The 72,089-nt window shown below is 40.1% G+C and overlaps 1 protein-coding gene and 1 long non-coding RNA gene across 2 annotated transcripts; both read right to left on the bottom strand.

Annotated features, from left to right (window-relative positions):
* Window positions 1-44,497: 44,497 nt before the first annotated feature.
* Window positions 44,498-50,472, bottom strand: LOC129049270 (uncharacterized). The gene is made up of 5 exons (XR_008512236.2): window positions 50,368-50,472; window positions 49,614-49,792; window positions 46,207-46,360; window positions 45,257-45,411; window positions 44,498-44,615 (listed from the first exon to the last, which is right to left on the bottom strand). It is a non-coding gene; the product is annotated as an uncharacterized LOC129049270 (long non-coding RNA).
* Window positions 50,473-52,104: 1,632 nt separating this feature from the next.
* On the bottom strand, window positions 52,105-71,872 carry LOC100936881 (uncharacterized). The gene is made up of 6 exons (XM_054528520.1): window positions 71,865-71,872; window positions 71,300-71,374; window positions 67,438-67,537; window positions 58,236-58,433; window positions 53,473-53,580; window positions 52,105-52,657 (listed from the first exon to the last, which is right to left on the bottom strand). Exons 1-6 carry the CDS (start codon window positions 71,870-71,872, stop codon window positions 52,571-52,573), a joined length of 576 nt encoding a protein of 191 aa, XP_054384495.1. The 3' UTR covers window positions 52,105-52,570.
* Between the last annotated feature and the right edge of the window lie 217 nt (window positions 71,873-72,089).

Here is a 72,089-nt window from a genome sequence, read left to right as displayed (position 1 = left end):
CCTGCTTCTATATTTGGTTTTCTCCATGTTAACTTTGTGGTTTTGAGGAATGAATTAATGGTGCTTTATCTTTGTAATTCCAGAAACACATGCATGATACCTGCACGTCATAAGCATTCAATAAATATTTGAGGAGTAAATAACACTAGTGTTTCATGCCACTTTAATATGTAGATGTTTGTCATAAGGTACAAAGTTTCAGTAAGAATGAATAGTGAGGGAATCAGCATTTTTGGTTTTAAACATTCCGGGTATGGTCCTTTGGTAAAAATTCCCACCCTTATTTTATAGTGAGATGGAATATACCACACCTGGGGAGAGATGTTTGGGCACTCTTGGTCTAGTGTCAGTGCAAAGGCTTGAATAGTTAATTACTTCTTTTGCGCTCACTATTTTTCTAAAAAAAATGCATGCTTAACTTAAACAACCCCTGTTATCCCTCATTTTGCCATCCACCATTGCTAAGGGTGTCTTGAGCATCTTGAATGATTTCAATGTACATATAGAAGAAAGGAAAATTACTGCTTTCAGAGCTAAACCGTGTGTGTGTGTGTGTGTGTCTGTGTGTGTGTGTAAGAAATATATCCAGTTTTATAGACAAATTGTCAGTCTGAATATTGGCATTTTTATATTTCCAGATGTCTGATCAATACATTGCTCACCAAATAACTCTGCACTAGTTAAGTCATCTGCAATAATGGTTTCTTTACAAGAAAATAATGAATATTGCAAACCATTTGTTCTGACAAGTTCTTCCGTGTATCATATTTGATTGCCAATTTTATGCAAATATGTATTTATATGGTCAGTCTACAGCACTTCACATTACTGAGAAACATACAATAACTCTTTATGATATAATAATTTTCATTTTTCAAGAACTGAATGATACATGAAAGAGAATGCACAATTACATTGAATGTTGTTTGCCATTAATACATTCTGAAATTCTTCAGTAGAGAATGATAGATATTCAAATTTAAGCAAGGCAGCTCATAAACACTACAAATCTATTTTCAGAAAGATTAAAAAGATTTGCACTTCCATCAGCAAAGAAAGATATAAAACAAGATAAGGGCATATTGAAGGATTCTTCTAATATTCTCCCATGAAAAAACATGAGAATATCAGAAGAATCATATATAGCCAATTTCATTAACTTATTCATTTCAGACATTAAAAAAGTTTTTAAAAGAATGGGGTTTATAGGTGGTATAACTAAGTAGCTATAAACATTTTTTCTTTTCATACAGACTTCCAGAATGTGCCTGCAGGCAATCAAAATTTAGCAGGTAGTTTATGATGGTCAGTTATACTCAGATTCTGTCTAAATTGATATTCTTGAAAAAAACAAAATCTACAAATATTACAATGGAAAAAAATTATCACAAGCTGCAAGACTTCATAGGATGAAATTTTAGGCATTGATTATGGAATTGGGTGCAATTTTATGTTTTGTGAGAAACAAATACTTTTTGTCTTTGAGCATTTATAATAGTAACAGAGTTTCCATTTATTAAATAGATGTGATATATTAAGAACACTACTCAGATATTTCACACCTAATGTATAATCTTTGCAACAACTGTATGAGATCACTTTATTCCTATTATAATAATGTGGCAATTGAGCTTCAGAGAGACTGCCACTTGCCCCTGGTTATGCAGGAGGTCCTTAAAAGACCTGAATTTTGGCCAGGAGCAGTGGCTCACGCCTGTAATCCCAGCACTTTGGGAGGCCTAGGCGGGCGGATCACGAGGTCAGGAGATCGAGACCATCCTGGCTAACACAGTGAAACCCCATCTCTACTAAAAAATACAAAAAAAGAAAAAAAAAATTTAGCTGGGTGTAGTGGCAGGTGCCTGTAGTCCCAGCTACTCGGGAGGCTGAGGCAGGAGAATGGCATGAACCCGGGAGGCAGAGCTTGCAGTGAGCTGAAATTGCACCACTGCACTCCAGCCTAGGTGACAGAGCAAGACTCCGTCTCAAAAAAAGAAAAAAAAAAAGACCTGAATTTTTACTTGGGTCTCATTTAATCTGAAACAATTTTCCTCTTAATATATCCATCTGGCTAGCTGTCTTCAGGTCCCTGCTGAACTATCACTTTATTAAAGAAGACATTTAATAAAAAACATGTTAAGGAATTTGCAACTGTTTCCAGCCCCTTGGCACATACCTTATCTGACCCAGTGGGTATGTATGGATCTTTATGTTTGCTGTCTGTGTCATGCACTTAATTATCAGCTCCACAGGGTGTGAGGCTTTGTTTTGTTCACTTCTCACTCCCCAGCATGCAGAAGAGAACATGGACTATGCTTTCCAATCCTGCATGAGGAATGAAAGGATGAGTGAGTGAACGCATTCAAAATATTGTGCTCTTAACTCCTTTGCGAAATTGTCTGCAGGTCTCCGCAAGTTCTCTAACTATTAGGTGAAAAATTGTACAATGGGTCACGATGACCCTTGTCAAAAAACCTCCCCCGACCTCAGTTTCTTTATGTGTAAAATAGAGATAAAGATCTACCTTATAAAAGTTGTTATAGGGCTTGAAGATAATACAATAGATGTCAGCAATTTGTTAAATATAAAGCATCATGGAAATTCTAGTAAGTTTACTATTCTTGTTCACTTTTAAAATAAGATGATCATTCCTGTTTCTGGTCCAAAACCAAACAAAAATGGTAAATCACTTCACAGACAAGTACATACTGGCCATTTCTTAACATGAGTAATGAGGCTGTCCTGCAGTATTTGTTTTATTTATCCACATTGATTGCACGCAAGGTACAGCTGAACTTTCAGTAATTGTCTTCTTTGCTAGATACCTTCTGTTTGCTTCCCTCTTCTGCTCTCCATCCTTCTCCATCTTGCCCTGTTTAAAGTATAACAAGGAAGCTGACCTCTCTGGACGCTGAGCTTCCTTGTTTGCTGCCTTCTAGTTGTGTTCAGCCAATGGGAGAATTTTGGAGCTCAGAAGCAAGAGAAGTCAAAGTATTTTATTCTCTCCACTTCCTCCCTGCCAGGTCACAGCTTGGCGGTGTCTGCCTTCCTCTGCCAAGGCCACAGTCCCCAGTGACGTTCTTATTGTGTTCTGGGAATAGCTTCTTCCTCTTCTCCTTTCAGTTTTGAGCAGTAACTCCTTCCCACGTTTGGTAGTTCTTGCGTGTTTCATCATATCTTGTTGCTTCCTCTGATTCTGCTAATACCTGTTTAAGGAGTTCTTGCACATTATAATTTCTGCTTCCCCATTTGAGTGTGACCCACAGTCCCTTTCAAGATCCTTACAGATACATCGTATGTACAACAATTAAGCTGGCACTTGCATATTGCTTACTTCATACCACAGAGTTGTAGAAGTTTAGGTACTTTGGAAAAGATATGGATTTTGTAGATGAGGACACTAAGGTCCATGGATGATAATTTGTCTAAAGTCACACAGCACGTAAGTAGCATATCTGGGATGTGACCTGAGACAATCTGGCTTCAATAGTAGCAGTTTGCTACTTTTAAAATCTTAAATGAGGGCCGCTCAGGCTAGTGACTTTTCCAGTTACAAAGCCAGTGGTGTTTATTACATGATTTACTGTTCATTAATCACAATTCACTGTGAGAAGTGCTTATTTGAAGTCATTAACTGAGCTCTCCAGTCACCCAGTGATCCTTAATTCAACAGAAAAGTTTTTTTTTGTGCCCCAGCTAATTTGTGCTTGTTAATGTATAATTAGTGTACAGTACCTTACTCTATTATAGAAACAATGCAAAACCAGGAAGAAGCAGGGATAATTTACACAAAATCAAAGACGATTACACATCTTTTTTTTTTCAAATTAAAGGTGTAATAAATTTTCACAGCCATTTTCACACCTAAGTTTTCTTACATTTCAACATAAAGGCAGCAGAAATAAAGGTTGGTAAGTGTGGTATACTGAAAGCCAACTCATATCAGCTTATCAGAGTCAGTTAACAAGAATTTTATGAGCTTACTGTTAAGTACAACCACGATTTAAAAATCTAAAACCAAATAATGCTCCAATTCCTGCAACTGTTCCCCAAAAAAGTGCTCTTGCAATGAACAGCGCTGAAGTTGAAAAGAGTTTCAGTGTAATGAATATGTTATATGAATGTTAAAAATAGTGTAAAAGTACATCATTTATCCTATTTAATGACAATAAATGTGATGGGAAGAACAAACTTGAGATGTAATCGCATTAGAAAAGAAATCCTTTTTTGGGGGTGGGAAGAGGGAGAGAATCAGTAAAAATAACTAATAGGAACTAGGTTTAATACCTGAGTGATGACGAATCCATGGTTCCTTATGTTGGTCGTCACAGGTGCAATTTATTCAGGGAAAGCCCATTCTGTTTGGCTATAAGTTTTGTTGTGGTGCCGTACGTCTGGGCTACATTTGCTGGTTTCAGCCATATCAGGGTAAAAACCCAAATACTAAACGTGAAGGATATGGTGTTGTTGCATCAGTTGTCCGTCAGCTTAGTGAGGCACTTACAGAGGCACATCCTGGACAATACCATTTTGTATTTGATAACTTTTTCACCAGTATTGCACTTCTTGATAAGCTCAGTTCAATGGGAAATTGGGCAACAGGTACAGTGAGAAAGGATCACATTGAGAAAGCTCCACTGAAATTAGATGTAGCTCTAAGGAAAAAAGAAAGAGGCACATTCCATTATTGAATTGATGGCAAAGGCAGTCTTGTCTGCAGATGGAATGATAACAGTGTTGTCGCTGTTGCCTCTTCTGGTGCTGGAATCCATCCCCTGTGTCTTGTCAATCATTATTCCCAGAAACTGAAAAAGAAGACCCAAGTTCAGCAGCCAAACATGATCAAAGTGTATAACCAGTGCATGCGGAGCGTAGCCAGTGCTGATGAAAACATTGATAACTATCGGGCATGTATCCATGGAAAGGAATGGCATTCAAGCCCTCTTCTGTTCTGTTTTAAATTGGTCATACAAAATGCTTGGCAATTGTATAAAACATATGATGAGAATCCAGTGGATTTTCTGGAGTTTCGTTGATGCCATTATCTGGAGACCCATGGTCACCCTCCAGAACCTGGCCGAAAACAAATTCATACATCTCTCATTGCGTTTGCTTATGAGAGATTGCAACTTGGAAAACTTGTCCGTTGCATCCAAATTTGCATTGTCAGCAACACGCAAGTTAGAAAATATAGTTTCAAAGTGGTCACATCTCATGGCAGCACTAACCAGTATATTACGTGCATCTGTTCTTTTTTCCCAAAACATATGCCTTCTATGAACTGAGATGTAATCACTCAGAAAAATAATTTCTAGGAAACATTTGAATTCGGAGCTCATTCAGCCACGCTGTACACCCTTACTTTGAGCGTGTAAGCTGGAGTACCTGACAATGAGTTCAACGACCTCGTCATCAAGAAAACGTTCAAGAATTTCTGTGGGAGTTTCATTTCGGTGAAGAAATCGTTTGGTGGTTCTGTAACTCTAGCTGCTATAAGTTGCGCAGTTAGGTCAGCTTTTCTTCCAATTGCAAACAACTTTTGTCACTTTTCTCCTCCTTGATGGTGGAGGTTGCTGCACAGTAGAGGTAGATGGTACTTTGTCAGGAGAGTCATCTTTAGGTGTGCATGACGGATCATCTGAGTCAGACTCAGCATCAGAGCCATCTTGAATAAGATATGCAACTGTGTGCAACAAAGAACCTGGCAGATTATTTATTATTCCACCGTCTTCATCTCCTGAGTCCTCAACAGAAACAGGTACTGCTGCAGTTTCAGGTTGTTGTATCACTACAGCACTTGAGTCTATGCTGTCATCTGTCTCTAAAAGGTCAGTTATTTCATGTAAACTTAGAGTTCAAGGCATCTTGGGACTAACACAGAAAAAAAAGGTATTATTAGTCCTAGTGGTAGTGGTTTTGCCTAGTGTTCTAATAATGGAACATGAAAAATGCCAAACCCATAACTAATGCAACTATAATCATTTCTGTATTTTCTTTTTAAAGCACAATAGTATAACTAGTAGAGAAGTAATAAAATAAATTACTAGTATAGGATGTAATGCAGTGAAGTTATATGTACCTGTCTTTGGATACTTCCTCAAAAATGTTTCCCAAACTAACTTCACTTTTTGACAAGCTCCCAGCACACCAGTATCTGCAGAAGTGACTAAGGCTGTGCACCATGTGATAACATGTACCCTCAGGAGGCAGACATGTGAAAAATAAAAACTTGGTGATGACCTTGAGGAGTAGGATATAAATAACTCCCACATGCTTAGCGCTCCAATAATGGAACAACAGGTATAAATTAAGTAAGGTACAATTAAAAAGTCAGCAATTTTCCCAATATTTTTCTGTGGTAACTCATTGAAAAAGTGGTCCTTTCACATGGCTCTGCAGTTTTGGTTTTGTCATAAATAAAGTAACTGCTGGCTGATTTATCCCTCTCTGTACCTCCCTGTCCTTCCACCTTATTAATTTTATACAAAAGTAACTTTGTTATTTGTGGCCTTTCACAAAAGTTTTAGGATCAGCTTGTCATTTGATCCTTTGCCAAGAATTTAGAATCATCATTTTGTCAATTTCCAACATACATAGTCACACACAACCTTTCACATTTTTATTAGAATAGAACTGAATCTATATATCACATGGGAAGAACTGACATTTTTATGATGTCGAGCCATCCAATTTATAAGCATGATATACTTTCTGTTTATTTAGGTCTTCTATTGTTTCTCTAATAAAGTCGTGGTAAAGCTTTCTGTGTAGACCTTCCCAAAGTTTCACTTCAAAGATGTATTCCTAAGTATTTGATGCATTTTCATCTTTGTTTTCTTTAATTTTTCAAGTGTTTGTTGTTAAAATATAGAAATTTAATTCCCTTTTCGTATATGAATATTAACCAAAAGTCTTGCATATGGTTTTTTTTGTTATTTTTATTATTTTCCTTTTTTTTTTTTGAGACAGAGTCTCGCTCTGTTGCCCAGGCTGGAGTGTAGTAGCACCATCTTGGCTCACTGCAAACCTCCACCTCCTAAGCTGGAGCACTTCTCCTGCCTCAGCCTCCTGACTAGCTGAGACTACAGGTGGGCACCTCCAAGCCTGGCTAATGTTTATATTTGTAGTAGAGATAGGGATTCACCATGTTGGGCAGGCAGGTCTTGAACTCCTGGCCTCAAATGATCTGCCTGCCTCAGCCTCCCAAAGTGCTGGGATTCCAGGCCTGAGCCACTGTGCCCCTCCTTGCCTATGTTTTTAATATTTTATCTGTATATACATCTGTTAATGACAATATAATGTTTAATTTTCATTTCTGATAATTTTTATTTGGTTGGTGAATGTTTCCAATATTTAAATGAAGCAGTAATAAATATCATACTTGTAATAGCTCCAACCTTAAAAGAATAATTTTCTACATTTCATTATTCAAAGTGTGATGCTTGGTTAGGCTTTTTTAAAACATTTTCTCTAATAAATACATTTTTCTAATTATCAGAATATCTTATGAGTATGTTTTAAGTATCAAATCATTTCCTTGAATTTTTTTCTAATATTTTCGGTTCAAGGGCAAGGGCTTTTCGTGTGGTCCTCAGGGAAAAAAGTAGTGACTATTCTCTAGAATTAACCAGCATTATATTCCTGAAAGTACTGTCTCTTATGATTTTTTCTTTTTTTTCTTGAGATGGAGTCTCACTCTGTAGCCCAGGCTGGAGTGCAGTCGCATGATTTCGGCTCACTGTAACCTCCGCCTCCTGGGCTCAAATGATTCTCCTGACTCAGCCTCCCAAGTAGCTGGGATTGCAGGTGCCCACCACCACACCCAGCTAGTTTTTGTATTTTTAGTAGAGATGGGGCTTCACTATGTTGCCCAGGCTGGTCTCGAACTCCTGACCTCAAGTGATCCACCTGCCTCAGTCTTTCAAAGTTCTGAGATTACAGGTGTGAGCCACCACGCCAGCTTATGACCTTTTATTTTGCATTTCTTGGTTAAAAATTGCCTTAATTAATGTTTTTTTCTTTATAAAAAGTTTACATTTTGTGTAGAGCACCAACTAAAATTTAGTTAACAGGACTTCTGAGATGGCAACATGAGGAGTTCCATGGAGGAAGAAAGAGCACTACGGGTGACAACTGTTTACAAAGCAGCTGTGGAGAGTCTCTGGCAATTGTCTCAACAACATACAGCAAAGGAAGAAACATTTGTTGTAGGAAGCCTACCAAATAGCAAGAGTCTGAGGCAATCAAGACATAATCCACCTCATTTCCCTGAGTTCAGCAGATGGAAGCTCAACTCCAGAGATATGGAGGAAAAAAGACAGAGCTCTCCCTTTCCTCAGCTCCCAACCGACGAATATTATCTCACTGGGAGGTACAGGCCACCAACATTTCATGTCTCCTCTAATTTCAAGTTGAGGCTAAATTGCTAGTAAGTACAATTGAGAGGTCAGAGGATCACTTCCTCAGCCTGGCCTTCCCTCTTAAGATAAAAGCTTTATCCCAGGCATTTCAGGCTGACTTGAAGGGCATGCCCCAGACGACCTGAAGGATTCTGGCTGGGAGAGACAAGTCTAGAAAACCATAGGCTGTACCCAGTACCTGTAGTGGTAGCTCAGAGATTGTGCCGAGGAAGAATGGAAGTGTATAAGAACAGAGAGCCCTGAATCTTTCCCCAAAAGAACTGAGTGTATTTGAAAAAGAGTGTGGGGAAGTTCAGATCTAAGGGCTTGAAAACAATGGAAATGTTGGTGGTATACAAATAATAAGCTGGTAATTCCTCATAATTAACAAGAACATGCTAAAACATAAACCAATTAGTTTACTTATGAGAACCAGATAATGTGACCGCTACGAATAACCCGTATGTTTGAGGTCAAAGAAAACCTCAAACAATGGCCTCAAAAACTACAGTTTGCCCAGATGTAATTGCATCAGACTGTGGGGCAATATATAATCCAGGACATTCTAGAAAACAACGGCATAATCAGCCAGCAATTAGTGGAGCCTAATAATTGGATGTGAACCAAATGAGGCAGACAGGTTAACAGAGAGGTCAAGGAAAGAAACATTCAAAGAGAACCTTGTTTAAACAACAGTAATCCAGTGCTTACCCTGTCCATGTCCAAGGCTGTGTCCTCTGAGGAATGAGCACAAAAGCCTTCACTGTGAGAAGCAGACTTTACAAAATAGGTTAGGCAATACTTAAATAGGCAAACAATTAGCAAAACAAATCCCAGAGAGGGGAGAGGAAAATCTGTATCAAGATTGACTACATATATTCTTTAAAGTGTCCAATTTTTCACAACTAAGACAAGTGATGTGACACCTGAAACAAGCAAGTGTGACTCATACGTAGGGGGAAAGGGGGGAAAGGTAGGCAACAACAACTTCCTGTGAAAGGATCCAGATGTCAAATTTAACAGACAGATTTAAATATGTTCAAACCATTAGGTATTTGTCCTAATGCATGTAGGACTTAAAACCTAGATGACGGGTTGATAGGTGCAGCAAACCACCATGGCACATCTGTACCTATGTAACAAACCTGCACGTTCAACACATGTATCCCAGAACTTAAAAAAATAATAAAAAAGTAAAATGAAAATAAAACCAAAATCAAACACACACAAACAAATAAACAATGATAACAATGCCACATGATTTCAAAAAAAGATAAAAGTTATAAAAAAGAACCAAATGAAAATTCTGGATTTGAAAAGAACAATCATTAAAATGAAAAATTAACTACAGAGGCTCAACAGTAGATATGAACTGGAAGAAGAAAGAATCTGTGAACTTGATAATAGATCAACCAAGGTTATATAATCTGAATGACAAAAGAAAAAAGAATGAACAAAAATAACTAGAACCTCAAAGACATGCGAGATGCTATTGGACACCAGCATATGCACAATGGGTGTACTAGAAACAGAGGAGTGATAAAGAAAAACAAACAAATATATACTTGAAAAAATAATGGTGGAAAATCTCCCCAATTTGCTGGAAAACATTAATCTACACATCAAAGGAGCTCAACAAACAAAAAATAAATACAAAGATATCTACAGCTAGCAACATCATGGCAAAAACACTAAAAGCTTAAGACAATAAGAAAATCTTGAAGGTAAAATGAGAACCATTTGTTGCATACAGGTAACCCCAATAAGATTAGTGAATGATGTCTCACAAAAAGCAATGGAAGCTAGAAGGTAATGGCGTATTTTAAGTGTGAAAACAAACGAACAAACACTGTCAACAGAAAAACTTATATCCAACGGAACCATTTTTTAAAAATCAAACAAAGTAAAGGTATTACAAAACAACTGAAAAACTCAGATAATTTATTGCTGGCCACAGAAAGTAATCCACCTTCCCATGAAAAAACTAACAGCACTGGTTAAGATGATTATGTAATTATAAAAGAAAGTATAAAAGAAAGTATGAACGGATATTTATTCTCCTTTTGCTTCTTAACTAATTTAAAGTGTAATTGTATACAAAATAAATTGTATAAAACACTGCATGTATATATCTATTCATCCACCATGTAATCTAGATATTCATCTATCTAATCTCTTTTATCTATTGATCTAACCATCTATTCATCTATCTTTTCACTTATCTCTCATCTGTCCTCCATCTATTTAATGTATCTACTTATCTATTAATCTATCCACCATCTATACATCTAACGTTAGTTACGCCAATAATATATACGATATATGGAAAAGGAATACATTTGCAAATGTCAGCACAAACGTGGTGGGTGACCAAACTCACACTTTCCATTTACAAACTTACTGCAAAGCTGAAGTAGTCAAAGCAGTGTGATCTTGACACAAAGATAGACATATAGACCAACAGGATAGAACTGAGATGTGAGAAATAAACACATGCATATATAGCCGATCGAGTTTTGAGCAGCAAATAGACAACCACAGTGATTTTTAAGCTAAATTAATTGTCAACATTTAAGGCCGAGGTACGCAGATCACCTGAGGTCAGGAGTTCCAGATCAGCCTGGCCAACATGGTAAAACCCCATCTCTACTAAAAATACAAAAATTGGTCGGGCGTGGGGGCACACGCTTGTAATCCCAGCTACTCGGGATGCTGAGACAAAAGAATCGCTTGAACCCAGGAGGCGGAGGTTGCAGTGATCCAAGGTCATCGCACTTCACTCCAGCCTGGGTGACACAGCAAGACTCTGTTATTAAAAAATAAATTAATTAATTAAAAAAATAAAGCTTGTCTGGTTTCCATAAAAATTCGGAAAATTCATAAACACCAGGCCACATTCCTGCATACAAAGACTTGGTTGGGGGTGAGTGATGGTTCTATCCACTGACGGGTCACCCTCACTGAGTTCACCACAGTCCCCAACTGATCTGCTCCATTTGCATCTTCTCTATGGCTCATTTTGGTGTTTTTGATGATGGCCCCTGGAAAAAATAATTGCACCAATGATTATTTAATTACACTTGTTATGAGTCCTTAAATAGGAATTCTGAGAGTAGTTTATTGTAATGGGAATCTCTTACCTAGTTTCAGGACTCCATTCCCTGGGAATTCCTCTAAGCGTTTTTGTCTGAGTTAACTGACAGAAAGAGACAATTAACACTTACTCTTTCTTAGCATGCTTTAAAATTGAAATAATATTCAATAACAATTCATTTTTGCTTCATGATGTGTATGTTATGAGTAATATGTCAAAAGAATTGTGGAAAAAGGAGCTGTGCAAGTTGTCACTACTTTTGGAGTTAAAAAGCTGTTGAAAATTATATCTATGGCTAACAAGGATGTAAATTCTGGTATCTTGACTTTAAGCAAGATACTGAGACATAATATTCAGTTACTAAAATGCTGTAAGGCAAATGTTTCCAGGCCACATATATTCATCTACTTGGCATTCAGAAAATCATGTTGTGTGTTTTGAAGAATGGCATGTGTTTGAAAGAGCCAGAAATTATATCTACCAGCCTGCACAATGGCCGGCCCTGGGAACCTTTTGTAATGCAACAAGGTGGACACATTTAAATGTCTTAAAAACAGAAAATACACACTGTTCTCAGTATTTTAAGGAGAAGTACTTTAAGGCCAGAAAAGTCCACATATGGAAGAATATGTCTTTCTTTTTTTTTTCTTCACTTTTAGTAGATGAAATTAGGCCATCGCCAAAATTACTTCATTTTCGTTATTGTAATCCCACCCAAGCAACTTCAACATACCTGGCTTTGTATTGTGTATTTTGTACATATTATGTTATTTTCTTTTCCATATTATAGGTAACAAAAACAGCAAGCATCTACTGCATGCTTACCACATGCCACGCTAAGCCATTCGTAATCTACATAATATACTTAATTTAACCTAACAGTGGCCTTATGCAGTGGTTATTATTACATTCCAGTTTTATGGATGGAGAAATGAAGGCTATAAGCAGTTAATATGGCCTGAATCAAAGAGCTAATAAATGCATAATAATAAGTGTGGATCAAGGTATAAATCCGTCTCTCTGGTACCGTACTTGTTTTACCTGTAATGAAAACCCAAACTTTTCCCTAATGCACACTTCCATGCCACATACATGTGTGTTTGCATTTCACTCTTGCCTCACATTTGATTCGTCTGCAAACGGTCATCATGTTACTAATATACATACATATTACAAACTTAATATAAAATGATACGCTTAGTAAAAAACAAAAAGGTTTGTGAAAATTCTTAAAATACACTGTCTATTTGCAACTATATAAACATATAGATACACATTAAGTATAGGTAATAATATAAAAGGCAAGATTCCTTTAAAAACATGCCAGTACTATCTTCTCTAAGTCTTTTAGCTTTCTGAACTGGTTATTACTGTACCTCCTCATTTCTTATGATCTTGTTACTAGGATGAAATAAAGAGACAAACTCAGTTTACGAAGGTTGTAGAAGAGCCTTAAGTCCAATTTTTGTCTTCCCCTTGTGAGTGTACTGATAACTTGATTTAATTGCTCAGCCCCTGTGAGGAAGCTTCCAGTAGAATTCCTCGCTCTCTGCAAGCCAGGCATTGCAAACAACATTGAGACTGATACAACTGTACTTGCATCTCTGTGTTTCCCTTCTTTCCTGAATCTTAGCCCTTCATGTTCTAATTACCTTAGTAACCGTGCATTCCACTTTTATTTTTTCAGCCTCCTGGGTCTACCTAAAACCCTGCCTACTTTATGTTTTCTGTGAGGATTTCTGTTTGACTTCTCAACCTCTTATTCCTTGCTGCTTATAACCAGCAAATCCTTGAAGGAAAAAAGTGAAAATGTCAGTTTCACCCTGATAAGTTTCTAGTCCTTCTGGCATCCTGCTCCTCATATACTGGATGTCTCAGTAGCTCCTCCAATGTCATCAGGTTTTTAAAAAAATGTTTCCATCTTTCTTAGTTTTTCCCAATGGTAGATTGGCTCTGCAGCAAACTAACCCATCAAACCCCAAAGTGGAATGTCTCTCATCTACTCTCCTTTTATTCCATCCTCTATGAATTTCACATCCTTCTGCACTTTTTGGCTTAGTTAGAAACATGAATCCCTCTTATAGCCTCTCCAAAGTTATTTCTGGGGCAGAGAGCTCAATACGTCTCAGGCAGCGCAACTAAAAAGGAAGACTTTTTTCTCCCATTCACCTGAATCCAGCCATGAAAAGAGCCTTAAAAGGAACGGAGTGATAGTCTCTGCCCTGGTCTTTCCCTAATCTATACTAAATTAACATCAGTTTAGTGTTTGAGGCAGAGAAATACACGTAACTTTATATAGGTCCTAAATAATATTTTTAGTAATACCGTCAAGAGCCATCTAATTGGCATCCACTTTAGCCTCTAACTTAGAAAATCTTGGAGAATAGTGAAGGAAAAATCTATAGTAATTAGATTTCTCAGAGAACAATAAATACCCCCGGGACTAATGCCACTTTATTTACCAAGGATTTGCTTCTGTAACATGGCGTAAGAGCAGCAAGAAACAAAATCAAATAACCTCATTTGCTTTTTACGTGGCAGGCAAGGGCCATTTCGTTGAATTATCTGCACACGAGTCTACATTTTAACAGAGATGATGATGGATGTGTGTCTCTGAAGAGAGAGTGCTTCCCTGTGAGAGCTGCTTCTGAAAAGACAGAGCCCTTGGTGTGTGCCAATTGCACCAGACACTGGCTTTTCCTGCTCCGTGTCACTGTTTGCAAACCAGAGTTTCACATTTAAGTCTATTCAGAATGTTTCAGATGTATGGCTTGAATTGGGTGCTTATTTATGTGTGTCTCCTAAAACGATACAGCTAGTATATTTTCTTTTTTCTTCTTTCTTTCTTTTTTTTTTTTTTTTTTTTTGAGACGGAGTCTCACTCTGTCACCCAGGCTGGAGTGCAGTGGAGCGGTCTCAGCTTACTGCAAGCTCCGCCTCCCAGGTTCACGCCATTCTCCTGCCTCAGCCTCCCGAGTAGCTGGGACTACAGGCGCCCGCCACCATGCCCGGCTAATTTTTTTGTATTTTTTTTTAGTAGAGACGGGGTTTCACCGTGTCAGCCAGGATGGTCTCCATCTGCTGACCTCGTGATCCGCTCACCTCGGCCTCCCAATGTGCTGAGATTACAGGAGTGAGCCACCGTGCCCGGCCTGATTCTATTTTTTTTAAAACTATAACAAGATTCTTGAACTGAGTCTGAACTGAGATTCAGTCTCGGAAAACATTGCTCTCCACTTTAGGGATTTCTAGAATGTAAAAGTAGAGGTAAAATTTGAGGTCCTGCCAGATGGCACATGGTGGTTGTAAGCACAGGCTCTATAAACATCCCCAAACATAGCCATACCACAAACTCAAGGGACTGCAGGGAGATTTCAGGCTACCCCTCTATACCTCTTCAGGGTTGCTCGGACATCTATGAAAAGAAAACCAGAAAATATTTGCTTTCTTTCTCATTAAGTGCATCGTGTCTCCAAGCATTGAGATTTGGCTTTCTTTGTAGGTGTGGCACATTTGCTTACCAGCTAGAAAAGTCCAAAATATGCCTGAGATGACATTCTGATTTGGCTCGCAGCTTGAATGTTGTTGATGTATAGAAATGCTACTGATTTTTGGACCTTGATTTTGTGTCCTTTACTTAAGCTGTTTATCAGTTCTATGAGCTTTTTGAAAGAGTCTTTAGAATTTCTAGGTTTTATATCATCAGTGAAGAGAGATAATCTGATTTCTTTTTCCCTATCTGGATGGCTTTGTTTATTTCTTAGCATAGAACTTCCAGTACCATGTTGAATTGGAGTGGTAAGAGTGGGATCCTTGTCTTGTTCCAGTTCTCAAGGGGAATGATTTCAGCTTTTGGTTTTCCAGTATGGTGTTGGCTGTGCATTTGTCATCGGTTTCTCATATTATTCTGAGGTATGTTCCTTTGATGCCTATCAACAGTGGATTGGATTTATAAAATGTGATTCAAATACCCTGTAGAATACTACACAGTCATGAAAAAACAAAATCATGTCCATTGCAGCAACATGCAGGCAGCTGGAGGCCATTATCCTAAGCAAATTAACACAGAAACAGACAACCAAATATTGCATGTTCTCTCTTATAAATGGGAGCTAAACGTTAAGTACACGTTGACATAAAGATGGGAACAATAGAACCTGTGGACTATCAGGGGAGAGAGGAAGGGGTTGAAGGTTGAAAAACTACCTATTGGGTACTGTGCTCACTACCTGGGTGACAGGATCATCCATACCCCAAACCTTAGCATATTCCCATGTAACAAGCCTGCACATGTACCCCCAAACCTAAAACAAAAGTTGAAATTTAAAAAGAAAGAAAGAAAATTCTGTGAAACATCACTGAAAATGTATTTTTGACCCCTTCATTAATATTAGAAATATTTAATTCATATAAAACACAAATTGATTATTTAAAGAAAAGTATATTCACTTACATAACTTAAAAATCTTGGGATATCTGGCACCAGGCATGGGTGGATCCAGATACCCAATTAATATTTTCATACTCTCTCTTGCATTATGTTTATTATTTTGCTTTTGTTTTATGTTATTTTATTTTATCTTATTTCATTTTTCTGAATCAGGGTTTTACTCTGTCACCTAACCTGGAGTGCAGTGGCGTGATCCTGGCTCACTGTAGCCTCAATCTCCTGGGCTCAAGCTATGCTTCCACCTTAGTCTCCTGAGTAGCTGAGACCACAGGCATGTGCCACCACACCTGGGTAATGTTTTGTGGTTTTTGGTTTTGGGGTTTTTTTTTTTCTGTATTTTTCTTAGAGACCGGGTTTCATCATGTTGCCCAGGTTGATCTGGATCTCCTGGTCTCAAGCTATCTGCCTGCCTCAACCTCCCAAAGTGTTGGGATTACAGATGTGCGCCACCGCGCCTGGCCTCTCTTGCATCAATGTTTAATTCCAACAATATTGATTGAACAGTCACTGTGCACATGATACACTTCTGAATGTAGAAACACAGCAGTGACCAAAGTAGATGCAGTCGCTGTTGCTGCAGAGCTGACATTCTGGGGGGCTTGGGGTGTGTCTTACACACTGGTCACATGTTCTCACATCTTGACTGTCCCTTGAGGTGTCTTAAACTTTAGCAGGGCTGTTTCCAATGGTTGGAACTCAGCTGCTTAGCTTTGATATCTCTCCAGTAAAATGTACAGTAAAACTAAAGGAAACAAAGAAGAAAAATCTTGTATTTTTCACAACACTCTCCAAATGGTTTTAGACTTCAGTGACACAAAGTAATACTCAGTTATATTCTTATGCCCGAACCAACCGGGGGACTGCAGAAATGAAATGTGCTACTGTCGCCGGGCACAGTGGCTCATGCCTGTAATCCCAGCACTGTGGGAGGCCGAGGCAGGTGGATCACCTGAGGTCGGGAGTTTGAGACCAGCCTAACCAACATGGAGAAACCCCGTCTCTACTAAAAATACAATATTAGCCAGGCGTAGTGGTGCATGCCTGTAATCCCAGCTACTCGGGAGGCTTAGGCGGGAGAATCACTTGAATCTGGGAGGCGGAGGTTGCGGTGAGTCGAGATCATGCTGTTGCACTCCAGTCTGGGCAACAAGAGCGAAACTCCGTCTCAACAACAACAAAAAAAGGAAATGTGTTGATTGTCATAGGCCTGGAACCCAGGTGAACTGGGACTTGGGTCAACCCCACTAAACACATAGACTGAGAGTGAGGAAGGGTCCCCAAAGGAGATTTGGGGTCTCAGTATCAGAAGAAGAGGATGTTTCCTAAAAAGGAAAATATAACCAAGCACCTACATCTTCAATAATATTTTCTTGGGATATATGCTCCAAACTGAAACTGTAGATTCAACAGATAAATTTGAAGTGTGTTGATACATTTTGTTAAGTGTCTTTCAAAAGACTGTCAATTTATTGTAATTCCAACCTTGCATAACTTCTTTACATAGAGAATAAATTTCTCGAAACAATACAAACTGTGATTGAAATGTAAAATGCCTTCATATATTCTGAGATAGTTTTCCAATGATTAAAGGCTTTCCAATATGTGTATTAATCTGGAACTTTCCATTAGTTCGAGTTTCATTGATTTCTAAAGTGATACCTTATCATGGTTGTTAAAATGCAGAAAAAAAGCAAGACAAACATATCTTCTTTGGAGAAAATGTAACTTTTTCATGCTTCCTTCTCAGATGGATAATTTTTCAATTACCTTACTTTGGAATTTTGAAAGTAGAATAATTTCTTCCTAAAAATGACCACAGTTCTCCTTTTCACTGGCAGAAGATCAGCATACTTTTTTTTTTTAAGTGCTTTCCCAAGAACATTAAGTCAAGTAGAAGGAGCCAAATAGAAAGGGGAAAATTCTAAACTTATAGATTTAATATAAAGTTTCCCCAAATAGAAATGACATAAATGTTCTGTTACCAGATGATTAAACTCTCCAGATCTGCCTGCATTTGCTCACTGCCAGAGCTACTGTGCTTTGAAATATCCCTGTTTATTGAGAGTGTGGTTGGTTGTGGTGTACTGAAGGCAGCTCTTTCACTTTTGTGCCCATTTTGAATGAATAAGAAGACAGTAGTATCTTCCAGGCCTTCACTTTGCAGTCAGAAAGTCAGAAATGTCTGCTGCACTTGAGAAGCCTCTTGCTTCACCTTCTTTCAATATAATAAGAAAAATACCTGACGTCAACATAGCCCTGCTTGCCCAGTGTAGTCTGCACTGGGCTCATCTGCTGTTTGCCCCATGTTTCTTCTTGACTTTGATTCTGTTCAATTACCCATTGGCAGGTGGACATCACCTGGTTACTACGGCAACCAGTCCAGACCATCACAGCAAGAACAAGTGATGGAGACACTGCATGGCCTCTTAGAGAATTGATTGCTTCCTTTCTTTCTTAGAGAAAGAATCATATAGAAGTCTGGTCTGGTGGCCACAGAGAAACTAGTCCAGCAGTTGAGGGTCCAGCCCACACTCTCTCCAGACCTAGGAGTAACTACGAAGTGTTACACAATTCTTTTTATGAATTGAGGCAGTAGATACATGATTGATAAGTAATGTCTGTATTGTACAATATTGATGTAAGTATTGTAAAAGGATTAATAAACACTGAAATGTACAAAGTAGGAAAAAAGAGGCTCTCCGTCTCCACTGTTAGTCTACTCCCCTGAGTTAGTTTGCTCGTAGTCTATCCTTCTAGGCTAAATGCAAATCCAAGACGCTAAACACTTGGATAGTCCATCTCAGCATTTCCTTAAGGAATTCAAGCACATGGCCTCTGCTGATAAATACGCTCTCGTCCACTGTTGGTTTAGATTTCTTCTACATATTTTCTGTTGTGTTGTTTTTGTGTTTTGAGACAGTCTTGCTCTGTCACCCAGGCTGGAGTACAGTGGCACCATCTTGGCTCACTGCAGCCTCCATCTCCCGGGTTCCAGCTATTCTCCTGCCTCAGTCTCCTGGGTAGCTGGGATGACAGACATGTGCCACCAAGCTTGACTAATTTTTGTATTTTTAGTAGAGATGGCATTTCACCATGTAGGCCAGGCTGATTTTGAACTCCTGACCTCAGGTGATCCACCTGCCTCGGTCTCCCAAAGTGCTGGGATTACAGGTGTGAGCCACCAGGCCCGGCCTCTTCTACATATTTTTCTCTTCATGACAGAGGTCTTTGACAATACCCTAGAGAAAATGACAGCCCCCAGTGTAGTGTCATCTCTGTTTTCACCCTGCTTCATTTCCCTCCAGACCATCCATCAATACATCTGTATCGGCATTATTTATTTCATTGTCTTTCTTTCCTCATTTGACTATAAGCCCCATGAGTACAGCAACTTCATGCCTTTTGACCAATGGTATAACCCATGCTCAGAAAATCGCAGCCACAAAGTGGGCCTTCAATGCAAATTTGTTGAAGGAATGGGTGATGTAATGAAGAAATAGATGCAAATACATAATATAGGTATGTCCACATTCTTATTTTATGCCTGTGCCTGTCATTGTTAATCACTCACAGCCCTTTTTTCCCACTCAATCTGCATCTCATTTGCCTTTACATTATTGACAGTAAACAGAACTTTATTCAGTGTGAAAACTGTTTTCTATCTCTCCTCCATGAGATAAAGTCTATTATCTTGAAAACTACAGAATTTTGGAATCAGATGATCTTATTCTAGTAAAATTAATAATTCCTTCTCCTAAAAGTTACTTCACATCTATTCTTTAGAAGTGATGAAACTTACTCAGGGACAAGGACTGGATTGTTTTAAAGAGGACAAATGCTCTCCTGCATTTGAATCCTGGCCAACATGCTAGCTGCTAGATTTGGGGAAAGATATTTTCCACTCTGTGTTTCAGGTGTCTCATCGGCAAAATTAAAAAATATACATACCTACCTTATAGAGTTATTACTATGTTAAAACAAAATATGTAAAATACTTCAAACATGGCCCAGAAAACATAATTTTGATTTCTAAATAAATTTATAATAAAATTTATTTCACTATAAATGTTTACTACATAAAATATAACACTGTTGTTTTTTAATTATCATTTTCATGATGATTACTAAAAAGCTGTGCCCTTTCTGAATCAACACCAATAATAAATGGCTTTTCTCTGATTTCAGTGTGAACTAGGTATTTCAAGGTATGGGCTAGAGGAATAGATTTTTTTTTTTTTTTTTTTAATCACAGCCCATAGTTGTATGGGGTGTGTAAAAAAATACACAGTAAAAATATAACTCCCAGTGTCTATGCACACACACACATACACAGATAATGGAAACACAATTTTACAAATCTATGCATTTTTGTTAAGTGCGATGAACTTAAATACTTTCTTCTCTTTTCTGTGCTGTTCCATTTTGTATTGTCCTGTCACAGTCTGCTCTACCCCATCTAAAAATGTGGCTTCGACTCATTTATTTGATGCTAGTAATCACTGTAACGTAAATGAGAGTCATGAAGGAGTTATGTCCAACAAATAGGTGCAAAAAATCAGACTTTCATTTAAAAAATACACATAGAATATGATGATAATATTTTTTAATGAGCCGCCAAGCTATGAAAAGACATAGAGAAACCTTAAAGCAGATTGCTAAGGGAAAGAAGCCAATCTGAAAAGGCCACATACTATAACATTTCCACTATATGGTGTAATGGAAAACAAGCTATAAAGACAATAAAAGGATCTGAGATTGCCAAAGGCAGGGGGTGGGGGAATGGATGGTTGGAACACAGGGCATTTTTAGGGCAATGAAAGCATTTTTCTAGGATACTATAATGGTGGATATGGAACAGTATGCATCTGTCGAATTCTATCCTTCTAGAGTAAATGCAAATCCAAGACTCTAAACACTTGGATAGTCCGTGTCAGCTTTTCCTTAAGGAATTCAAGCACATGGCTTCTGCCGATAGATATGCTCACACCGTCTGTTGGTTTAGGTTTCTGCTAGATATTTTATGTTTTTGTTTTTGCTTTTTGAGACAGTCTTGCTCTGTTGCCCAGGCTGGAGGGCAGTGGCACAATCATGCCACTGCACTCCGGGTTAGGTGACAGAGTAAGACCCTGACTCAAATAAAATAAAATAAAATAAAATAAAATAAAATAAAATAAAATAAAATAAAAAATAAACATAATGCAAGAGAGAGTCTGAATATATTAATGGGGCATCTGGAGTTAGCATATCTATGCATATGTATATCTGAGTGGTATAAATGCACAATACAGACAGTGATCCCTAACATAAACCAGACAATTTAGTTGATAATAATGTATCACTATTGGCTCATCAATTGTAATAAATGTGCCATTCTAATGCAAAATGTTAGTAAGAGAAGGAACTGTATGTGGGGTTGGGGTTGGGAGAGGATCCATGAGAATTCTATACTTTAGAATATACTTCAGAATACTGTGACATTTATGAAAATACAAACACTGTGTGCATGAGAGGAAAAGCCCATCTTTCCTATTGGTGACATTTTAATATGCTTCTTTCCCAGCCCTCACTGTGCCAAGAGGCTGACTGTTTTATCTTGACAAGGATGCCATGCTAGCCATACTTTTATGTGACATTTTTATGCACTTCACAGAGAGATTAAAAAATCATTAATGGCTCTAAACTCATTCTCCAATTTTCGGTGTGTCTGTTTCTTTCTGATCCTTTATCTGCCCGTGCCTCGATGCCTTGTTTGGGACAAAATTAACATGAGGTGAATTAGTCTAAGATAACTCACATTCATCCTCTCAGCTCCTCCTAACTTGCTGACTGAGTAACCAACTTAGATTGCCAGGGTTTCATTGCCTCTTCCAACAGCATGGGTCTGTTAGACAGACTGGTAAACAAGAGCGAGCAGCAAAGTGCCATGTGTTTCTAAGAGGAGCAAGAGTCCGGGTAGAACAGGGGTTAAAGAGGGTAGAGAGAGCAGACAGTGCAAAGCAGGCAGGGTGATAGGAAAATGCCCTGAAGGAGAAAGCTGTGCTGAGTCTTTGGTAGAAAACGACAAAAACTGATTTGGGTCATCAAAATGTGGGGACATACTTAACGAAGGATGTGAGGTTTGTCACTGGTATCAGAATTAAATACAAAAAGGAAGCCTTGGAAAAACAGAAACCGAAACAACAGTTCCAGGGATATGACACACAGGAAAAACTTAGTCAATATCCACCCTGCTCCACCCCGTTTTTCTGGAAACTCAAGATTCACGTTCCTGATCGGCCCAGGTTGGTTCAGACTCTCTCCCCTATGCCCTCCCGCTCTACCTTGACTATGGGAAGGTTGAGAGTCACGATGGACAGCCAGTCCCTGCTAATTTTATCATATAGGAGTAGGAATGTTCCCCCAGGGCAATCAGGAGGCCAACAGCAGAAGATAGGGGTAGGGAGAGATGCTGGATCATCCATCAGTAGAATCCCCTACAAAGTAATGAAGATAATCACTTACTCAAAGAAGACAGGGGACAAGAAACCTAGACAGAAGGAAGGGTGTATGCAAAGGCATGCATATAAATTACTAACAGGAGAGCTGGAAAATGGAACTCAAGCAATGTGAATGAATGGGTTGTGAAGTACAGTTGATTCTCACCATTCAAGGTAGTTATATTCTATGAAATCACCTGCAACACTGAGCAATTAGCAAATACTGAATACTGCTTCTAAGGTAAAATATGGAGCTAAATTCCTGTGAATGTTGTGTTATGTTTTTGTCAACAAATCAATACATAACCTTCTTTTGTGTGTTTCTTATTTAATACATATGGTTTCATTAACATCGAGCTCATGGTCAATAGCACAATAATTCATGATATTTCCCTGGAAAATCAGGGGAAAAAATCTAGAAGAGAATCTTTTCTCAGTTAAGAACTGGTAGTCCAGCTAGGCACAGTGGCTCATGCCTGTAATCTCAGCACTTTGGGAGGCCAAGGCAGGTGGATCACGAGGTCAGGAGTTCAAGACCGTCCTGGCCAAGATGATGAAACCTCATCTCTACTAAAAATACAAAAAAAATAGCCAGGCGTGGGAGCAGACGCCTGTAATCCCAGCTACTCGGGAGACTGAGGCAGAGAATTGCTTGAACCCAGGAGGTGGGGGTTGCAGTGAGCCAAGATTGTGCCACTGCACTCTAGCCTGGGAGACAGAGGGAGACTCTGTCTAAAAAAAAATGGTAGTCCATAAACACAAAAATAATGGGTTTTAGGAAAATTCATGTTTTAAAATAAAAATGAGTATACATATATAGAAAGTTGATTATACAAATTGCCTCATTGTCATACTCAAGTCAATCATTGTAGTAGGCAGGGGGAAAAGCGTTCTGGGTTCATAGCATCTGCGCCAGCAGTTAAATTTTCCACCAGTCCAGCGGCCGAGACTTCCTGTTGTAACTTGAAACCAGTTTTATCTAATAGCTACTGACACAAACTGCTGCGACTCTTAAGACTAGTTTTACCCTAGACCATCACCTACCAGTCAGAGACCGCCAGCTTTCCAAAACTTTACAGTATCAATGAACTTTCCTTCAATACAATCATAACACTTTTACTTTTATAAAACCTCCAACCTTCTCTTTGTTCCTCAGAGATACCAGAGACCACCCAGTTTGTGTTGAAGCCCCAAATTTCAATTCTTTCTTCCCAAATAAAATCTTTTAAATAAGATTTATCTCTATGTTTTATATGACTTGGAATATATATATATATATGTGTATATATATAGAGAGAGAGAGGAAGTTTTTGCAATTAAAATAATTGCAATTACTTTTAATTGCAAAAACCACAATTACTTTTGCACCAGCCTAATCTGTGTGTGTGTGTGTGTGTGTGTGTGTGTGTGTGTGTGTGTGCGCGTGTTTACGCACACAATGGACAATGGCGTGAGCATTTTCCCTTTTCTTTTAGAAAAAAAGGAAGTCAATCCTTCTCTAATTCCTGCCAACCCAGTCTTGCTGCAGGCTGGCCAATGTCTTTTCTCAGCAAGATGGCCAGAGAGAAGAGAGCGAAATCATAGGGTCAGGGAAACACTAAGTATTTCTGTTGCTGTATAATTCCTCATATGAGCAAGATGTTAATCGTCTCTAATTAACTGATTAAAGGCTATGAAGTTTTAACTTACAAATAACTTGATATTCACAAATTATCTAACACAAATGTTCTTTCCAGGGAGTACCCAAGCAACATGCATTCCAGGAGCCCTCAACCAGGGCCACTTGGACTTGTAGTCCAGTTTTCTCTAAAGCTTCAATTTCTAGGTAATCGATTAATCTTTTTAACTACCACGAGGAACTTTGCACAAAAGGCAGTTTTTTAGCTGGGCATGGTGGCTCACACCTGTAATCCCACAAATTTTAGAGGCTGAGGCAGGGGGGTGATTTGAGCCCAGGATTTTGAGACCAGCCTGGGAAATATAGTGAGACTGTCTATCTCGAAAAAAGAAAAAAAATTAATTGGGCATGGTGGCACATGCCTGTAGTCCCAGCTACTTGGGAAGCTGAGGTAGGAGGGTCACTTGAGCCTGGGAGGTTGAGGCTACAATAAGCAGTGATCACACCACTGCATTCCAGCCTGGATGACAGAGTGAAACTCTGTCTCAAAAAAACAAAAAGGCAGTTTCTTTGTTTTGTTGTTGTTGTTTGTTTGACTCTTTTATGTATTATTTTTTATTTTTTAGATTGAGTCTCGCTCTGTCACCCAGACTGGAGTGCAGTGGCACAACCTTGGCTCACTTGCAACTTCCGCCTCCCAGGTAGCAGCCTCCCAAGTAGCAGGAACTACAGGGCACAGGCCACCACGCCTGACTAATTTTTGTATTTTTTTATTTTTGTATTTTTTTAGTAGAGACGAGCCTTCACCATGTTGGCCAGGCTGGTCTCAAACTCCTGACCTCAGGTGATCCACCCGCCTCGGCCTCAGCTTACCAAAGTGCTGGAATTACAGGCTTGCGTGAGCCACCACGCCTGGCCAGAAAAGGCAATTTCTTATATAAAGGTATTTCTTAAGCTCTGCTGAAGGTTTGGACAGCTGCGGTCGAACAGCAGGAGAAGCAGTTCTTCTGCAGGACACACCAGGCTTGTCTCACCAGGTAAAATAAATGTAATTAGTGAAGCAGGAAATATAAGAAAAATAAGTAAACAGAAAAACGGGTTTTCCTATACTTGGTTGACTCACTCCAAGGCCAGCAACAGGCAGGGCCCTAGCAGGGCCTTGATAGCACTATCTGAAAAGCCAGAGCCCAAAGGAATGAGCTCCAGAGACTCTCCCAACACATCCACCCCCTAGAACAAGGATAAGAAAAGCAAGTTCTTCTTATGAGTTTCCCCTTTGAAATTCTTTCCCTATATCATTATCCTCTGATCTGCTCTCACAACTACTTTTGTAACTATTTCTGCAAATTTGCAAGGATTTTGTGAGTTCCTGTTTCCAGTTGTGCAGTATGGCGAAGGTCACAAGACATGTCTGAGTTTTGAAACCTGTCACTGTTTGATAAACTGTCTTTGTTCTACCTGCTTTCACGCCACTGCATTTGGCGCCACAGATGTATGTATAAAAGTCAAAGCCCTGTCCAGGGCTCAGCTTTTTGGATGTGAATCTGCTGAGCCGGTGCACCTAAATAAAAATCCTCCTGTCTCACCCATTGGTCTCTCCAGTCTCCGGATTCCCACAACATTAGCACTGTCCATCCATCCTCATAAGAGCAATACTGGGTAGGTATGAGCATCATCCTCTTTTTTAAAGTCAAATTTGTACTATGACATAATTGTAGATTCACATTCAGTGCTAAGTAATAGTATGGAAGGATTTTACCCACTCTTAACTCAGGTTGTCCCAGTGGTAACAGCTTGCAAAACTACAGTACACAATCATCACCAGGAAATTGACACAGAAATGATCTGATCTTATTCAGAGTTCTCATGTTTATAGCTGTATGTCTGTGTGTGCATTTAGTTCTATGTAATATTATTACATGTGTGGTTTGTCTCTCCACTGCCACAGTCCCGACACAGATCAGCTCCATCATCACAAGGATCCCTTGTGCTGCCCCTTTATGAACACACATCCCTCCTGACACCGCTACTCCCAGCCCTGGCAGCCACTAATCCATTCTCCCTCTCTATAATTTTGTCTTTTAAAGAATGATTTATAAATAGAATTGGATAGTATATTATCTTTTTACAGACAAATAAATAAGACATAAGCAAGCTAGTTATATAACTGGAAGTTCCAGTGGAAGCCACAGGATAGCTGAGGATTTTACCACTGCAAATCTTTGCTCCCAATCCCTACAGCACACCGTCTCAGACTTGTTCGGAAATGGGCTTTATTTTAATCATTTTCAAAATTTCACTTGCATCTTTGTGAACAAGAACAGAAACTTTAACTCAATATGATTTCACTGATTTTGAAATAATCTGATTAAGTTAAAAGAGAAAAGCCTTTTAATGTAAAAGGAGAGAAAAAATGCAGCCCTCTTTTCTCTCCAGACCCCATGTTACAAACCCACATTCATCCAGGCAGATGCAGTCTGGAAGCATGTGCTGTTGGACATGCATCAAGTTAAACACATTCCTTTCATCATTTTCTGCCATGTAGAATTCTGGTGATGTAACATAGCATCCATCTTTCTGCATTTTATTAAAACATTGGATGTTTTGGAAACACTGGCTCTATCTTTCCACTTGAACAGCAGGTGATCACAAGCATTTGGTGGGTGTGAGTCCCAGCTGGCTGTGGTCTTCACCTGGTCTGACATTGGGAAAGACGTGCTGGGATTTGGCAGCCCCTGATTCAGCAGCTGCTGCTTCTGCTTCTTACTGTGCCAGAAGTGTTGAAGCTGCTTCCAGCCAGCCAGCTGTCCAGTTAGGGGATGGTCCACTCCCTGGGCCATGCAACAAGAGGCCTGCACACTGCCCTCCATGGGGTGGTGAAAACTCTCTGAACAGCATGCATGAAATCTTTCATATAGACCTACCCTCGCTGTTAGACCAGCACTTGGGAAACCTCATTATGATGCAGTTTCCCCAAACAACATACGTCGTGGATGGAACAACCTGTGTGCAGGTACTGTAATAAGCAATGTTTTAACATTATTTCATTTCTTTCTTACAACACTACACTTTGAAATAGGTGCTATTATGTATTTAAACATATAAGGGAAAAGATAGCTCATAGCACAGGAAAAAACAAAACTTCAAGTTAATAGATGTAATTTTTTTTATACAGTCATGCACTGTATAGCTACATTTTGGTAAATGAGAAATCACATATATAATGGTGGTCCCACAGGATGACCATACTGTTTCTACTGTACTTTCTCTATGTTCAGATAGCTTAGATACATAAATACCCTTGTGTTACAATTGCCTGCAGCACTCAGGATACTAACATGCTATCCAGGTTTGTAGGCTAGAAGCAATGGGCTGTCCTCTAGCCTAGGTGTATAGCAGGCTATGCCAGCTAGCATGGAGTGTGTAAGTACACTCTATGGTGTTTGCACAATGACAAAATTGCCTATTGATGCATTTCTCAGACAGTATCCCCATCATTAAGTGACACATGACTGTGTATTATTTCTTAAATATCGTCCATATCAGAATTTAGTGTTTATTGGTTTCCATCTTAACAGAGAACACTAACTTGGATGTATTTTGCTAATATAATTTCATTTTTCTGCATAGAGCACTGTGGTTTTTGAAGCTCTGCCACTTGAACAGATTTTGTGATCCAACGATGGAATTTGGTTAACATTTTTCTTAAAAATGACCATGCGGAAAAAGAAACACTAGGAAATGGAGCCCATACCTTTGACTAGATGGAGAGAGGAAAACAAATTCTCCCTGGTCATAGGAATCCCACGATTCACTTCATGCAAAAGTGGGCTCTGAGAGTATCACATTGGAAACAAAGGAGCTCCTCTTTCCTGGTTTCTATTCTAGACAGTGTGGCATGAGGTGATGCAATGAATTCACCACAGAACGTCAACCAAGTTTGTAAATGTCAGGCGCAGAGGGAGACACCTGGTAGCCCAGCATGTGGGAAGGTGTGCAGCATGCAGGGAAGAAGAGTTTAACACAACAGACTTGAAAGGCTTCTCTGAATGTAGCCCCTAATGCCTCATGACCCCTCAGGCAGTCTCTTAGATCAAGAAGACATGGCCTCCCATCATTTTCCCAAAGCGATTTTTAATGTAGAATTAAAAGAGTCTATCTAATTTCTTTTTAAAAACCGACTCTTGTTCCCCAAGGACTCCCTCTGTGCTAGGCAGTGCGCTCAGCAGTTAATGAGTTTAGTAATTCTCCCAGTAGGCTCATGAAGAAGGGAGTAGTATTATGACAGGAAAATAAAAAGCTTGCCCTTCTGCATGTGAAAGCATGCTATCTATTTTCTATATGTCATCTTCTGTGACCGTATTGTAGCTCTTGCATTTAGGCAGTGCAAATATTCTAATTCCATGTTTATCTACCATCTCCACATTTTCAGAGGCAGGGAATCAGGCTGAGGGCAGATACATGCCCTGCCACTGATCCTCCAAGACGCTTGCTCCCATTTACGTGTCCTTTCCACCCTCTATCCCAGCACATGGTACCTCAGCCATGGTCTCGATGATGGCAGGAGTTTCCCATCATGCGCCAGTACTGCTCCAGATGAGATGATGCTTTCTTATCCTCTTACCCAGGCCTGGAAACTTGTGCTAGGCTTCATCCTTCACAGACAACCACACTTCCTCTGAGAGAGATTGTTAGTTAGCCCTGACATGCGTTCCTCCTCAGTAATGGAACTTCCAATTTTTACTTGATGACTATGTATTAACTATAGTAACATTAAAAAGCATATTATCCAACCTCCATTACAACTACATTTTTCCTGGTGACCAGGTTTCAGACAGTGGAATATAAGAAGAAGAGTCACATGGCAGCTTCTAGGACAAAGCAGCACATGTCACTGACCCACATGTGTGCCTTGTCTCTTCCTCCTTCTTGTATTCTGTGCTTCAAGATGATTGATAGAGCTGGTACCACCACTTGTGAGGCAGCCTTGGAAATGAAGGCCCCACACAGCTGAGTACAAGCTGAAAAGGACCTGGATTCCTGAGGACTTCAGCCCTAGGCTTCTCACCTTTGGACTTTGACATGAGAGAAAAATAAAATTCTCTCTTGTTTAAGCAAAATTACATTGGATCCTTTACTTGTGATTTGAATCGAAAGATGACCAAGTCAGGGTCATTGCACTCCAGCAAGACCGAATACCTCGAAGAGGGTACATGGTTTGATGATGCTTTTAAATCCTCTTGTCAATCCTTGTTATAATACTAACGTTTATTGGAAAGCGATGACTCACCTCACTGGACTACCCTCTGTGTTTGAAACCAATTGAATTTTTTTAAAAAATAAGGTTAAATACTTATCAAAAATATTAACTTCATAGCTGCTAATGCTAGGTTGGTTGTATCAGAGGTAAAATTGCTTTCTTAATACAGTTGACCCTTGAACAATATGGGTTGGAAATGCTAAAGTCTACTTATGTGCAGATTTTTTTCAGCCAAGCATGGATAGAAAACACAGTATTTGTGGGATCTGAAATCCAGGTACATGGAGGGCTGATTTTTCACATATGCGTGTTCTGCAGGGCCAACTGCAGGCCTTAAGTATGCACAGATTTTGGTTTACGTGGGGGCCCTGGAACCAATCCCTCTGCATATACTGAGGGATGACTGGACTTCGTACTGCAAGTCTAGACCCGTGGACTCATGCATGCAGAGGACAAAGGCTGACTGCTCCCAGCCAGGCACAGAGAGCTCAGGAAACTCAACAGTGAGTTTTCCTTTGACAAACCAGTTCATATATGTATGTGTATATATGTGTATATATATATGTGTGTGTATATATATATGCATATATATATATACACACACATATATATATACACAAATATATATATATATTTTTTTGAGACAGAGTCTCTTTCTGTGGCCCAGTCTGGAGTGCAGTGGTGCTATCTCGGCTCATTGCAACCTCTGCCTCCCGGGTTCAAGCGATTCTCCCTGCCTCAGCCTCTGGAGTAGCTGGGATTACAGGCGCCTGCCACCATGCCCAGCTAATTTTAATTTTTTTTTCTTTTTTGTTTTTTCGGAGACATAGTCTCTCTCTGTCGCCCAGACTGGAGTGCAATGGCGCAATCTCGGCTCATTGCAACCTCTGCCTCCTGGGTTCAGGAGATTCTCCTGCCTCAGCCTCCTGAGTAGCTGGGATTAAAGGCACCCACCACTACACCTGGCTAATTTTTGTATTTTTAGTAGAGATGGGGTTTCACCATGTTAGTCAGGCTGGTCTTGAACTCCTGAGGTGATTCGCCCACCTCAGCCTCCCAAAGGCATTTCACATATTAACCGCACTCAACAGAGAGGTGATCAAAAGGATATCAGCATCCTGCCATCTCCCTAATGGGACACACCCTTTGCCCTTCCACAAGGATGTACAAGTATTTGTGCATGTGTGTGGTGCGGGGCGTCCTAACATTCCTGAGGGCTGGAAGCTTCTATTTCACGGTCCAGCAGGAAAATGTGGACAGACAAAGAAAAGCTCCCCCTCTCCTTTGGGAGATGCTGCTTAAGACAAAATAGAGACCAGAGGTAATTTTGTTGGTAAAAATGAGCCACATGAGGGATATATGAATTGAATTTGGCACAACAGAGCAAAAAACCTGGTGATTCCAAGTGCATATAATTTTAAGTTATTTCTTGGACAGAACTCTCCTCACACCATATTTCTGTAAAGGATATGAAACGTGATTGCCTATTTCTTACATTTTCACATTTTGTTGTTTTGGTTTTGGTTGGGGAAACTTTAATTTATTTATTATAAGGATGGCTGCCATCCAAACAATGAATCCAATGCAGATTTTACCCTCATGGTCTTAGCTTCCTGCCTCTCTTTGTAGGTGGTGTAGAAGCCCCCTTGTGGTATAACTGTGTGTGTAGACCTTGTCATCAGGACTATTCCAAGCCCAGTTCTCTTCCTTGGTCTATTCCCTCAAGCATCTTTCTTTTGATAAGGCTACCTCTGACTCAAAGACAGAGTTCTCTTTTATCAGAGAAACAAATGAGCCTGGCTAACGACGGGGATGAAAATTAGACTTATAATGAGCTGCTCTATCATAAGTGCATGTAAATTACATATTCGGTGCTAGTTAAAGTTTTAACATGACACAATACCTTGTAATTACATAGATTTAATTAGTACATACAGAAAATTTTTCATTAAGAATGTCTCACTAGGGCCAAAAATTCCTTCAAAAATCTCTCTTATGCATGGGGTTTGAACTAGCTATGAAGGGGTTCCCGGCTGCACATTCAAAACAACGCTGTAAACGAAATGTTGGCACACTCCTGAGGAAGAGACATTAAAAGGTATAAAGACTACACACACTTCCTGTATAGTTGTGACACCGATAAATTGGGCACCAAATATAATCATTGTCAGGTCACTGTTCTTATCTGAAGGGAAAATACATTCTTGGAAACAAAATTTGTCCTGAAGATTTTTGCAAGATTGGAAAATACTTTCTAATTTGTTTGTGGTTTGGAAAATACTTTCTAATTTGTTTGTGGTTGTCCATATGACCCACAGATATTTAATGGGTATCTCTCTTAAAAAAGTAGTTTTTAAAAACCAAAATATTACTTTACAGATACAGTAATAATAATTCTTTATTACATCAACTATGCAGTAAGCATTCAAATTCTCCAATTATGGAAGCCTGTTTTTTATTTTATTTTATTTTATTTTTGAGATGGAGTCAGCCTTTGTCACCCAGGCTGGAGCGCAGTGGCACTATCTCGGCTCACTGCAACCTCTACCTTTCAGGTTCAAGTAATTCTCGTGCCTCAGCCTCCCGAGTAGCTGGGACTACAAATGCGCACCACCATACCCAGCTAATTTTTTTTTTATTTTTTTTTATTTTTAATAGAGACAGGGTTTCACCGTGTTGGCTGGTCTCAAACTCCTGACTTCAAGTGATCCGCCCACCTCCGCCTCCCAAAGTTCTGGGATTACAGGCTTGAGCCACCGCGCCTGGCCGGAAGCCTGTTTTAAAGCCATTAACATATCATGTGCGGATTTAATTTTTCTTATAAATTAGCACACCAGCCTTTCATTCTCCTTTGTTCTTGCTGTACTCAGCAAATCCTAGTACTAGGTACATCTTTGCCTGAGTTTCTGCAGCTGCATTTTCTGTCAGAGCTTTTTTTGTTGCAAGACACGTGTTATACAATTCAATTGTCCAGATAAAAACCAGGCTTAGCTTGGTTTAAAAGGCAAACATATTAGCAGCTTGGTGGAAAAATAAAGGCATTTGACTGGAAGAAATGAAATCAGCTTTTGAAAGAATGAAAATATGCATGAACAGTAAAAAAGGTGAGAACCACCATCACTAGGGAAAGAACAGGGGTATTAATATCTTCTTAATTTATAGAATTGCTTGGATAATGCTGGGGTTGATTTTCATCTGATTATCTCAGATACAAATAGGAAAAAGAAAAACAGGCTTATAAATGACTCATACCTATCATGAGTGACTAATTCCAGTTCTGTTCTGTTCTGACTAACAAAGCAAATAGTTTGTGTGTAGGTTGTTTTTGGAAGGAAAATGATTTGAAACAAGGGTCTAAGCTGTTTCAGCAAAGTATATTAAGCCATTGGTAGTTTAGAATAATATTTCTATATTCCTATGAAAATATAGATAAGGCTTGTTAGAGAAGAAATATAAGCAAACCGATATATCCCTATTATCTGAGCATATGCTTTGGTTTTTCTCAATATTATCAATAAATAGCTTTTTGATAATTGGACAGGTAGTAAGTAATCATTATCGTCAAGCTATTGACACTATTGAAGTCTGTCTTTCATTTTGAATCAGTCCAAGCCCATCCCATCTTAGGACCTTTGAACTTGCTGCTGCTTCTGCCTGAGCCCCCTGCATATGGCTGGGCTCTTTTTTTATCCTTTTCCTTTAGAAGAAGGATTCCTTATGTCACCTCCTAGGAAAAGCCTTCTATGTTCACTCTAATAAGATAGCCCAACCACCCCCATTCTAGTCTCTCTCCATCAGATTGGCTTCTTTTTACCCTTCCACCCCAGCATTATCAGTCTGAAAATAGTCTGTTTCCTTGTTTTATTGACTGAATCCCTGCATTAGGCTGTAAGCTGCATGAGACCAGGATCCCAAGCTGTCACTTTCAGCACTGTTTCCCCAGGCACTAGGAAGGGGCCCAGCGCAGAGTAGGCATCATGAGGAAGGAAGGAAGGAAGGAAGGAAGGAAGGGAGGGAGGGAGGGAGGGAGGGAGGGAGGAAGAAAGGAAGGAAAGAAGGGAGGGAGGGAGGGAGAGAGGAAGGGAGGGAGAGGGGAAGGAGGGAGGGAGAGGGGAAGGAGGGAGGGAGGAGGGAGGGTGGAAGTGGGGAAGGAGGGAGGAAGTGGGGAAGGAGGGAGGAAGTGGGGAAGGAGGGAGGGAGGAGGGAGGGAGGGAGGGAGGAAGGAAGGACACACAGATAGAGCTCAAGGGCCATTCATCTCTTACTGAATTCCTCTCTGGAAAATCCAGTATCATAAGGCAGTTGTGGCATAATTATCTTTAAAAAAACAATTTGGGGAGGGAAATAATAGAAGAAAAAAGCTAGGGAAACTTTTATTTGTTGATTTCCAAATAAGACAGTTAAAACATAGCAGAGGTTTTAAAAGTAAGCCAGAGAAAGTTTAATATCTTGTTGACAGAAGGACCCAGTTCTGTGAAATGTGAAGACATGTAGTCTGCTTTTACCTTCAAAGTGCTGTCGGTCACTCGTGCCCTCTGCTTTGACAGTAAGAATGCAAAGACACAAAATACCGCCTTGTACCTAATCAAGATTCCCTCTCACCACAGCAAGAGGAATGCAGACCCCAAATCTTGGTAATGTGTCACTATAATTTAAATATAGATCATGACGAAGACACCATACATTATGTCTAGTTTAAGTAGCTCAAGTGGAAGGAGGAGTGTGAGCATGGGAGTGTGTGCTTGTTGAGGAGTGAGTAAATATAAGGAGAATATGGTACAAAGCATCACCTTTATAAAAAGAATAGCCCACAGCCCTACACTTTCTATGTGGCTGTGCCTTGTCTTCCCAGCCAAGGCTGCATGCTTTTCGAAAGGTAGCACATATCTTTTTATTTTTTCTCGGGAACCAACACACTAACCTAGACTTGGGTGCACAGTGGATGCCATATAGTCTATGCTGAGTTCACCTGCCTGTGTCACCATGGATGCCCCAGGCACTTGAGCTGCAACTAAAGGTCACTCCACCACAGTGCTGGTGTAAATTTCACCTGCCTGTGTCACCATGGATGCCCCAGGCACTTGAGCTGCAACTAAAGGTCACTCCACCACAGTGCTGGTGTAAATAGAGTTCACGTGTATTCTGTGCTTCTGCCAACCTACCCATCACATAGTATTAATTCTTTAACCTCATGTCCAGGCCCAGTTAAACTTTGCTTGCTTTGTCTTTCTTCACAAGGGTGCTGTGGGATTAATTCATTCCTGGGCACTGGGTTGAGGGCATTGGGAGCTGGACAATTTCATACATATCCGCAGGGGCTCTTTGCATTTTTTGGCTGGCGGCAAAGCGGTACCAGAAAATATGCCTTTCCGTATATAATTCCATGCTTTCCTCTAATAATAATAATACTCTATTTAATAATAACCATGGGCCGGGCGCGGTGGCTCATGCCTGTAATCCCAGCACTCTGGGAGGCCAAGGCCGGCAGATCACCAGGTCAGGAGATCAAGACCATCCTGGCTAACACGGCTAAACCCCTTCTCTACTAAAAATATTTAAAAAATTAGCCTGGCGTGGTGGCGGGCGCCTGTAGTCCCAGCTACTCGGGAGTCTGAGGAAGGAGAATGGCCTGAACCCGGGAGGCGGAGCTTGCAGTGAGCCGAGATCGTGCCATTGTATTCCAGCCTGGGCGACAGAGCGAGACTCCGTCTCAAAAAAAACAAAAAACAAAAAACAAAAAACAAAAAAAAAATACCCCGTGAATTCTATATAGGAAAGTTGCTATATACTCATTTTAATAACTGATTAAAAGGTAAGAATGACAGCCTAGAAACTACAGACCCAAGATCCAAGCCTGGAATCATGCCGTACATCTCGAAACGGGCATATGCAATTAAAAATCCCTCAGCAGGCAGTTCAGCCATGGAGGAAGACACATATTTTGGTCTTGAAATTTGCTTTCAGCTTCCCCAGCACTTAAAATCCGATTTTCGCCAGCGGAGATGAATAATGACCTTCCTCAACCTATTTACGGCGGATGGAGAAGAATGATGATCACACATATTGATTTTCCTCCCCCTCCTTCTTGTTGCAGGAGACTTGAGGAAAGATGATCTCGTTTATCTTGAGCCCTGCTGTGCTGGGGATGAGGTGAATAAGCATTTCCAAGGAAAAAGAGGAGGGTCCCCTAAGGTCCCAAATCAATGAATGCGTTTGTGGGAGGGTTTCTAGGTCTGGGTCGCTGGGGAAGCTTAAGAATTTTCAACAAACAAAATGATGTTTAAAAGAAACGTCTCATGCATGTTCTGAAAACTGGATAAAACGCATAGAAAATAGGTTTTCTGTGGCCTGGAGCTTGTTTAATCTACTATTAGACAGGAAAAGATCCTCTATGTGTTTTCTCCACGGCTTGTTTTTAGTCAACTTTAGTGAATGTAATTACACAATGAAAGGCACCCACGTTACGTGCGCAGGTGGGAGAGTTCTGACCGGAGCCTGGGATTGTCTGTTGCCACCTGCTCTGTGCAGGCTTTTGTCTCTCCAGGGTTCCCCTCCTGGGTCACAGAGCCCCCCACTCCTCTGGAGCCCTTTTTTCCTCCCCTTCTCCTCTTCCCCATCTCACTGTGGATTGCAAACTGCCACACTTCTGAGCCCCTCTTCTGAAGGTCGCCATGCAGAGAAGGTGGTTGGGGGGCGGGCTGCCATTTTCCCAATTTCTCAGCCCAGGGCCTCACCTGAGCTGGTACCTGGCAAATATCTGTGGGATGAATGTGTGGCCAAAAGGCTGTGGCTTCCAGGGAGGGACAGCAAGGGCAATTTAGGAGGAAGGGGATCGGTTGAGGTGGCTCATATCTGTAATCCCAGCACTTTTGGAGGTCAAGATAGGAGAACTGCTTGTGACCAGGAGTTCGAGACCAGACTGGGCAACATAGCAAGACCCCATCTCTACCAAAGTATATATATTTATAGTTGGATGTGGTGACATGGGCCTGTGGTCCTAGCTACTCAGAAGACTGAGGCAGGAGGATCACTTGAGTCCAGGAGATTCGGGCTGCAGTGAGCTATGATTGCACCACTGCACTCCAGCCTGGGCAACAGAGGGAGACCCTGTCTCTAAAATAAATCAGTAAATAAATAAGAGGAAAGGGTCCTAGGTAAGATCCTTGCTGGGAGAATTGCAATTCTCACTTCAAGTGTCAGAGCTCCAGGGTGTAGATGCCAAGGTTTGATGTTTCTCACTATTTTGTACAGAGATCTCACTTACAGTGAGTAAGGAACCAGCAGGTGCTGGAGGAGGGAGAGCCTAAGGGGCTAGAGTGGAGTCTGTCCTGTGTGTGGAGATGCTAGGCCACTGGAACAGATTTCTGCTGGACTGAGGGATCATGGCTTGAGCCCCACCACACTTCAGAACCTGGGGAGGGGGCAGGACAGAGCCACAACCCCTTTCTGTTCCTTAACACACACATCTTGTCCTTCTCCCTCCTTCATCCTACCCCACCACATCCCCAGCAACCTGAGCCTTGCCTGGCTGCCAGGTCTTTGGGCAGAGCTTAGAGGCCCCTGTGTGTCTGGGAGGCCAGAAGCCCTTCCCTGGCCAGGAAAGAAGCTGGGGTGGCCTGAAGGTCCGACTACTCTGCCACTGCGGAAAGGGAGGTCACCCTGAGTCCCCAAGTCCAGGGCAATTCTATGCTAATATGTGCATTTATTGCTATACTTTTCCTTTCAAATATGGCTTAATATGGCTTTAGCTGCCCTTTTTTTTTTTTTTTTTTTTTTGAGATGGAGTGTCTCGCTGTCACCCAAGCTGGAGTGCAGTGGCACAATCGTGGCTCGCTGCAACCTCAGCCTCCTGGGTTCAAGTGATTCTCCAGCCTCAGCCTCCCTAGTAGCTGGGATTACAGGTGTGCGCCACTATTCCCAGCTAATTTTTGTATTTTTAGTAGGGACAGTGTTTCACCATTTTGACCAGGCTGGTCTCAAACTCCTGACCTCAAGTGATCTGCCCGCCTAAGCCTCCCAAAGTGCTGGGATTACAAGTGTAAGCCACCATGCCTAGCCTAGCTGTCTTTCATATATAGTATTTTCATAATTACTCAGATGAAAGTATTTCATAATTTACAGCATGATTTCTTTGACATGCTCTATTTAGAAGATGATTTCTTTAAGTCTGTCCATTTAGGGGTGGTGCAGTTGCCATCATCATCATCCTAGTTTTATTCCACAGCGAGAAGAGAAGATACTCTACGATTTCAGTTATTTGAATGGCTTACAATTGGCTGGGTGGTAAAGCTTGTGGTCAATTTGGGTACATATTCCGTGTTCTGTGATTGTTGGCTGCTGCGTTCTAAATACGCCATTTGGATCAAGCCTGTATTTCTGTGGTGCAAAACTCCTATATTCCTAAACATTTTATGCCAGAGCTCTACTAGTTAAAAGAGGTTTGTGAAAATCTCCCACTGTGATTGTCTACTTCTTATATTTCTTCCTTTGGTTCTGTCAAATTTTTGCTTTCCACTTGTATATGCTATTTAGACTTGCTTTCTTGTCACATCATCGTATACTTTGAAGCACTTTTTGCCATAAAATCTGTTAAAAGAGTGCCATCCTACTTTTGTTTCTTGTCTGAATAATGCTTCCCTGGGCTTTTAATTTTATTCTTCCATATTTTAAATATGAAGAAATGTCTTCATATTTAAGATCCCTATAGTGTAAGCATTATGTGGCTCAGTTGTACTTTTTATCTTGTTTGACAAAGCTTGAATTTTTATTGGATGTTGGTTAATTTACATGTGATGATTTTAGTGATATGTTTGTGTTCAGGTTTGTTTCTGTTTGCTACCTTCATTTTTCCCTCCTCTTGAATCCTTGCATTAACAGATTATTTTGGTTTAGCGTCCTCCATTAGCATATTATTCAGTTCCCGTGGAGACTATGATGTACATCTTTGATTCATAATTCATAATAATTAAATATAAATTAATGCTTTCATCATAACCTTAAAAGTGTTAACAATTTAAGACACTTTACTTCAATCCATTTCTTCTGTCTTTTGATTTGTTGGATTCACATTTTTAAGTTCTACATACATTTTGAAACTCACAAGTTATTATTGTTATTATGATTGATTTATGCGGTTTAGATTTATCACAGATTTTTTTAAATTTTGCATTCATTTTTCTTTTCTTCATTTCTATTTATCTGTCTGAAATGATTTTCCTATCCCTAAAACTAACTGATGTGGTTTGGATACTTGTCCCCTTAAGTCTCATGTTGAAATGTAATCCCCAGTGTTAGAGGTGGGCCTGGTGGGGGGGGCTGGGATCATGGGAATGAATCCCTCATGAATGGCCTAGCACCATCTCCGTGGCGATGAGTGAAGAGGTTGTTTAGAAGTGTGTGGTGCCTCCTCCCTTTTCTCTTTGTCCTGCTCTTGCGATGTGATGTGCTGGCTCCCCGTTGCCTTCTGCCATGATTGGAAGCTCCCTGAGGCCTTACCAGAAGCAGATGTCAGCACCATGCTTCCTGTAAAGTCTGCAGAACCATAAGCCAATTAAACCTCTTTTCTTTATAAATGACCCCAACCTTAGATATGTCTTTATAGCAATGCAAGAACAACCTAACACACTAACAAATTGTAAGGTTTTTAGTGTACATTTGGTGGCACTGAATTCTCTCAGTCTTTCTTTTATATAAATTTTCATTTTGCCTTCATTTTAAACTTTTTTATTATGTTATTTTTAGATAGAGAATTCAAAGATGACAGGCATTTTCTTTCAGCTATCTCTTTTTCTTAATTTCTATAAATGTAAGGGTACAAATGCTATTTTTTATTAAATGGTTGTTTTGTCTAGTGGTGAAGTCTGAGATTTTAGTGTGTCCATTATCTGAACAATGCATATTGTACCCATTAAATAATTTCTCATCATCCACCCCCTCCCCCCACTCCCTGACCCTTCCAAGTCTCCAATGTGTATCATTCTACTCTCTATGAAATTTGGTTGTCTTCAGACTTAATTTTGGTTTTGTGGTGTGTGTGTGTGTGTGTGTGTGTGTGTGTGTGTGTGTGTGTGTTGTTTTTGACAGGATCTTGCTGTGTCTCTCAGGCTGGAGAGCCGTGGTGCAATCACTGCTTACTACAGCCTCTACCTCCCAGACTCAAGTGATCCTCATACCTTAGCCTTCTGAGTAGCTGGGACTACAGGCATGTGCTCCCACACCCAGCTAATATTTTTTTTAATTCTTTTGTAGAGACAGGATCTTACAATGTCGCCCAGGCTGACCTAGAACTCATGGTCTTAAGAGATCCTCCTGTCTCAGCCTCCCAAGGTGCTGGCTTTATAGATATGAGCCATCCACTGTGCCTGGCCAATTTTGTATGCTGAGAAATTAGCTAAAATTCTTATTATTGCCCCTTTGAATAGAATGTGTGTTTTTCCCTTTGTTTTTGCTTTTCATTGGTTTGCACTGGTGTGTCTAAGTGTTTTATTTTCCTTGTATTCCTTTTGCATTGGGTTAGTAGAAATTCTTTAATCTATGCCTACATTTCCATTATCAAGTTTAGATATTTCTTATCCGTGATTTTTTTCAAATATTTTTTCTACCCTATTCTCTCTTCCTCTAAGAGTCTAGATACAAATTTGGTAGGCTTTTTAAAAAAGAAATAAAACAAAATAGTTTTAGATATATAAAATTATAAATTTATATAATAGGGAGAGTTCCCACATACCCCACACTGAGTTTCATTTTGTGTTAACATCTTACATTAATATGAAACATTTGTCACAACTAATGAATCAACATTAATACATTACAATTGATATGGTTTAACTGTGTCCCCATCTAAATCTCATCTTGAATTGTAGGTCTTATAATGCCCACGTGTCATGGGAGGGACCAGGTGGAGATAATTGCATCATGGGGGTGGTTTTCTCCATCCTGTTCTCAGGATAGTGAGTGATTTCTCTTGAGATCTGATGATTTTATAAGGGGCTTCACACTGCACTTCTCCTTCCTGCTGCCATGTGAAGAAGGACATGTTTACTTCCCCTTCCACCGTGACTGTAAGTTTCCTGAGGCCTCTGCAGCCATGCTGAACTGTGAGTCAATTTAATCTCTTTCCTTTGTAAATTACCCAGTCTTGAGTGTGTCTTTATTAGCAGAATGAGAATGGACTAATACAATCATTAATTAAAATCCATACTTATTTCACGTTAATTTTGGTTTCTTAGTTTTTCTTTAATGTCCTTTTTCTATTTCAGGATCTCATCCAGAATACCTTATTCCATCTAGTAGCTATATCTTCTTAGGCTTCTTTATGCTATGACAGTTCCTCAAAATGTCCTTGTTTTTCCATGACTCATACAACATGTAGCCATTTCAGATTGGTCATTTTCAGTAGCAATATACATTTAAGATTCATTCACATTTTCATGTTTCTGAACAGCTCAGTCCTTTACATTAGTGTACAATATACCATTGTATGGATGTACCAGGTTTTTTAATCTTATCATTTATAAAACTATATCTCCATTACTTCCAGTGTCTGTTGAATATGAATAAATCTATTAAAATATTCATATGTGAATTTGGTGTGAACATACTTTTTTTTTTTCTGAGACAGGGTCTTGCTCTGTTGCTCAGGCTGGAGTGCAGTGGCATGATCTCAGCTCACTGCAAACTCAGCCTCTAAAGCACGAGCAATTCTCCCACTTTTGCCTCCCAAGTAGCTGGGACTACAGGCATGCACCACCATGCCCAGTTAATTTTTGTATTTTTTGTAGAGATGGGGTTTTGCCATGCTGCCCAGGTTGGTCTTGAATTCCTGAACTCAGGCGATCCACCTGCCTCAGCCTCCCAAAGTGCTGAGTCATGAGCCACTGAGTCTGGCCAAAAATACATTTTTAAGTCAGTTGGTTAAATACTTAGGAACATGGTAGCTGAATTGTGATGATGAGACTATGTTATACTTTGTTGAGAATCTGCCAAATTTTCCTCAAAATTGGCAGTACCATTTTGTCTTCCCACCAGCAATACAAGACCACACTAATAGTTGCACAATTGCATTGCGTCATTATTTTCATTTGCATTTCCTTAATGGTGAATGATGTTGAACATCTTTTCATATACTATTTGCCACCAAAACACTGTATTTTCTTTGGTAAAGTGTCTCTTCAGGACTTTTGCCATTGTTTGATTGGGCAGTTTGGGGATTATATATTTTTTTCTTACTTTGGAGTTGCATTGTTTTTAATATTTTTAACTTTCATTTTAGATTTGGGGTTCCACGTATACAGTTGTTACATGGGCATATTGTGTGACATTTAGATTTGGTTTATGAATGATCTCGTCACCTAGCTAGTGAGCATAGTGCCCAACAGGTAGTTTTTCACCCCTTTCTCTCGTTCCCCTTTCCACTTCTAGTAGTCCCCAGTTTCTATTGTTGCCATCTACATGTCCATGATTACCTAATATTTAGCTCCCATTTATAAGTGAGAACATGTAGTATTTGGTTTTCTGTCACTGCACTAATTCACTTAGGATGATGGCCTCAAGTTGCACCCATGTTACTGCAAAGGACATGATTTTTTTCTTTTTTTATGGCTGGGTAGTATTCCAAGGTGTGTCTATACCACTTTATTTTTTAATCCAATCTACCATTGATGTGCACCTACGTTGATTCCATGTCTTTGCTATTGTGAACAGTGCTGTGATAAACATACATGTATGCTGCTAATGCCACAGAATTTTGTAGAATTATTTATTTTCCCTTGAGTATATACCCAATAATGAGATTGCTGGGTCAAATGGTAATTCTGTTTTTAATTCTTTAAGAAATCTCCAAATTGCCTTTCACAGTGACTGAACTAATTTACATTCCAACAAGCAGTGTATAGCCTCACCAGTGTCTATTTTTTTTTTTGTCTTTTTAATAATCACCACTCTGACTGGTATGAGATGGTATCTCATTGTGGTTTTGATTTGCATTTTGCTGATGATTAGTAATATTGAGCAATAGGTTTTGTGACCACTTATGTGTCTTCTTTTGAGAAGTGTCTGTTCATGTCCTTTGCTCACTTTTTAATGGGGTTATTTGTTTTTTGCTTGTTGACTTAAGTTTCTTATAGATTCTGGATATTAGACTATCACTGGATTAATAGTTTGTGAATATTTTCTTTCATTCTGTGGGTTGTCTGTTTACTCTATTGATAGTTTCTTTTGCTGCACAGAAACTCTTTAGTTTAATTAGGTCCCACTTATCAATTTTTGTTTCTATTGCAATTGCTTTTGAGGACTTAGTCATAAATTCTTTGTCAGTGCTGATGTCCAGAATGTTATTTCCTAGGTTTTCTTCTGGGATTTTTAAAGTTTGAGGTCTTACATTTAAATTTTTAACACATCTTGAGTTATTTTTGTACATGGTGAGAAGTAGGGGTCCAGTGTTACTCTTTGGCATATGAGTAGCCAGTTATCACAGCACTATTTATTAAACAGGGAGTCCTACCTCCATTGTTTATTTTTGTCATCTTTGTCAAAGATCAGATGGTTGTAGGCGTATGGCTTTATTTCTGGGTTCTGTATTTTGTTCTATTGGTCTATGTGTGTTTTTGTACCAGTACCATGCTGCTTTGTTTATTGCAGACTTGTGGTATAGTTTGAAGTTGGGTAATGTAATGCCTCTGATTTTCTTCTCAAGTTTATATTTTTTGTGGCTTCTACTCCACATAAAAAGGTCTCACTTGTGCTGTCTTTCTGGATTTGCTTGTCCCTTTAGATTTGGGGATGTCAGTTTGGTCTGTGATCTCAATTATCTGATGAGTCCAAGAGAAGTTATGGACTTTCTGTATATTCCATTTATTTATTTTTTTATTTATTTACTTGTAAGGCTATGAATAATGACTTCTGAACTCTTTATAGGTAGAATCTGAAACTGGAAATCCTTGATAGATTTTTTTTTTCCATGTCAATGGTGGACAAAAATGCCTGCACATTCTTTGTTACTCCTTTCCTTGAAAGGCGAAGGTTATTTGATCTTCCCTTGAATTATAGTTGACATTATTAAGGCTCCGATGATAGAATATAGCAGAAATCATGTTCTGATAGCCCCTAAAAGATACTGCAAGGACACTGTCATCTTCTAATATTTCTTTGTTGAAATACATACTCTTGAAATGCTCCTATTTGGAGCTGAGTCACTGAAGAATTCCACAGAAGAATTATCTGCTGGAGAGAGAGCTCATTTGGGGGAACACAAAGGCACCAGACATATAAAATACTCAACCTTTGATATTTCTGCATCTAGTAGTTTGTGTCATCCTAGATGACATGCCAGACATCATGGAGCTTCAGTGAGTTGGCTCTACAGTGCCTTTGTCCAAATTACTCATTCATGATAACTATTTAATAATAATATGGTTTTATTATGTCACTAAGTTTGGGAGATGTTTGTGACATAGACATAACCACAACACTCCCTTACATGCCTCTTCGGCTCCTGTGTGTCTTCCCTTCTTTTTATTTTTTTATTCTTAAATCTGAATATTTACTACCAACATATTTTTGAAATCACCAGAACTCTCTTTACCTGTGTCTAACATGCTCTTAAATATAATAACTATGCTTTTAATTCACTTATATTTTTCAGTTATAGAATTTCTTTTTTATATATACTTTAAGTCATAGGATACATGTGCAGAATGTGCAGGTTTGTTACATAGGTATACATGTGCCATGGTAGTTTGCTTCACCCATCAACCCGTCATCTACATTAGGTGTTTCTCCTAATGCTATCCCTCCCCTAGCCCCCCACCCACAGTGTGTGTGATGCTCCCCTTGCTGTGTCTATGTTTTCTCATTGTTCAACTCTCACTTATGAGTGAGAACATGCGGTGTTTGGCTTTCTGTCCTGTGTTAGTTTGCTGAAAATGATGGTTTCCAGCTTCATCCATGTCCCTGCAAAGGACACGAACTCATATATAGACCAATGGAACAGAACAGAGCCTCAGAAATAACGCCACACATCTACAACCATCTGATCTTTGACAAACCTGACATAAACGAGCAAAGGGGAAAGGATTCCATATTTAGTAAATGTTGTTGGGAAAACTGGCTAGCCATATGCAGAAAACTGAAACTTACACCTTATACAAAAATTAACTCAAGGTGGATTAAAGATTTAAACATAAGACCTAAAACCATAAAAACCCAGTTCTAGAATTTTTATCTGAACTTTTATAAGTGAAATTTATTTGTGGACAGTCTCCTTCTCGTCATCCTTTTCATTGAACTGCCTCCACTTCTGTGTCCTCTTCCTTTTTGTGTCTGGTGTTGGAATGATAAAATAAAAATTATAGCATCTGAATGAATCTGAATAGAAGATACTTTATATTAATAGAAGATAGTTTGTGTAGGAGATTATCAATTTTATCTAGTCTGGAATATGGATGGATGTGAGGCTGGGTTTCAGTCTTTATACATCTGAGATATTGCTAGCTTTCTCATGCCTATAGGGTAAAGTCCTTCAGAGTTCCCAATCTAATTCTGAGTTGTTCAGTAGGATCCTTCTTTTAGGTGAAACCTACACTTCAGTTTCACACCCCAGCACTGTAAGACTTGTGAAAACTCCAAAATTTAAGTTTTTAGCTACCGCTTTGTGCTTAGTTTTGCTGCCCTCATATATGACCTTGGTGACACATCAGTAAACTTGTTGAGAGGAAAATTAGCTCCGAACATTGGGCTTATTTACCCGATCTCCCTTCTCCATGTTATGTTGGCCCCTCAATTCATTCCTACCATGGAAACCATAACCTCAATTTTTTTTCCCCATCACTGTGAGATGACTAAAATCTCTGCTCACCTACTCTACATTTTACACACTTTCTATTCAGCCTCTCTGGCCCACACCACTTAAAAATCTAATAAATGTCTTAGAAGGAAAATACAACATAAAATTCTAGGCTCACCTTAATGAAGTTGCATTCTCTCTTTCTTGATCTTTCCAACTCTGGAAGCCTTGAGAGTTCCTTGATGTCTTTTAAAATGTCACTCTTTGGTGTTTTTGGTCAGATATTTTTGTTGTTCTCAATAGTACAGATAGTTTGGCATAAACTGGTGCATTCTAGACAGAAATGGAAGAGCCTGAATGTCACTGTTTTTAAAAGCTTTTAAAAGAACAGGTAGTGTTTTTGCTTGTTAAGATAAATTGGCCTGAAGCCATCTCCCTCGTTTTGTTTTCCTAGTGTTCATTTCTTCCTTTAATTTATTTAACCAATTTAATATCAAAATCTAACTTAAAAACAAAATTATGCAGGACAAGAGATGAAATAATGAAGAAAGACTGTCACTCTCAGAATATTTTTATTCTGGCTTAGGATGTAAAGCTATATCACATAAAACACACATCAGCTAATTTAAAACAATTGTATTTAATTAGCAGAAAGTTACACTAAGTGTAGGAAAATGTGTGTAAACTAATAACTACCACATAGACTTTATCACACTATGGAACTTGTCTTAAAATTGTAATTCAGTATTTTAAAGTTTGGCATTTTACAAATTCTGTAGATTTAGCATGGTTGGCTCCTGGTATGGTCTCTTTGAGCCAGTATTACAATCCAGATTACTGTCTTTTACAATCTTTTAAGGAAATTCTAACATTATTGGAAACGGTTTTCAAGGCTGCAATTGGAAAAAAATTCCAAGATAAACAAGGAAAGAAAAAACACCAGTCTTTGTAGGATGAAGATAGTTCTTTATAATGACTGAGCATCCAAATTAACTCTGAAGAACTTTAAAAACAACTCATTCCTATGGAATTCTGAGGTAGTGGGTTTAACTCGCAGGTATCTAATAAGATCACTGATGTGTGGGAGCCACAGGATGGACGATAATGACATCATTGGCCAGCACTTACCCCGTTATTGAACATCAGAATGGTTGCTTCATTCACAAAGATTTGACCAGGGGCCTTCTCTGTAAAACCACCAGGTCCTTGACCCATCGCCATAGCTGACTGAGTTAGTGGTGAAGGCATTTGGTCCAAGCAAGGTCCATCAAGCTCTCTTCTCCTGACAATTGAAGATTATATTGAAGACATCTAGGGGATTGAGGCCAAGCCCCACAGTGGATGTGCTTGGAGAAAAGGAGCATGAAATCCAGACATTGGGGTCTCCCAGCTCTTCCCTTCCTGAATCTTGTTCAACATTCACTTCTCTCAATTATCTGAGCCAAGGCCTTCTAAGACGTCTCATTTTAGTGTTAATTATCCAGAACTATAACGAAAGAAACTAACTAAAAACTCACTGCTGAAAATTACTTTCAGAGATGCAGATACCTGATAGTCAGTCAACCCCAGACACTGAGGATTCAACAACCAAGACTGAAATAGGGTTATCAACTCATATATGGGCACCCCTGAGCTGACAAAAACCTAGACTCTAATGAGTAGCAGATGGTGCTTCTGAATAAAATGGTCAATTAGCTGTTTTGAAAACAGTTCGCATTCTAATGATAATAACTCCTTTTGAGAACAGGGATTCCTCACATGATAAAGGCATTATTTCCCACTAACTCAGCAATCTAAATCTAAATGATACTAATAGTTGTAAGAATTAACATTTATCAAGCACTAACTTAAATGTGTGCCAGCTTTCATGCTCAAAGCTTTAGACATATAATTACATTTACTCACCACCGCCATCTTATGGAAAATATCTTATCATTTACTGGTTTTGGAAATGAAAAACAGACAACAAACTAAAACCCTGAGACCTAAAGAGTCCACAGTCCATGGTCTCTTGGGTAGCAAGCAGCAGAGCTGGGATCTGAATCCATATCTATCTGACTTGGGAATCCAGATGGGCAACCTCTACTCACTGCTCCCCAGTGGAAAGAGGGCCCTTCGGGCTATAACAACGTGCAGTATCATCTTCTTAGCATGTGGGTTGTCCTTCCCAAAGGAATAAAGTTGTTTTTATTCATGTCTCAGCATCCCATAAAGTTTCTTTTAGAAATCTGTGCTAATTACTCAGAATCAATCTGTAAATGTGATACTAAAATCAATATGTATTATAGATTATGAAATGCAAACATTGTCTTAGTAAATATTTATGACATAATGCCCTAAATTGTGTTCAATATTACATTTTGATTATCATTTTAAAAAATGTAATTCATATAGCAAAAGTCTAAACAGGCAACTAATCAATAGCACTTGAAAAAAGTAGGGTCCTATATTGACCTTAGAAGCTTGGGGGTAAATAAGATATGCACGGGTTGCAGAAGGAGGGATGTACTGAAACTCCTTACAAAAGAGTCACATACAAAACCCAGTTTGCAACACAGGATAAAATCAAATCAGGAATATTTCTTCAGGGACCAGATATTTGTATTCAAAATTTGGTCTAAAAAAAAAAAACCCAGCAACAACAACACGTACACCCATTTCATTAGTATTGCAAAATAAATCGTTATTCATTATAGTCAACCTGAATGAATGCAGCCTTTCTCTGCCATCTTTGTGGGATTGGACACACTGTGAGTTCCCTCACGAAGTACTCCATAGGATGGTAAAATTCAACAGAAACTCTTGTCTAGACATAATCCCTGCTTGGTCACCCTGGAATGCATCACAGAGCCACACCCAGCCACTCTGCCTTCTACACGCTAGGCTTTGTGCAGTGTTTTAAAGCAGGTTTAACCATGAAAGTGAAGACTCTGGCCATGGCCATGAGACACTGGCTCTGAGATGCCTGCGTAATATCACAGTGAACAGTTTAAAGAATCTCCTGGATTAATGCAGTGATTCTCAAGCATCAATTTTGCCTCCTCCTACTGCGGCAGGGACATTTGGAAATGTGTGGAAACATCTTTAGTTGCTATAACTGGGCAGGACGCTACTGGAGTCTAGTGGGTAGAGGTCGAGATGCTGTCAATAATTCTACAGTGTATAGGACGGCCTCCCAGGATGATGAATCATCTGATGCAAAATGTCAATCATACCAAGGTGGACGATCTGGTTTGGCTTTGTGTCCCCACCTAAATCTCACCTTGAATTGTAATAATCCCCACTTGTCAATGGCGGGACCAGGTGGAGGTAATTGGATAATTGGGGTGATTTTCCCATGATAGTGAGTCTCATGAGATCTGATAGTTTTATAAGCATCTGGCATTTTCCCTGCTTGCACTTTCTTTCTCCGGACACGCTATAAGTGGGTGCCTTACACCATAATTGTAAGTTTCCTGAGGCCTCCCTAGCCATGCAGAACTGTGAGTCAATTAAACCTCTTTTCTTTATAAATTACTCAGTCTCAGGGAGTTCTTCATAGCAGTGTGAGAACAGACTAATACAGTGGAGAAAACCTGTTTTAAAGGGTCCACTTCCCTACCTAATATATTTATTATTAATTATTTAAAAAATATGAAACACACAACTGCAGTCCAGGCTGTTCTCAGAACTAAGGCTTCAGCAACGACAAGGAAGGGTCCCTGCCCTGCGATTATCTCCTAACTAGTAACGTGACCTTTGGCAACATAAGTAAACTCCTGAAGGTTGGTCCCTTACCTGTAGAATAGGAGTACATAATAATATCTAAAGTCCACATTTTAATTAAGGATTAAATAAGTTTATAGACAAATTCTCTTTTGTATCTCTCCTCAAATCCCAAGTCCTCTTCCCACCACCCCTTTGGAATGATTTGCAGCATCTTATCTAAGGGACTCCTTTGGTTTTAGATACCTTCAATTATCAGTAGGTTCCTGATCATGCTTGATGAAAACACACATTTTGATGTTAGTCCCATCTTGTAATATTCCTTATTCTTTGCTTTTTCACATTTGCCATGGGAGTTGCTGGTGCAAACAACAGGTGGAAAAGTTTAAGGGCAAAAGGAACACTTGCTAAATAGAAGTTTCTCTGCCATCAAAAGCCATCTGTTGGTCAAAAATATTGGCAGAGTGGCCATAGTATGGCAGGTACTGAAGCAGGCTCTGGAAAGTGCATGACCGTTATATAGACAGACAGCCCCATGGAGATAGAATTCCACAGCAACTCTGAAGCCATGTATAATTCTCAATCTAAGTTCCAAAAAATCTTCCATGATGTTTCAATTTGCAAAAGAAAAGTATAAGCCGATCCACAGAAATTAAAAACGAATAATCTCCAAATCTCTAAACTTTGTTCAATTATGTAAAAGGATCTCTAAACTTTGTTCAGTGAAATAAAAGTACTTATTCTGCTATAAGGTCAGGCAAGTCCAGAAAACTTGCCCCTTGGTATGGCAGTGGGAGAGCATCAAAGCCTCACAGTTGTTCAGTGCTTACAGTAAGCCTGATGGCATGTCTCAGTCTTTACAAGAGCCAAGAGAGGTGGATGCTGTAGAGATGAGAATGGTGTGGCTCAGCAAGGCTGAGGAGTGGGTGCAGCCTCTGTGGTGTAGATCTCCTTAGACCTTCTTCAGCACCAAGGAGAGTGCCTTGAATTATTCAATCGTTAATGTTTTCTAAAAACAAAGATATGCATAAAGACCTATTTTCACAGAGTCAGGAGTCAAGAGAGATAGTCTGTTACTTTGGGTGTGTCCATTTTTAGATTACTTCATCTATTGCTTACAAAAAGACCGCTGAATTTCTAACGTAAATGTGGTCTAGGCCTATGCGTCCCCATTTCCCTGATGGACTTTTCCTAAGCCAATGTACTAGCTCCTCAGACTGAAAGAAATAAGAGTTTTGCTGACCCTGTGTTGAGAGTAATTACTCAACATTTGATAAGAAGGCATCATAGGTTTCCCCAATTCAGGTAACAAGAGTTCAGGGTATCAGAAGGGGTTCAGAGACCTGTTTGTGGGTGCACAATTTTCTATCCCTCATATCTCTGTATAAGAATATCAAAGTGTAAAAATGTGATTCTGCCTTGAACTTCTTCTACTCACATGGGTGAGATGAAATTTTAAATATTAATGTTTAAAGCAGCTGAGAAATAATCAACTAACTATATATAATATAAAAAGACAGTTCACTTGAAATCTGAGAAGAGAATGTAAAAATGCAGTACTTATGTTTGAGGTGTTTTTCTTACTTTCAGATTCTAAAGGTTGAGAACGTTGGGTGTGATGTGACAATTCATTTTGCACCAGCCCCACTGTCAAGGCCTTCACCCAAATGTCTGTGTTGAGGTCCCAGACTTCAGAAAAACGAGAGAACACGTCAATCAGGATGACAGAGAGAAACCCCAAAGCCATATGTGAAAGTTGATTTCTCCACTGGCCAGGCAGCAGGAGTCTGAGAGCCTCGATTTAACAGTTTGAATTTGAATTTAATAAAGCCTCAACCAGCTGCAACAAAAAGTGAAAGATTTCTGAAAAGTAACACTGATAATTGTGGATAAATTCATTGTACTAATTAATCTTACTCTAACAGTAAAGTAATTCAAGTATCTTCCACTGAACAGGGCAACATAATGGACAGTGAAATATACACCTTCCATTGGTAAAGATTATAAACTAAAATTTTGATTTGTGTTTCCTTTGCTTTCAACTTTTAGTATAACCCATGGAGATTAAATTGGTCATTAGAAGGCACACTACATACAGTTTGGTACCTGCATACAATGACAAACAGACATACATTATTTTTAAAAGTTTTTCAGTATTTCACTGCCTGATTTCTTATTCTGTGCAAGAAAATTGCAGTTTTCAAAGCATTTGATTTTGCAATGACTTATAACTAATTAATAAGCCAATCTTAGAATGTGTCTTTTAGCGAACGTATGTTCTCATTCATGTTGGCAAATATGTAAGGATGAAATGTTGGTTGTCAGGTATACATATATTCAGCTTTAGTAGGCACTGCCTAATAATTTTCCGAAGTATTTTAACAATGTTAATTAACATATTGTAATGTTAATGTTATAAAGAATAATGTTTTCTCCTTTTCTGCTGATTATTTGGGCTAACATATTGCCTTCTATGTTATTTTTTCTTGGAAATGTGGCCTCTATGAAATGAATGTAGATGCTTTTATCCCATTGATCATTGAACTCTGTTCCTAAAGGGAGTTGACATCCTCTGTGGCACTCTCATCTGGAGACAGATATCCTGAATCTTACCTATTTTCTTCTCTTATTAGTAAGATATTTAAACTCTTTGTGTTTCGTTTTGTCACCTGCAAAATTGAGATAATAACAGTTCCTACCTGATGGTGATGTAGTGTGAAATAAATAACGTTATATATAAAGTGCTTAGAAAAGTACTAGACACAGTGTAAGGGCCTGAATTATGGGTTAAATCAATAATTATAACTGCAGTAAACTGATCAGTGGAATACCATTTTATTTGCCATTTTTCTCTTGGCTGACTTGCCAAAAAGTAATAAAAGAAGGTGTGCTAGCTACTTCTGGGAAATAGTTGTCTCTCTTTAAAAAGAGAGAGATGCCTGGTCACGGTGGCTCCTATCTGTAATCTCAGTGCTTCAGGAGGCTGAGCGGAAGGATTGCTTGAGATCAGGAGCTCAATACCATTCTGGGCAACATAGCGAGACCCCTGTCTCTACAGAAAAAATACCAAAATAGTTAAGTGGACATGGTGGTGCATGCCTGTAGTCCCAGCTACTTGGGAAACTAAGGCAGGAAGTCTGCTTGAGCCCCGGAGTTTGTGTAATTACACACTCCATCCTGGGTAGGAGAGCAAGACCCTGTCCAGAAAAAAAAAAAAAAAAAATAGAGAGTGAGAGAGCTGCATGAGGAAAATATTTTTGCGCTGCTCTCACTACAGATTGGAAGTTGTCAGGTGTGGGCACCATATCTGATATCTCAGCAGCCACGTTTGATCATGAAGAGACAAGAGTGAATAGAAAGCCAGAATCCCAAAATACCCCAATTGGAAAGGAAAGTCTGGTTTCCTGAAGACGCCAGAGATCTGTGGACACAACTTGCATTGACCTGCCTTTGCATTTACTGTTAAGTACCCAGTAATCATAACTGTCATTAACCTGTTTGTTAGGTGTGCCATGTCTTGTAGTCAATGTATCCTAAGTGATATAATTCAAAAGCCAGAAGGGGTAAAGACATCCCAAGGTATGTAGGAAAGATTTTTCAGATGTGCCATCACTCCCCCTCCTCACTCCTGAAGAAAGGCCTCAGGAGCAAGCCAACCGTAGCATTCTATACAAATGTACAAGATTGCAATCAACATCTCCTTCATTCTTCCTTCCCTCTTTCTTCCTTTTCTGGCGTCTTTTCTGCTCCTCAAGCACACCAAGCATCCTCCTTCCTTAGGACCTTTTCACTTGCTATTCCCTCTGCAGAAAGTTGTTTTCCCCAGATGACCCACGCCTTTCTCACTCATGTTCTTCAGGAGTTCAAACATCACCTGAGGGACAGGCGCCTTCTGTGTGTAAACTAAATCAAGTGCAAGCACTTCCCCTCACTCTCTATTGTCCTTGCCTTGTTTGATATACATCGCCACACTCATCACAACCTGATAATCCATTAATTGTTTATAGCCTCTTCCATTATATTATCAACTCTAAGGAACTTTGTTGTTTATTTTTTGCTGTATCTCCAACATGTATAAGAATGCCTAGTACATAGACGGTGAACAAGAAAAATTTGTTGAATAAATTTCTTCAACAGACATGTATTAAACACCTACTAGATACCAGACACATAAAATAATTAATTAGATCTGATGAGCTATCAGTTTGATACAGTTAATTTGAAAAGTAAAGATATCTTAAGGGAAGCTTAAAAATCATATTCTAGATATAGAATAAAATGCATTATACCACTTTAAAATGCATTTGCCCTTTGAAATAAAAATATAAATAGCAAAGAATTAGTGTTGATTAATGATAGTTGGTGATTTATAAGAGCTCCCTATTACTGCAAATTCAGTGCTTCACCAGCTTCTGAATTCTCAGACAGATATAAATTAATTTCTATTGACAGAAATAGCAAAGTCTTTATTCCTGGGTCTGAAAAAGGAGTTTATTTTAGACTAAGATGTTTCTGCATATGATTCATTTCCTAAAGCCCTGAATATTAAGACAGTCTATGGTGTGCTCATAAAAACTCTGCTTTGGAATCTCACTTTGGCATTGTTTGATACCTGTTTTCAGGGCCTGTACCTTTCTGGGCTTTTGACCCCAAACCTGACTATAAGATGCTGAAGAGCTGACACTATACCTTTGCATTTCTTGCAGGCCCACAATGCATCCTCAAAGTGAACACATGCAGAAAGTCAGCACCAGGGACATGCTGAATCGGGAGGAGGCACTGCTCAGCGGATGAGACCTAGGCATTGAAATCAAACAACTCAAGGTGAGATTTCTTCTCTGCCTCTTACTATCTGTGTGACTTTAAGCAAGCCTTGTCTCTTTAAGCCTCAAGGTCTACATGGACAGAACACATGTAAAAAAATCAATATTATTCTCCTCAATTCACTCAAATTAATAGAAAAAATAAATAGATAAATATTGTCTAAAACAAATAATACCAGTCTCTAATTCCGATTTTCTCCAAATGGCTATTTCATCTTCAGTTACACCGTCTGACTTCCAGAGCATGGATTTTTGTTCCAGAAAAATTTCCCTTTAAAGCCTGCCTCATATCACTTCTAACAGCGCTTTCTTCTCTTTTGCGTTTTCTGAGTATTCTCTTAATCCAAGTTTCTCTATCAAGTTTTGTCGCCTAATTTCTATTCTTTAGAACATTCTGCATTCATCCAGTGGACATCCCTATAAGGACAATTTAGAGAACTGGCTATCCATGAATTTTTTTTTCCAGCAAGCCACAGATCTATACTGAGTAAGTATGATAGTGCCTCAAAAATACACAATTCTGTACACATTCACCTCAAGGCTTGACATTTGGGTATCTGTTAGAAATACATATGTTTTCTACTAATACTTTTTAAACTCTCCAAGTAGATAACAATACACCCAGAACACATACAGCAAAATGTTTGCAAGAGAATTCATGTGAAATGCCAGGAACACTTATGCATATCTTTTTTAGTTTGCAGGCTCCTCTCTGAAAAAAGAGTCTAAATGGCTCACGTGCCAAGGAGAAGAAATCTCTACAAGTTGCAGCATGAATTAATGTGACATGGACCTTCCTATAGAGACGTCAATTCTTAAAATTAGAAATCAATTTCTGACCCAGGAAAATGAGTTGGAAACAGGTAGTAACCAAATATCTCTATGGAGTATTCTTTCTAAGATGGGTGGGTGAGGTTTGTAAATTTTTCAGGCTAATTTAACCAGCTAATTTAATGCAAAACACAGCTTATTGTCTTAGGATTTTTTTTTCCATTGAGAATCTTTTAGCAGTTGGTGATTGCCTCTGAGATTTTAATATCTTTCTACTTTCATCTGCTTTATTTACAATATTTATATACTCCCTAATATTGCACTTTTAGGGGCAGATAAAGGGGCAGGTGAATGGCTGGTTTCATAAGCACAAAAATGACATCCATTCTATATCTACATTTACGTCTCTTCTATACATTCACATCTCTATATCTATCTATCTATCTATCATCTATCTATCTATCTATCTATCTATCAACCTATCTATCATCTATCATCTATCAATTTACCTGCCTATCCATCCTGTGTCTGTCTTCTACATCTACATGCATACCTTTTCTGTATTTATACCTTCATTCATATTTGTGTTTGTGTATTCTACAGCTATATCTACTTTATATATTCTACATCTGTATCTAAATCTATATTTCTCCATCTATGTAAGTTTTTTGGTTCTCCACTTCATAAATCCTGTTATGGCCTCAATGGTGGACAGAGCCAAAAAAGGATTTTGGAGCCAAAAACATCCTTTCAAATGTGGTTTGGTTGTAAATATAGAAATAGTGCAGTTTCGCCACTTCAAAACTACCTGTTGGACATTTTTTTCACCTCTGAGGATGGAGTTTGACTGGCAGTGAAATTGACGGCTAAAGAATTTAAAATGATTTTCATAATTCTTCTTGAGTAGAGATCTCACCTTAAATCCTGCTGAGCTGATCAGTGTATTTACATTATTGGGATATTAGAGATTAAAGTCACATCTATTGCAGCAGCTCCCTGGCATGAACTTCCTCAGAAGGGAAGTAGAAGCTGAGCTTAAAAAGAAATTCCATCACCTTGAAGTAAGGCCACATTTGAGATGTCTTTCAATGCTACTGATGCATCAAGCCACTTGTCTATTTTATCTCTAGCTAGAGAGAGACAGATAAGTATCTATATTCAGAAATCTATCTATATCAATCTGTCTGTCTATATATCCCTCCATCCCTCCATCCATCTGTCCATCCATTTGTGCATCCATCTACCTATCTAACTGCCTACCTATAGACATTTATCTATCTATCTATCTATCTATCTATCTATCTATCTATCTATCTATCTATCTCTATATCTATCTATGTATCTATCTGTCTATACATCTATCTATCTACTTACCTACCTATATATCTCTCTCTCTATCTACCTGCCTACCTATACACCTGTCTATGTATCTATGTATCTATCTAACTGCCTTCCTACCTATTCATCTCTCTGTCTTTCTATCTACCTATCTACCTACATATACATCTATCTGTCTGCCTGTCTTTCTGTCTGCCTGCCTGTCTGTCTGTCTGTCTACCTACCAACCTACCTGTCTATACATCTGTATATCTATCGACTATGTAGTTGAGAAACTGGGCAGGCAAAGTAGCTAATTTAAAGCATAAATTCAATCATGCTGTTCTTGTGCTTAGAAGCAAAATGACTTCCCATTTTGCTTAGAACGAAATCCAAACTCTCCACCACGATGTGCCAGGCCTGTGTGACAGCTCCTGCTTCTGCTGTCCGCTTCGTGCCCTTCTCCTTCACCCATCCTTACAGCCACAATAGGCTTCTCTCTGCACACCCAGTAACAGAGAACTTTTAGTTGGCATCAGACCTCTTTGACAAGGTGACAGTTTAGCCAAAGGAATCCTGCACGAAGAGAATCTGGCCCTGCAGCAACAGGGCAAAGGTTTTTCAGCCTTCGAGAGCAGCCAGTGGAAAGGTCCTGAGGGGTCAGGAGCCCAGCAGGCATTGCAATGCCCGTTGCAAACTCAGATCATTCTGCTTAGTGCTCTCCACTCATCGCTATCTGAAATTGCCTGGATCATTTGTTTGTTGCCCGTCCCACTCATGTAAGTTCCATGAAGGAGGAGACTCTGTTTGTCTTGTCTGTGTCATTGCCCAGGACCCTAAGCCTAAAAGCCTGCATATGACACACTAAGTGCTCAGTGAATGTCTGGGGAATAAGGGAGCTGCATGATTCTTTCTTTCTTTTTCTTTCTTTCTTTCTTTCTTTCTTTCTTCCTTTCTTTCTTCCTTTCTTTCTTTCTTTTCTTTCTTTCTTTCTTTCTTTTTCTTTCTTCCTTCCTTTCTTTCTTTCTTCCTTTCTTTCTTCCTTCCTTTCTTCCTTTCTTCCTTCCTTCCTTCTTTCTTCTTTCTTTCTCCTTCCTTCCTTCCTTCTTTCTTTCTTTCCTTCCCTACCTCCCTCCCTCTCTCCCTTCTTTCCTTCCCTCTTTCTCCCGAGACAGAGTCTCACTCTGTTGCTGAGGCTAGAGTACAGTGGCATGATCATGGCTCACTGTAACCTCCACCTCCTGGGCTCAAGCAATTCTTCCACCTCACCCTCCCAAGTGGCTGGGACCACAGGTGCATGCCACCTTGCCCAGCTAATTTTTGTAGTTTTTGTAGATACGGGGTCTCACCATGTTGCCCAGGATGGTCTCAAACTCCTGGGCTCAAGTGATCCACCTGCCTTGGCCTCCCAAAGTGCTGGGATTACAGGTGTGAGCCACCATGCCCAGTGGGACCTGCATCTTTCTATGCACAGACTTTCCAAATTCAACCAAAGTAAACTTGTGGCTGCTCTCCATCCCTGTGTTCCCAACCTATTGCTGCTGGTTTCTTTGCAGAGTCCCTTCTCTTGTTGCCTCTTGTCTCTACCCTGGAGAACCAGGTTCACGTCTTAGCTATTACACAGCCTCACCTCACTTCCAGAGGTAACTATAACCCTTTGAACACCTGGTTGGCATCTCTATTAGCTGCATTTGCTTATACAACTTACTTGTCTGGGTTAGAATTCTTGTTTTTTTCACTTTCTGCATAACTTTGGGCAAGGTGCTCACCTTTCTGTAGTACGGTTTTCTCACCTGTACAAATAGAGAGCATAATAGTACTTACCCCATAATGTTGTTAGGAGGATTACATGAGCTAATACACAGTCTACCCACAGAACTGCAGGCAGATGTCACGGTGGCCCACGAGCAGGTCCAAAAAGGACCCCTGAAGCTTAAAAGCATCACAGAGCTAAGCATAACCAAGCAGAATAAGAAAAAGAAAGACCAAGACACAGTGAAACTCAAGTGATGGAATGAGCAAAAAGATTAAGGAGCAGAAGCAGTGTGGCCAGGACAAGTGGACCCCAGCCCAGGTGGCCTTCAAGAATCTGCAGGAGAACAAATGGAGAGGATCCTGAAGAAAGCATCCAAAACCTACAGGCAGAGTGTGGACTTCAGCAGACACCTGCTGCACACACTCAAGGAGCATGATGAGGTTCCCGCAGCCAGCTGGACAATGTGGCCTCCACCCTGGGGATGGAGCAGTAGTGCAGGGAAGTGGGAGTCCACATTGGAGTTGTGTCTGTTTCCTTTGGTATTTTCTAGAAACATGGCTTTGCATGCACCCTCGAATCTCCTGCTGCGACAGTGCTTTTCAGAGCTGTCGCATTCTGGAACTTGATTAAAGTGAGACACCTTTTACTTAGTTTAGGTTTCTTGGTGGCACATAGAAAGTACACTTTTCGTGTAGATGGGAAGTTTTAAAAGCTTACCCAGAAGTAAAGGCCACTTTTGTGTCCATGCCCCGTAAAAATGTTTTTACCCTCCAGTTGCATCTCACCCTCTGAGGCCAGCGAGCTGTCTTCGCCTGGATGAGATGAACTCCAGAGGATGAGGGGCTAATGTCAGCGTGACCTGTAGGTGCAGACTCCTGTGAGACCCGGTGTGGGTGCCCTTCCAAGCATCCTCCAACTGTTCCCTGCAGGCCCCAGAAAAGCCACTTGCAGCTTTGTGGTCCTCCGACGGCCTCCTCGGCCACCTGGCCGGTGAGGCAGTGCAGCCCGATAGCAAAGCAGCCATCTAAGGCAGGGATGGACCGTGCGCCTCATGCCTTTCTGGGTTTGTCCCCCCAGATTCCCTTTCCAAAAACTCCTAATGGGCATTGCCCATTGATTGCCACTTTTCTTTGTAATGAAGCCCAGACATGGGCTGCCTTGGCCCTCAGCTCAGAACCCCAAGGAGCCTCTTGAGTTTACTCAGAGCTGACAGATCACATGGGGCTCTTTGGCATCCCTGTGCCCTAAGGACACCTCAGGGGTGACAGAACCAGGACAGAGCCCCAGCACAGACAGACACGGGTGCAATCAAATGGTAGAGCCCAGATACCAGTGCTGGAGGGCCAGAAGGGCCTGTGTGTGCCAGGTGAGGGTCCACCTGCATGTGCTATTGGGAAACAGCATCTCTTTGGGGAGAAATTGTCTCTGTTAATGTAGATATTTAAAGAATAACAAACGCAGAAGAGAAAACCCAAGTGTGGAGTTTGGAGTTGTCTGCAAACTGTAGAATAAAGCAAAAACGAGTTATTAAAAAGTGAGCTCATATAGACAAATAAGTTAGAAAATTTATGTATTATCATAGCTTGATAGATATTTGCTTTTAAAATTATAATTGTAATAATCATAGTGCTTTGAATCATCAGTCCTTTGTATAGTCTTCACTCTCATCAGACTAAAATACATTTTAGTACAAATGAAGGGGTGGCATTTCATTTATTTTAGAATATTTTCACAGATTTCATACATCTGGCAAAATGTAATTATATGTTAAATACATATCTCATTTCCACATTTAGCGTATAAGAGGAAAATTATTTGAGGTCAAAACTCCTCTTGAAATTCCTTTAAATCAATGGTAAATTATAGCGTATGCATGTATTTGTGTACGTAATCCTTTTAAGTAATAACTATGCCTCTCAAAGTGTTGAAAGTCACTGAGTTAGACCAAAAATTTAATGAAACAGAAAACAACACACAGACAGGTAAGAAGCTGTCCAGTCCTCATCATGAATCGGGCATATTGGAGAAGCCACACGTGTTCCTTCTTGCCTGCAGGGTTGACTCCATTAGGTTCCACTGTTAACCTCGGCAGACAATCCTAGATTATCTTGTGAAGATTAAGGAGATCATAGACAACACCTTGATAAAGACTGAGTTTTAATGCTGGTGCTTTAATTATCCTTTTACGCTACAAAACCATGTGAAGCAAGGTATTAACATTTAAGTTTTTTTTAAAAGCATCAAGAATTCCAAAATCAGGTACAAAATCAAAAGGCAGATTTTCAAACAGAATCTTTGAAAAGTGGTTCTTTAATGCTTAAAGGATCTCACCCTTTTCCACAGCAGAGAAGTGTCAAGAGAAGCGAGCAAGAAAAAATTTCTTTGGACAGAGCTTGGTGAAGAGACATCTTTGTGTTTAAAGGCAATCTTGAAACTCATGGGCACTGTGGTCTGGGATCTGAGTCCTGCTTAGGATGTGTGAGGCTCAGAAAGGGCTGGTTTCCTGTAGGACATCAGAGCTGGAAAGTGCTTCTAATCCTAGAAGGGACCTGGGCTGTCAGAAGGTACTGGAGGAAGGAGGCTTCATGTCCTGTGCACCAGAAATGTGTAAGTCCTGGGCTGACTATGACATTTGGCATTTATTGTCCAAAGAGAGATGTGTTTGAACATGAGCATGTTTGCTATTGATAATTATGCATAAAAAATAGACAAGGCTGGTAGATAAGCCAGGCAATCAGAACCCTGTGGTCACTCTAGCCATGCAGAGAACCGGCCTTGCAATAGGGCCTGGGCAGAGTCTGAGTGGGGTGGATGAACAAATACAAGCAGTTGTGGAGGTTCAGGAGGGGTCGGCAGAAGCACACTATGCATTGCTCAGGGGGATCGCCATCTGCGTGCCCTACAGGGTACCTTCCAGGAGCCCATGAAGGTCTACAGAGAATGAATCAGACTGAAACTTCCACCAGACCAGAGACCTCAAGCCAGCTGAAGACAGTATGTTACAATCTCTCCCGTCTCTTTGGTGTCCTTTCTTCCCTTTCCTCTCCCTTCCCCTCACCAACCCTGGAAAGATTAGAAACCCTGGAAAGAAGAGAGGGGAGAGAGAAGAGAAACTTTTCCCACCGTTTCCCATCAAAGTCTTCCAGTCTGAGCTGGGAAAAGAAATAATTTAATGTAGAATTGTATTTGAAATTTTCTGTAACATTTTGAGTTGATTATTCTAATTTAGACTGTTTGCAACTTTTAGGGGAACACAGGATTATTATTAACCCTAAGAGAGGTGGTGGAAAGTCCTGGGCTAGCTGAAATTTTCGTCCATTTACAGGAAGGATTAACTTATTGGAGAAAATTTAAGGGCTCAGGGCGACAAAATAATTGCATTTTAATGATATCCCACAAATTGTATATTCAGTGTACCTGTTGCTAGTGATTTTCTTGTGTTTCCATTCCTCCTATTAACAAATACTTACAAAATATTGTGTGAATCACTTTCTTTAAGAAATATAATTATGACTTCAGCTTACTTAACACATGTTGTTTAAAGTTCAAAGCATTTGTGTAAATGATTTCATTAATCTAATTCTTTTTTACAGTAAAAACATAATCCCTCTGGCTTAATACAAAGAAAATTCCCCTTAAAACATTTTGAAGATACTAAGAAGTCTGATGTATATTAATATCTCCCTCAGCTTCCTACAAGTCAGTTTCAAATACTTTTTACATTTTACTTTCAGGCTTCAGACTGTGACAAGAGGGTCAACTTGGTGAATAGAAAACTACCCTGCATTGAAAAGAATGCTTCTGGATCCACATCCTAGGTTCAGCTTTTATGAGCAGTGGGGCTCAGGGGAGGGGAGATTTACTAAATACATGATCCGGAGGAAGAATAAAAAGAATAGTAATAAAGAACAATGCCTTTAAGATTGTAAACACTGAAAGTTGTTGGCTGAGTTTTATCTTATCATGTAGGATTTTTTTTTTTTCATCTTAAGTGACAGAATTGCAGCAGGAACCAGCTCAGAGCAGAAGTTGTCTGGGGCTGTTTCTGGGAGGCTGGATGTTGGGTGTGGAGGTGGGGAAGGCAGGGCCCTGAGTCCCAAAGACTGGAACGAAGCCAGTGTCTTCCTCTCCCTTCCTGGTGATCTCAGCTTGTCTGGTCTTGGTTTGGACTCCTTTGTTACCACAACAAAGTCTTCTCCATAAGATTAAACAGCACTCATCTCTCTCTCCAGCCTTTGTCTCTGATGGCAAGGCTGAATTTACTCTAGTTTCAAACTTTAAAAACCTAGAGAGAGTCTCAGAAAGGCCTGGCCTGGTTTCCATGCCTATCCCGAATCTATCCTGGGGGAACAGACAGCTAAGATTGTCCAGGTTGGGCCAGGTTCCTCCATGGGGTCAGAGGAAGGATGTGGTGCACGCTGCTATAAAAACTAAAGTAGAGGTTCCTCTTCAAAGAGACTTTCCTCCCCATCTAACTAGGAATAAATAGTAACTTATCTTAGAAGCAAAATTTATTCAAAGACCTGTGCTAACATTCTTAAATATCTGCTAGCTGTAATAAAGAAATCAATGTACTTTATGTTCTTAGGTCCCACAATTTAGCCTAAATATTTCCCCTGGCATGCTTATACTGGACCAAGCAAGCATTAGGTCACAGCCTGTTCCTCTTCCTTATTTGGAGGTGTTTTTACCTTTCTCAGCATTCCACAAGTTACTTCCGCCTTCCTTTGTTCTCCTCTGCCTTTGCCTCTTTTAAAAAGTTCTAAGTTGCTAGCTAATCAGGACAAATACAGAATCAGAAGTCCTATTGCAGCCAATAGAAAATGGACATAGCAGTAGGGTGGACACGTCAGGTTATAAATGACCCTGTCTCCTTTGTTCAGCATACTATCATGGCAAAATTGCTGGCGAGTGTACTCTTTCTGCAGAAAGTGAAAAAATGGCCTTGCTAAGAAAATTAAATTTATGTTCAAGTGCTATTTCTTTGCAACATCAGGGAACAAGCATTTCTAACACTGCTAAGAAAAAGGAGAAAAAAGCCTTGGAGTAGGATCAAACAGAAAGTTGGAGACTATTAGATTTCAATGTAAGTCCACTCAACAAGCCTTTGAGTGTCTACTGGAGGCAGGCAGATGCTGCTGTTTGCTAAGGATCCAAAGATAAGAAAGGCATGAGCATACCCCTTGCAGATGGCACACATTCACTATGAGAAGCAGAGCTTTCACCCAACAATCACAGCACACTGTGAGGAGCTAGTGTAAACATGTTAGAAAGCAGCACTGTGGCAGTTCTCAGAAGGGGTTGGTGGTCCCTGCCCTGGGCAGGTAGGCACCAAGGACCTCCTAAGAGTCTTGATTGAGGCCCTGTAGGGTAACAGTGTCCCAAAGACAACAGTAGGAGTGGCTTCCAGACAAGGCATGGAACGGCATGGCCTCAGGCAGAACCTGAATTGTCCCAAATTTTGGGATTAAAAGGAGTAAGCAGGAAAATAGAAGAGTCACACCTACTCATGGATAAATGGGCAGGTGTTAGCATGGAGGGTATTGCCGCCATGCTAAAGAGCTGGCAACTTGTTTCCGAGCATGGTTAAAAAATAAGCTGGTGTTAGGACTATCATGAAGAATAATAACAGAGCCTCATAACTGTGGACTCTGGATAGGCATCGTGCTTTGTGTGTTTCACCCCTTGAACAGGTGCTCTTCTAGTTCTTTATTTTATTTATTTATTTTTGAGACAGAGTCTCACTCTGTCACCCAGACTGGAGTGCAATGGTGCAATCTCAGCTCACTGCACCTCCACCTCCCCAGTTCAAGCAATTCTCCTGCCTCAGCCTCCCGAGTAGCTGGGACTACAAGCACGAGCCACTACGCCCAGGTAATTTTTGTATTTTTAGTAGAGATGGGGTTTCACCATGTTAGCCAGAAGGGTCTCAATCTTTTGACCTTGTAATCCACCCACCTTGGCCTCCCAAAGTGCTGGGATTACAGGCGTGAGCCACCGTGCTGATCAAGAACTGGCTATTTCTTAAAGCATGCATGTGTATGTAATAACAGTTCATATTCATGGAGCACCTATTCCACGCTGAGTCTGCATCTGAATTGGGTGGTCTGCATCTGAATTGCTAATTAACTGCCAAAGACTTAAGCGTGGTTGCACAGAAAAGGATTAAAGTACTCTCACGCAGAAAAACAGTTACCGATTATGACAGAGCTTTGTGTCAGGCCTTGAAGAGAGCAGGAAAAGAAAAAAGAAGAAAAACAAATGGGAGAAAGCGTACACCAGGATGAAATAAGCCACCTTAATAATCAGAAGTTGACTTCCGGAATCCATTTTTAATGTGAATTATTGATATTTTGAGCAGATCCAATTTTGTAGCTATTTTGAGATTTTTATTTTTATTTTTTTCATTTCCACGATGGTAACCAAAGAGGGAAAATGTCTAAGTGCTGGCTTGACAGCATGGAGATTTTTTAAGGGTCCTCTTTGGTTTCTGACTTCTGAATTTTAAGTATCTATGGGAGCATTAATAATAAATCCATCTTTGCTGCTGACATTAATGGCAATGCCTGATCCTAAGGCACAGAGTTCACTTTGGCCTTAGAACCCCAAAGAAAAATTCCGTTTGTCTCTGGAATAAGAGGCACAATTACAGGGAGGAAAAAAATAAATGCCTGCCTGACTCCAGAAATTCTTTCCATGGAGAACTTTCGTGATTAAGTTTCTAAACAAGCTTCACTGCAGATGTTCTGGGTATCTCTGGATTCATTTCTTCCACGTGTTTTCTGGGATGTGCTAATTTGTGAGAAAATACTCTCCTCCCTACCTTCTCTTAGCTACATGGTGTATATAACCCATGCCTTTGGAGGAATCAATTTTATACTTTGTGAAGGCTTCAAGACAGGATATTGGTGAAAAATGAGGCAGCAGAGGGGGTGGAGGGGATGTATTAGTCTCTTCTCATGCTGCTAATAAAGACATACTCAAGACTGGGTAATTTATAAAGAAAAAGAGGATAATGGACTCACAGTTCCACATGGCTGGAAAGGCCTCAGAATCATGGCAGAAGGTGAAAGGCACGTCTTACATGGCAGCAAGCAGGAGAAAGCGTGTGCAGGGGAACTCCTCTTTATAAAACTATATGATCTCATGAGACTTATTCACTATCACAAAAGCAGGGGAGTTTCTGGGCCAGAGTGAACGCTTTCATCTACCTCAACCTTTTACTTTAATAATACACACAGGAGATGGGAGAAATTGAGTACTGTCACTCAACTTACTGTTTTCAGCTTCTTAAATTTTTTCCCAGGTTTCTCTCCTTAATTCCTTCAGTTCCAAAATAGATGAGGGCCAAAGACAATATTTACAGCTAAGCTGCTCAGGTGCCTCAGTGAAAAGAAAGAAAACTCTCTTACCTCTGCCCACAGGGCCAGCCTATTTGTGGGTATAAAGTCTGGGCTGTCTAAGAAATGTGAAAGGAAATATCTTGGGCCCTTTCAAGCTGGGAACTGCTTAAGGCAAACCTGCCTCCCATTCTGTTCAAAGTCACCCCTCTGCTCACAGAGATAGATGCATATCTGATTGCCTCCTTTGGAAAAACTTATCAGAAACCCAGAAGAATGCAACCATTTGTCTCTCACCTACCTGTGACCTGAAAGCTCTCAGTGTGAGAGGGGGAAGCTTGCTTTGAATTGTCTCTGTCTTTCTGGATGGATTTAATGTACTTCTTACATATATTGATTGACATCTCATGTCTCCCTAAAATGTGTAAAACTAAGCTGTACCCCGACCACCTTGGGCACATGTCATCAGGACTTCCTGAGGCTGTCACCAGCGTGTCTTCAACCTTGGCAAAATAAACTTTGTAAATTAACTGAGACCTGTCTCAGATTTTCTGGGTTCACAGAAATTTTATACAAAAGGAAAAAAGAAGTTCCCTTTAGTAAAAATCCTTGTTAAAATATCTCCCATTGCATCTTAAGGCTGTATATTTTCCTTCCTATGATGTTGGTGAAACTTTTTCATGGCCCACATCCATTTGAGAGACAGGACTAGCTGGATTTCCCAGGCCAACTAAGAATCCCTAAGCCTAGCTGGGAAGGTGACTGCATCCACCTTTAAACACGGGGCTTGCAACTTAGCTCACACCTGACCAATCAGATAGTAAAGAGAGTTCACTAAAATGCTAATTAGGCAAAAACAGGAGGTAAAGAAATAGCCAATCATCTATTGCCTGAGAGCACAGCGGGCGGGACAATGATCGGGATATAAACCCAGGCATTCCAGCTGGCAATGGCAACCCTTTTTGGGTCCCCTCCCATTTTATGGGAGCTCTGTTTTCACTCTATTAAATCTTGCAACTGCATTCTTCAGGTCTGTGTTTGTTACAGCTCAAGCTGAGCTTTTGCTCGCCATCCACCACTGCTGTTGGCTGCCGTGGCAGACCCACCACTGACTTCCATCCCTCCGGATCCAGCAGGGCGTCCCCTGTGCTCCTGATCCAGCAAGGCACCCGTTGCCACTCCCGATTGCGCTAAAGGCTTGCCATTATTCCTGCATGGCTAAGTGCCCGGGTTCATCCTAATCGAGCTAAACACTAGTTACTGGGTTCCATGGTTCTCTTCCATGACCCACGGCTTCTAATAGAGCTATAACACTCACTGCATGGCCCAAGATTCCATTCCTTGGAATCCGTGAGGCCAAGAACCCCAGGTCAGAGAACACGAGGCTTGCCACCATCTTGGAAGTGGCTGCCACCATCTTGGGGGCTCTGGGATCAAGGACCCCTTGCTCATCCTTGAATGAGAAAATGTCTGGTCCAGCATGATATTGTAACATAAACATGGTGGGTGCATTTTCTTTTCCTTGAATTCCTTCACCATTTACCTAAATTTTCATTCTAACATTCTCGAATGGAGCATAGTCAAAGTGAATGTCCAGTAACCAAGCAACCTGAGGGATGGAGAAGGATTGGGACTGCCAGTGGTCTGGGTAAGGAAGTTGCTCTGTTGCTTTGTCTTGTCTGTGTTTGGGGTTTCCCCTGCTATAGGGAGCAGCTGTCTGAATCTGGATTTTGCTCTGGTCTGGCGTCCATGCTGGACAGCTCACATGGCCAAGTTCAGCCCCTTTCATTATTTCTTTCTGACCCAGTAGAGAGATGGCTGGCCATTCTTGGCTGGCCCCTGCTGTAGGTCCTGGGAGCCCTGCCTGGGACTTTCCATCACTGGTCTTTTATAAGCTGATCATCTTTGAATGAAAAGGGCTCCCCAGTGATGTGAGACACACCTGCCCAGTGGGCTGCCCTCTCCATGTGCCCACTCTCATTCACAAACACAGCAGTGGGTTCAGCCAAGATCTCTGTGCCAGCTGATGCTCTTTAGGGTGCAGGTTTCTGAAAGTCCTGCTCAAACTGGTTTCAACAAAACAGAAGAATTCACTGATAAATAGAACTACAAAGCCCAAGAGTAGAACTGACTGACTAGACTCAGGGGCCGGAATACTGTATCCAGTCTCTTTCTCCTTCTCTGTGACTTTGGTAAATATTAGATTTTATTTTCAGATTCCACTCACCATCTCAGGCGTCTATGATCCATATGTTACTGATACCTGAGGAAAAAATGTAATATCTTTATCTGATAATTACTTAGGAGTCCCAGAACTCACACTAATAATCAACTCCACCTATCGAAAATTCATAATAATCAGCTCAACCTATTCAAAATCCCAACACTTAACGGTGGTCACCATGGTCAGATGGATGGAGTGAAGAGGATTGGAGAAGCCCCAGTCATGTGCCTCCTGGTTCCTAATGACAGCAGCAGGGAAGAGGGTGGGTTTTTGATGCTCTAATTGGTCGGAAGGAAAGCCTCATTCAAATCCCCATGTAATAAAAATAACTAAATCAAAATAAAATTTGGTACTGTGAGCCCAACAAATGAGTTGAGACATGAACATCAACAACAATTGTCTGCCCCGATAGCCACTAATTACCTTTGGGTGAGGCACCACAGTTTTGCTGGAAGAGGTTCTGCCGCTTGTGGATATGGATGGTTCTCTATTCTTGTTATCAGCCCATGAAAGTGATACCGCTCTGATTAGTGGAGGAACACCAGGTTCTGCGTCTCAAGTCAAATTAGAAGAAAATGACAGGGACACACGTGGAGTAGTTTTAAGGAGCAGAGAGTTTAATAGGCAAGAAGGAAGAGAGAAGACAAAAGGAAGAAGCTCCCCCATACAGAGACAGAGAGGGGGTTCTCCAAAGCCAAAAGAGGAAACCCGAAGTGGGGTGGATACTGGCCAGGTATATGTAGAGGCTGGAGGAGGCAGTGTCTGATTTTCATAGGGCTTAGGGGATAGGTTTCACTAGGCATGTCATTTAGGTAGCCCTGGAAGAAACTGACCCTCCTACCCTAGCCTTTTAATATGCAAATACAGGTCGCCATGATGTTCTACACAGGTGGGGTTATGTGGGGGTGGCCATGTTGCCAGGAACATGTGGGGCAAGGGCAAGAAGGCAGTGGAAATCCCCATGTGTGGGTGGACCTAGTTTCTAATGGCTCACATTTGCTTATCAAAGGTTGCCCACCTGGCTCTAACAGCTGGGGCTTTCCAGCTAGACAGGAAATGTCTTTAAAAATGAAAATTTCTGCAAACAGGGACAATTTGACTTCCTCTTTTCCTAATTGAATACCCTTTATTTCCTTCTCCTGCCTAATTGCCCTGGCCAGAACTTCCAACACTATGTTGAATAGAAGTGGTGAGAGAGGGCATCCCTGTCTTGTGCCAGTTTTCAAAGGGAATGCTTCCGGTTTTTGCCCATTCAGTATGATATTGGCTGTGGGTTTGTCATAAAAACCAAACACCACATATTCTCACTCATAGGTGGGAATTGAACAATGAGAACACATGGACACAGGAAGGGGAACATCACACTTCGGGGACTGTTGTGGGGTGGGGGGAGGGGGAGGGGGGAGGGATAGCATTGGGAGATATACCTAATGCTAGATGACGAGTTAGTGGGTGCAGTGCACCAGCATGGCACATGTATACATACGTAACTTACCTGCACATTGCGCACATGTACCATAAAACGTAAAGTATAATAATAATAATAATAATAATAAATTTAAAAAAAAAAAGAAATTAGGCCTGCTGGCCAGGCCTGGTGGCTCATGCCTGTAATCCCAGCATTTTGGGAGGCCGAGGTGCGCAGATCACCCGAGGTCAGGAGTTCAAGACCAGCCTAGCCAACATGGAGAAACCGTCTCTACTAAAAATACAAAATTAGCCGGGTGTGGTGGCGCATGCCTGTAATCCCAGCTACTCAGGAGGCTGAGGCAAGAGAATCACTTGAACCTGGGAGGCGGAGGTTGCAGTGAGCCGAGATTGTGCCATTGCACTCTAGCTTGAGCAACTAGAACGAAACTGTGTCTCAAAAAAATAAAAAAATAAAAAACAAGAAAAGAAAAGAAAAAAAAAATGAAAATTTCCCAAGTACCCCATTTTATCTCTATCCACCTAAAATAATTTCTTAATAACTCCTACCACAAAAGCATCCTCCTTCTTTAAATATTTCCTTGTTTATTTTACTAGGGAAAAAGAGCTGGTGTTGTCACCATTGTTCAATTTAAAGACCTAATTGGAATTACTCAATTTTACACAATTTCTCAGAATGGGTATCAAATTCCCTGGCTCCATAATCCACATAAAAAGAGAGATTAGGGTGTTCGGCACCTTTTGTAATATGCAAAACTAAAATTCTGGGTGCTATTAATAAGATAGTCCTTTCTTTTTCAGACTGTCAGAAACTTTACAGCCAAACAAAGATTCTGGTTTATTTTTCTCAAGGGAAGTGGAGCTGATGTTGGAATTGCGAGGAGATCTAGACATCATCGGAAACAATTCATGTCATGATGTCAGAAATCTCCTTTCTTCTTTAGTTCTGACAATGCGATATAAAAGAGTATATATTTTATTTAAATTTCTATCTTTATTCAGATACAATTGATAAATAAAATTGTAGACATTTAAGGTGTACAACATGATGTTTGGAAATACATATACATTGTGGAATAATTACCAGAATCGAGCTACTTAACATATCTCATCTCACATAATGTGAGTGTGTGTGTGTTTAGTGAGAGCATTTAATATTTCAATCCTTAGCAAATTTCTAGTATATAATACAGCATTATTACCTATAGTCACAATGCAGTACATAGATCTCCAGAACTTATTTATCCTGCATAAGTGAGATTTTGTACCCTTTGACCAATATCTCCCTATTTTCCTTTCCCTGTGGCCCCTGGCAACCATCCTTATACTCTCTGCTTCTATGAAGGTAATTAGTTTTAATTCACCTCCTGGGGTAGCAGTTTCAGTAATCAAACACTCACATTCCTGCATTGATTAGCGAATGCCTAATTAGAAAGTCCACAGTCCAGAAGTTCTCGCTAAAGCCTGTCAGCTGTCATTTTCTATGTCTGCTCAACACTGGAGGTCTCACTAGCTAGTGTAATTCATCTAGAAATGCTTTTTCCTTGGAAAGTTTAGTGGTGTGTTCTCTAGCAACATGGATGTAGAAAATGGGCTTTCATTGACGAGAAAGGCAGATGGAATAAACTGAATCAGTCACTCCCCATACCTGCAAAAGAGGGTCTCACCATCTCATAAGCCCCATACTCTATACTTGTAGGGAGAACACATGAAGTCAAACCCCTAAACCCACCCTCCATCCAGTCACTGAGATGGCAAATTCTGGTTGCCAGATGCCAACTGTGACAGATTTCTTCTTTTAGAATGTTGTCATAGCTGTCTCATGGGCATCTTTTAGGGCAGGTGTTATGGACTGAATTGTGTTCCCCAGGACTCATGTGTTGAAGTCTTTGTTTTTTGTTGTTGCTGTTGTTGTTGTTATTGTTGTTGTTGTTTGAGATGGAGTTTTGCTCTGTTGCCCAGGCTGGAGTGCAGTGAGGTGGTCTCCACTCATTGCAACCTCTGCCTCCCAGGTTCAAGTGAGTCTCTGGCCTTAGCCTCCCAAGTAGCTGGGATTGCGGGCATGTGTCACCACACCCAACTAATTTTTGTATTTTTAGTAGAAGCGGGGTTTCACCATGCTGGCCAGGCTGGTCTCGAACTCCTGAACTCAGGTGATCCACCCGCCTTGGCCTCCCAAAATGCTGGGATTAGAGGCATGAGCCACCACACCAGGCCTCATGTGTTGAAGTCTGAACCTCCAATGTGACTGTACTTGGATATAGGGCCTTTAAAGAACTAATGAAGATTAACTGAGGTCCTAAAAATGGAGCCTAATCCAGTTTAATTTGTGTTCCTAGGAGAAGAAGAAGAGACATGAGAGATGCGCACAATGAAAAAAGACCAAGCAGGGACATGGTGCGAAGGTGGCATCTGCACGCCAAGCAGAGGGACCTCAGAAGAAACTGAGCCAGCCAGCACCACACCTTCATCTTTGACCTCCAGCCTCCAGAACTGTGAGAAATACCTTTCTGTTGTTTAATCCATCCAGGCTGTGTCATGTTGTTCTTGCAGCCTGAGAGACCATTACAGAATGTGTGGTTGGATCACTTACAAGGATAGAAGATCTGGGTATCGTACAGTTTACAGAATGTATGGACCGCTGTGTTCCTATTGATAATATGTATTAATTATCGAATACTCATGTGTATGGCAGAATTTGTCCTGAGGCTTTATTTCCTCTTAATCTGATTGTGAAGTCAGAGAAAAGGCTAATCCCTTGCCCAGCTCAAACTCTGACAGCTATGTAATATTATTTCAAAAATGGTTGTTCATGACTCAAAGGGCTGAGGCTACTTCATGGCATTTGCTCTTTGACTCACCTGGACAATCTCTAGAAATGCACCTGAACTCGCCTGATGAAGTGCCCAATATTTCCCATTGCTCTGGGGAGCTGGGGTTTTTTTAGCATGGAAATGAGATGATAATGAAGCCTGAGGTCTTCTTGAACTCATTTGGTTGGCTATCTTGGCTCTAAACAGTTTCAGCCAGTCTGGTTACAAAGGGAACTTTTTATTGCAGGCATCCTTAAAGAGTAGCAGAGTTAGGATAGGGTAGAAATTCAGCTATGTCACATAGGCATTATACTAGGTAACACTAACACCAGGGAAGAAATAGTACCCTTCTCACGAGTGGGGCACTGTCACCAAGGAGATGGTGGGGTGGAGCTCTGCCTACCAACCAAACCCTACATCAAGACTTTATTCTCTTCTTATGCTCTAGAATTTCACAGTAGTATTGGAGATAGGACATTTCCTTAAAGAAAGATGGAAAGCTAAAACAGGTTGCTATTGATCCACTGGATACAAACAGCTTGCATGCCTGCAAATTATTCTCGTTGACTTGTGCCCAGTCCTGTTCATACAAGGACTTCAAAGACTCACCGGTTCATTCCGGAAACACAGACATTTAAAAACCTCCCATGTTGGCCAGGCACAGCGGCTCTGTAATCCCAGCACTTTGGGAGGCCAAGGCAGGTGGATCACTTGAGGTCAGGGGTTTGAGACCAGCCTAGCCAACATGGTGAAACCCCATTTTTATAAAAAATAAAAATTAACCAGGCGTGATGGCGGATGCCTGTAATCTCAGCTACTTGGGAGGCTGAGGCA

This window comes from Pongo abelii, chromosome 10 (genome assembly GCF_028885655.2).
Source record: "Pongo abelii isolate AG06213 chromosome 10, NHGRI_mPonAbe1-v2.0_pri, whole genome shotgun sequence".
Lineage (NCBI taxonomy): Eukaryota > Metazoa > Chordata > Mammalia > Primates > Hominidae > Pongo > Pongo abelii.
The sequence above is the reverse complement of the archived record's forward strand: the minus strand, read 5'-3'. Positions and strand labels throughout refer to the sequence as shown.

Coding starts and splice junctions, on each gene's coding strand:
- LOC100936881 (XM_054528520.1), bottom strand. Junction 53,581..58,235: donor CAGCTCGCTGGCCTCAGAGG/GTGAGATGCAAC, acceptor TTCAATGCCTAG/GTCTCATCCGCTGAGCAGTG. Junction 52,658..53,472: donor GGCCTGCAAGAAATGCAAAG/GTATAGTGTCAG, acceptor CCTGTCCCTCAG/GTGATGTTTGAACTCCTGAA.